General features: G+C 53.3%; 1 protein-coding gene and 2 long non-coding RNA genes across 4 annotated transcripts; 1 reads left to right on the top strand and 2 right to left on the bottom strand.

Annotated features, from left to right (window-relative positions):
- Positions 1-12,029: 12,029 nt before the first annotated feature.
- On the top strand, positions 12,030-57,239 carry MAPKAPK2 (MAPK activated protein kinase 2). 2 transcript variants are annotated; one of them, XM_077902325.1, is made up of 10 exons: positions 12,030-12,371; positions 51,985-52,124; positions 52,215-52,279; positions 52,453-52,532; positions 53,004-53,130; positions 53,757-53,832; positions 54,236-54,360; positions 54,721-54,806; positions 54,948-55,028; positions 55,588-57,239. In XM_077902325.1, exons 1-10 carry the CDS (start codon positions 12,045-12,047, stop codon positions 55,729-55,731), a joined length of 1,251 nt encoding a protein of 416 aa, XP_077758451.1. In that variant the 5' UTR covers positions 12,030-12,044; the 3' UTR covers positions 55,732-57,239. The 2 variants fall into 2 exon arrangements, with proteins under 2 accessions (XP_077758451.1, XP_077758453.1); XM_077902327.1 differs by lacking the exon at positions 12,030-12,371 and adding an exon at positions 27,387-27,500.
- Positions 15,584-22,100, bottom strand: LOC144316433 (uncharacterized). The gene is made up of 3 exons (XR_013382386.1): positions 20,696-22,100; positions 19,646-19,836; positions 15,584-19,032 (listed from the first exon to the last, which is right to left on the bottom strand). It is a non-coding gene; the product is annotated as an uncharacterized LOC144316433 (long non-coding RNA).
- LOC144316432 (uncharacterized) lies at positions 25,333-27,364 on the bottom strand. The gene is made up of 2 exons (XR_013382385.1): positions 26,824-27,364; positions 25,333-26,585 (listed from the first exon to the last, which is right to left on the bottom strand). It is a non-coding gene; the product is annotated as an uncharacterized LOC144316432 (long non-coding RNA).
- Positions 57,240-69,599: the final 12,360 nt, after the last annotated feature.

Genomic DNA, 69,599 nt, shown 5'->3' with positions numbered 1-69,599 from the left:
TCTGTCAACCTCCAGCATGTATGTGTGTGTGTGTGTGTGTGTGTGTGTGTGTGTGTGTGTGTGTGTCTTACAAGGATCGTCTCTAAATAACTAGTTTCCAGGACTTGTGATCTTTCAACCTTATTCTGATGCCCAAGCTTCCTCCTTCTTGTAGATGTCCTCAGGGGCCTTTCTTACTACCTCCTTCCTCATTTCCTAGAGAGAGCTTCCCATGGCTGTCAGAAGATGTTAAAGAACAAGTCCTGTGATTAATGGGTGCCTCTGTACACACCTTGCCAGCTGAGGCCAGGTCGGAGCCCGACACCTTTCTCTGCAGCCTGTTTTGTCCCCATGGCAGAGACGCTCCCGGGGCCAGAGGCCCTTCTTCCCTCACCCTTTAGGGGAGCCCTGTTTTCTCTCCTGGCCTGGCCATCTGACACTCCATCTGCTTGGCCGATTATTCACATCCTTTGTCTTTTTCGGTAATCGATTGTGAATAAATGGTAGTCAGGAAACACGGCGTCAGGGCCAATGTCATTATCCCACGATGACATTTCCATTTGCAGCACTGTGGTCTCTGGAAATTCTGAAAAAGAGTGAAAATGACCCGATTTTCATACTACCTTGTTAGCTCAACTTCCCAGGGAGAAAAGAGCAGACGGCGACGTGGGGAGGAGACGAACCAAGCTGGTGTTTCAGAAATACCTTCTCATTTGGACAACGTTCTGGAGATGGCCAGAGGGAACAGATGAGGAAAATGCATCAGGGAGAGGGAGCAAAAACAGAAACAGAGCGAGCCGGATGCTGGGCTCTTGTGCTAGCGCTGGGCCCATGTCCTTTTACGGCTTTTGTACCAAGATCTTGAGCCAAATTAGTAGCGTATTGGTTTGGGAAAACCACACCATCTAAGTCTCGTTAATATTTAATAAGGGCCCAGTGGAGCCCAGCCAGGGGTTGCCAATGAGGTCACAGCCGGGTAACTGATAGTAGAAGAAAACTCTAGGATAGAGCCCTGTACCCCAAGCTCTATCTCTGGGGTGGTCACTTCCCAGCTGGCCCTGCTCCCTGTTCAGGAGACTGTGGTACTTGAGAAGACAGTGTTGGGTCCCAGCTTCCTGTGTTCAAACCCCCATTCCAGACCATTCTTCAGGTCACTAAAATTCACTGGGCCCCAGTTTCCTCATCTGGGTCCCTGGAAGGATATTAATAGCACCTGATTTATCAGCTTATTGTGGGAGTTGATTGAATCAACACATGGAGAGCACTTAGAACCCCACCAGGAACATTCTAGGCATTCAGCAAATGGGAGCTATTATCATGATGGGTCTCTGTGCGCCATCTGCCATCCTCCATTCCACCCACCCAGCAAAAATATAAACGTCATATTCTGTGACATGCATGAGGCAAGTCACTAGGGATGGAAAGTTTGCAGAACATAAGTCTCCTCCATGGCTTTACTGTCTCCCCAGGATTCTGTTATTTCTTAACACAGTGAAGAGCACGCAATAGGTGGTATCATATTGGCTCCCATTCTTCCTGGTTCCTTGACCTTGACCCTGTTCCTTGCCTGTTTGCCTTCGTTTACTTCTTCTGCTCCCCTGATCTTTCTCTTCCCAACTTCGTAGGATAGGTCCCAGGTATCTCAGCCAAGGAAGGCCCCCGGAGTCCTGCCAGGCTCTCTCTGACTTGTCCTGGTGAGGGAGGCCTGGGAGGGGCAGGGCACAGGAAGCTTGCTGCTCTTTCTACTCAGCAGTTCTCTCTTCCCAGGCCTGGGCTCCTCCACACACTCTCTGGGGAAGCTGGAGGAGGGCTACTAGGCTCTGTAATAACCACACGTCTTCATGGTAAACAAGAACCAGATTCCTGGGGAGTGACGCGGGCGGGAGCCCTGTGGCCAAGCAAGGGAGCTGTGTGCAAGGGAGCAAGGGACTTGAAGAAACACCTCTACTTGGCCCTGACCTGTCTGTGGAAGGCCCAGGGAAAGGCTGCACACCCCCGCACTTAGCAGGCATACCCTGAGTTACAGGGGCCTTCACACTGAATGGCTCTGCAGACTCAGGTTCTGGCATCCTGGCTCACACTCACATCCAGGGAGCATCTGGCCCTGTCTCCCCTTTGTCAGGATTTGTCCCATCCTCTTTCCCTACTCCTGACCCATGAACTCCTGCCCTTGGTAGTCATCCCCCACCCCCTGACCCTTGTATGAGGGATTGTACTCTTCCTCCCTGATGCCAGGAGAAGCCTCACACTCCAAGGAGGACGGCTTGATCCCAGGAACCCAAGAAAGAAGGTTGCCATGAGGTGAGCTGGCCCACGAGCTGCCCGGGCCTTCTGACTTCAGGCGGCATGGCTGATCCAGGGCTTTCCTTTGAACAGTGTTGACTTTGGAATTTAGGATCTGCTGGGCCAGGATTGAGGCCAAACGCCATCCCTGCTAGTTCCTAGGTAGAAGGCTGGACTGGCTTCAATACCATGAGAAGGCTACCCTAGAGCTGAGACAGCTTAGGAGGGCTGAGGATGGGAGGGAGCATTTGACTGTAAGTCTTTCTGAGCTTTTGCATTTCATTCCATGTGAATGTATTAAAGATTCCAACACTTAAAAAAGAATTCTGTAAGTTTGTTAACTTCCTGTATGTTAGGTATTAGAGGAGTCCCTTGGTCCTCTCCTCATGGCAGAAGGGATGGTGAGACACACAACTGCATCAGGGACACTTGGTTTGGATCCGACTTCAGGCTTAGAAGGGGCTGTCACAGGCAGGTGGCTACTCAGGTTTGAGATTTTGAGTGTCTGAATGACTTGGAATGTTACGGTGAAGGAGAGGCATTGTTGAGTGTGCTGGTCCAGGAGCAAGGACGTACCTGTCGCCCCCCTTTGATCCCTCCAGGCCTGGAAGGCCATGACTCTCCCATCTGGTGGACAGCAGGAGGCCTCCTCCACCCAGGGAAGTCAATGGGGCAGGCTATTTGTCCTGCTCTGTTACCTTGGTACCTGGGAGCTCACGGGGAGGGGATGGGCCAGTGCCAGCACCCTGAGGACCAGTGTCTTCTCTGGCAGATGCCAGAAGCCACTTCCATTTTCCAGGTATTGTGTATTTGTGTATTTGTCTTAGTACATTGTTTCTTTAAAAACGTTTCTCTCCTTTTTGTTCCTCATCCTTACATTCATATAATATTTGAAATGTGCATAGCACTTTCACAAACATTACCAATGGCTCCCTAGTGCCCCTAGTTCAAAGCCTTAGTGGAATTTCTAGCCTTTGTTTCTGCCTCCCACCTCACAGAATCCTATATTCTGGCCCATACTTAATTCTTTCTTTCTTCCTTTCTTTCTTCTTTCTTCTTTTTCTTCTTGTAGTAAGAAATGCCCAGTGTGAACTCAAGACCCTGAGATCAAGACCTGAGCTGAGATCAAGAGACAGACACTTAACCAACTAAGCGACCCAGGCACCCCAACTACCTGTTGCTTCTAAATGGGCCATGCGATTTCTTGTTTCTTTCCATTCTGTCCTTCAGTGGCACCTCTTTCTCCAGTGTGGCTTTCTTCCTCTGCCTAGAGATTTCTTGCCCATCTTTAGATGCCTGAGTCAAATGTCACATCTCCAGTGAGGACTTTTGGGTGAATCTGTCCTGTTCATGAGCTCAGGAGCACCATGCTTAAACCATCTCAAGGGTACACCTGTTAGGATGGCTATCACCAACACCCAAACCAAACCAAAAAACCCTGGAAAGTAACGAGCAGTTAGTTACATGGAGAGAAATAAGAACCCTTGGCATCTGCTGGTGTGGATGTGGAAGGACACAGCTGCTATGGAAACAGCACAGAAGGCAGGTCTCAAAAAGAATTAAACGGAATCATTATATGATTCAGCAATTTCACTTCTGGGCATAGACCCCGGAGAATGGAAAGCAGAGGCTCCAGCAGATATTAGCACACGCATGTTCACAGCAGCATTATTCACAACGGCCCAAGTGTGGAAGCAAACAAGTGTCTACTGAGGGAGGAATGGAGAAACAGAAGGTGGTGAGTACACACGATGGTGCATGCATACACAAGAGCCTTAAACAAAGAAGGAAATCCTCCCACAGGCTATCACGTGGATGACCCTCGAAGATGTCGTGCTCAGGGAAATAAGCCAGTCACAAAAGAACAAATACTGTATTATTCCACTTGTATGAGTTTCCTAGAGTAGTCAAGTTTACAAAGATAGAAAGTAGGATGGTGGGTGCTAGAGGCTGAGAGGAGGGTGGGAGTTGGGAATCAATGTTTGATGGGTATAGAGTATCAGTTCGGGAAGATGAAAAGTTCTGGAAATGCATGGTGGTGATGGTTGCACAATGTGAATGTACTTAACGCCACTGAACTGTCCACTGAAGAATGGTTAAAGTTATAAATTTTATGTTATGGGCATAAATAACCATCACCATATTTGTATAGACATATAAAACTCCTCAAGGCACTCAATGTCGGGCAGGGGCCTCTAGGCATTCCCATGCCCAGCACAGTCCTTGGCACTAATTTGTGCCCAGTCCATGTTTACTGATATGAGAGGGGCACAAGGTTGATGGTGGGGGAGCATCTGCAGGCAGCTCTCAGGCTGGCCCACATGCCAACTCATCTCTTCCAGCATATCCAGGTTTCCCTTGCACCTGCTGCTCTAGCTCTCTACCCAGCGCCCTTGGGGAGATCCCTTGCCAGCATCAGTGAGTGAGCCGAATGACAGGGACTTGCCTGTAACATGTGCTATATAGGTCACACAAAAGGAAAAACTTACTTTCAGTGTTATAATGAGGCACCGGAAGTTCTGAGAGTATAAAGTTTTTAGGGTCACACACCTACCTATCTCTATGATGCTATGAGTTGTGGTTGTTGGAGGAAGGAGACAGATTAGGTGATTGCCTTAGGTCCTTTTCATCTCTACAATACTACAGCCTTCATAACCTAACAAGATATGTGGGAAAAAAGAAATTAGCTCTGACCTCTGTCATGAAGTGAGCAAAAACCAAACAAAATATAGTATAAATGCCACATGTGCCTCCTATATTTAGGTTCTTCCCCAACAGCTTATACATGCTAGGATCCCAAACTCATGAGTGTCTCACTGACTTTATTCATTGCCTTTACCTCGCTTAGAGGGAGAGTCTTTGGGAATAAGAGTAAATTGCAGGTTGCAGAGCGTGTTTGCTTCTCCTGAGCCATGCGCACAGGCTGGGATGGCTTCCCCAGAGTGGTCTGGCAGGTGTCAGGTAGCTGGACCACGTACAAGAGCATTTAGGAACACAGACTCTGACATATGTGGGAACAGCATGAGTCTGAGGTCTGGTTCTTTCCACTCTAGTGTGGTGACTCCGGCCGGTAACTTAACCTTCTGAGCGTCATGTTTCTAATGATCAAAATAGCAGAAATAATGCTACTTGCAGCCTTGCTGAGAAGATTGAAGGAGATCCTTGGCATTAGGATCTCTATTGCAGCATCACAGCTCACATTTATAGAGGCCAATTCCTACGTGCCAGTAACAGTTTAAAATACTGCATAGTATTTAGGGAATACTTAAGGAATTATCTATCACCCCCTTTCATTATAGAAATGAGTGCTGAGGTTTAGTTAATGTGGTAAATGGGAAGTGGTAGAGGTGGGATTTGGGCTCAGAATTTGATTCCATGATGCTCTGCTGCCTAAGAATTATGTTCTCATTATACCCATTATACCCTCATATCACTAACCATTCCACACGTGCACACACACGCTCATGTACTTCTTCTTCACCTCTCTTATCCTCCCATTTCCATTTACTTAAGTGAGGGAGGGAGGAAAAAAAATCCAGGGGACACAAGATCACCAGGCAAAGATGAAATGACCTTTTGAGTTGACACACTCTGGTTGTGTTCCTGGATGACAAGTCCCCTTTTCTTTTCTCTCTTCCTCAATTCATTCTCCAGGCCAAATGAGCATCTGAGTTGCAATGGATGTGCCCAATATAGGTTAGACTGGAGGGACAAAGCTTTTTTTTAAAAAAAAAAATTATTTGTTTATTCACAAGAGACACACACAGAGAGAGGCAGAGACACAAGCAGGCTCCATGCAGGGAGCCCGACGTGAGACTCGATCCTGGGTCTCCAGGATCACACCCTGGGCTGAAGCCAGCGCTAAACCACTGAGCCACCTGGGCTGCCCAAGGGACAAAGCTTTTAATACAGAGACAACAGCTTGAGGCTGCCTTGAATGTGGTAGATTATGTACTTCTTTCCCCTCCACTTCCCATAGTAAGCTGCAGAATTATAATTAGGCATCTTCTAGTCCTAATTGGCCCCATTTGTAGTCCCTTTGGACGATGTTATATCTGTTGATGTGCAGAGGCTAAGTTTCCATTCCCCTTTGGGTACTTCCTTCTTTCTCTTTCCATTCCCATTCTTCCCCTCCATTGTAGCTGCTCCCTACTGTAGCACTTAACTGTCAAAGGTTGGGGTACAGACAGGGTATGGGGGGATGGGGGAGCAGATAATTTCTTCCCCTCTGGGAAACCCTCAATAGGGCATTCTTTTTAAATTTTTTAAGATTTTATTTATTTATTCATGAGAGACAGAGAGAGAGAGAGGCAGAGACATAGGCAGAGGGAGGAGCAGGCTCCATGCAGGGAACCTGACGTTGGACTCGATCAGAGGTCTCCAGGATCACACCCTGGGCTGAAGGCAGCGCTAAACCACTGAGCCACCGGGACTGCCCTCAATAGGGCATTCTTGGAGGCACTTGCTTTGGGTAGAATTTTTTTTTCCGTGGATTAGCTCTTAGCACTTTTAAAGATTTCAGAAATTTTTGTGACGAATGATTCTTATATGTCATCCTCACATTGAAGACTCTTTCATTTTATCAAAGAATTCTCACCCTATGATAATTATTATCAGCCTACTATCTCTGTAGGCCCCAAATAATTTTTCTTCCAAAGGGTGAATTTTCAGTGGACAGATCTTTTCCTGTGAATCCTTTTTGCAATATTCTGCTTTTTGCCATACTAGCATTAGATACCAAATCTAGTTTATCTGTGTGCATATGCATATCTAGCAGCCTATGGATGATCCTATCTCATCAAGAGCATGCTATCTGAAAAGTTCCAAGAAATCCACCTCTATAGAGTCCTACCCACCTTCATCCATTTGTAATATCACATCATAGTAAAATAGGAGATCTTTACTCCCTGATGATGTGAAGGCAGGGAAGGGGAAGCTCGGAGAAGAGAGATTGCCATGGAGCCATGATTTATCCCATAATATAACCCAGCTATGCAAGTTAACATAGACCTAAACTAGAAGATTGAAGGAAACTGAGATGTGGGAGACTTAAAGTTTATCAAAAATGGAAAGTATAGCTCATAACTCTTTGGGCCATTCCTGTCCAGAAATGGCGGACACTGTATTTCTGAAAACAAGAAGGATGTGTGGGTATACATTTGCTCAGGGTTTAGACTGGGAGATATGACCGTGGACTTCAGGTCAGAAAAACCTGGGTTCTGTTCTTTGCAAACTCTGTGACCCTAGGAAAGCTATTTAATTTCTCTAGGATTCAGTTTCCTCCCTTAAAAAAACAAATAAATGAGAATAACAGTCCACACCCCATAGGGCTGTATAATAGTTGGGATAACTAATAGTTAAGGTTAGTTGTGAATGATAGAAAACCTGGTATATCAGTTACTATAATAAGAAGGACATTTACTACTCTTCTATAGAAAAGTCTGGATAAGTGGTCTAGGGCTGATATGACAGATGTATGCTCACCAGGACATAGGCTGCTCTTATCACTTTGTTCTATCATCCTCAACCCATGGCCTATACTTCATGATCCAAGATGGCTCTTCAGGCTCCAGCCATTAAATTTTCATTCCAGCCATCATGGAAGAGAAAAGAGGAGGAGAAGGAAGAGGACCTACCACTTCCCCTCAACCCCTTCTATTTATAAGTCATTGGCTAGAACTAAATCTCATGAATACAACCAGCTTTAATGGAGGCTGGGAAATCCAATTTTTACCCTGAGAAGTCATGTGCTTAGCTAAATATTGGAAGTTCTTTACTATCAAAGACGGGGAAATGGGTATTGGCCCAAAAAAACTAGCAATCTGCCACAGATCTTTATGAGACTTAAATGAGATGATGCAGATGGAGGGCTGAGCACAACGTAAGCACCCAATCATCGTCATCATCATCCTCACGAGAAAGTGGGGAATACTTTGAAACTATCCCCAGCTGTTTCTTTATTTTAACCTCATCTTATTAATAATGTCACTCTTACCGACCTCCCTTCTCAGACACTATCAGCTTTATCTTTTTTGAAGGTCAGACACCTATACCTTATGAAATAAAACGATGTAAAAGGAAAGCAAGGGAACAGCGAACACAGGATTCAAGATAATGGTTGTCTTTGGCTGGGGAAACAGAGGTGGTTGGGGTGGGGATGGAGGAACCACCTAGTCATTTCATTGTCAAAGCCCTAGTCTTTATTTTATTTTGGGTAGGGGATTCACGGGTGCCTCTTGCATTATTAAAAATAACTGATAACCAACTAAAAGTGGAGGTACCTGGAGCCACGATGAGGCTGTATCATGATCAAGGATTCTAATCAATCTGACTCTACGCATATAAGGTCTTTAAATTGTCTTTGCGGGCACGGCATTGTGTGGCTTATGTCCCTGCAGGTCAATGATAGGCAAAAATAGTACTTTCTATCTGCATAGACTTTTCACTTTCAAAGTGCTTCTACACATCAATAAAAACTGCTTAAGAAGTTTATTACACATCATTGAGAACGTGGCATTGTACAAATAGGACTATGGACTTCTGTGTCCTAAGGGAAAATAGTTTCTTTTTTTCTTACGGTAGCTCTATGAGGTCAGCAAGACAAATGTGTTATCACTTGTCATAGATGAGAAAGAAGGAACTGAGAGGGCAAGAGACTTCAGTGAGGTTATGACTAGTTGGTCTGCAAAGGAACTTAAGACTGGATCTCTTGCCCAGTGCTTCTCCCTTTATCCCAGCTCACTCCCAGTTATAATGCCTCCATTAGGCATTTATTCCGTGCCATATGCCAGGCACATTGTGCTGATGTGTTTGTGTTCACGTAGGTGTGTGTTTTCTGGAGGCTGTGTGGTTTATGTAGTCTCTGTGCACACGCACACGGCCATGCCCTAGGAGTCCTTGTGTGCCCCAAGCCTAAGTGGTCCATGTAACTCCGAGAGGAATCCCCAGCTGGGGTTTCAGTTGTCTTATTATTCCTAGCTCACTGGGCTTCAGCATCTCTCCAGAGCCCCAGCTAGTTAGGAAGGTAGTTTTGATATCAGGGACAGATCCCCAGGCAGGGGGGCACGGGGCAGAGGAACCAGCCAGCCATGCTTCAAAAATAATAATAATATTTCCTGATAATTTATAATTTATGAAGAGTTCTCATAAATACGACTTCATTAAATTCTCACTCTGCCCTGAAAGTAAATGTCATTATTTTTGTCATTTACTCAGATACAAAGAGAGGATAGATGGCTTGCTGAGGGTACCTCCACTAGAGGATGGACTTGAGCTCAGGTCATTTGTCTCTAAACTCTGTGCTTTCCTATCTCTGAAAAGGCAGAGAGCTAATCTTCTTTCCAGCCATGTGGAGAGAAGCCAGGTGAAAGCTCAATGCCAAGCAGTAGGAAGCCCCCAGTGACACTCTCTGTGGGCAGAAAAAGACCAACTCAGAGCGTGGAGCAGCCCCAGACCAGACAGGGACCTTCAGTCAGCAGAGAGAGAGACTGAGCAGTTGGAGCTTTCCACCTCCCCATCCCTGCCTCCTTCCTTCTCCGTCCCTGGGCATCTCCCCTGTGTGCCTTGGGGGAGGTGAGAGCCCCACTGCAGCACTGGAGAGGGGAAGGTGGTTTCCAATCTCTGTGGCCTTAGGCAGTCTCAGTGTCTTTGAAGAGTGAGGGGTGGCAGGGCGGGGAACTCTAACCACATCCAGGCTCAACTACTGCAGCTGGAGGTGAATCCCTCCCCCTCCAGCTCCCAGACCTGGGTCTGCACCACTTTGGCCACGCCATTCCCTTGCACCCTTCTGTTTTCTTCCCCACACATTAACACTACCTGCCACTGAGAGGCTGAGCATGGAACCTTGTACACAGTCAAGTTGTACACTGAATAAGCCCTGCTTTGGGGCACCTGGGTGGCTCCAAAGGTTAAGCATCTGCCCTTGGCTCGGGTCATGATCCCAGGGTCCTGGGATCGAGTCCCTTATTGAGCTCCCTGCTCAGCGGGCAGTCTGCTTCCCCTCTGCCTCTCCCCCTGCCCCCTGCCCCGTGTGCTGTCTCTCTCTCTCTTAAATAAGTAAATAAATAAAAATCTTAAAAAAAATTAACGCTGCTTCGAAAGAGCTAATATTTATGTTAGGGGAACTGTTTTCTTCCCAGCCCCACGCGGTGGACTCTGCGGTCCACTCCGGGAGGCCCTCCCAGAAGGCTAGCCTTCTGCTCCACCTCTTGCTCCGTCCCAGCCTGGGCTCAGTCCTCAGGGGGCCCCTACCCTCAGGCTATTCCCTTCTTTTCTCCCTGAGCTGGATCTCCCTGGAAGAGGGAGCTCTGGAGTGTTGAGGGAGGACACATTAGGGGCCACGTGTGGCCACAGCCCAAGCCCTATTTTTAATTTTGCCTTATCAGTAATCAAGCTGAGGCTTTGTCTTCACCTGTCCGGTTCCTTTGTTGTATTTCTCAACTGTCCCACTAGTCAGAGCGGGAGCGGGTCGGCAGGGGGTGTATTTGGTATCATCCCCCACACCCTCAGCACGTGCAGAGGCCCTGGGGCGGCGTATGCTTAGGGCCTCCCCAGCCACCTGCCCTGACCCGGGCTACTGCAGGCCCAGCTAGGTCCTCGGGATCTTTCCCAGAGATCCGGCGCCAATCTGGATTCCAACCCGACTTCTGAAAAATACCCGCTTCTCCTAATGGTGTAGGTTCAGCGACTAACTCTTCCCTGCCGGGGATCAGAACCTAGTCCCCAGACCTCCCTTTGGGCCACAGAGTCCTCTCTGAGTCTCCCCCGCCCCCCCCAAAGGTGCTGCTATCCTTTCCGCTGGGTTAGAGGAGCAGGTGGCTTGCTCGGGCCCTCCGGGAAGGCTGAAGGTCAGTCTCTCCTGTTCCCATTCAGTCCCCCCCCCCCTTTTTTTTTTTTTTTTGTAGCTCATTTACATAAAAGAAGTTCAAAGTTACCATTGCTACATTGTTGGTGGTTACCCCACGATCCACCTTTTAAGGGCAGAGCGATACACTGATGGGAAGAGAAATGCAAGACTCAGAGGCCAATGAACGTCGCGAAGCGATTGCCCGCGCGCTCACCCGGTCCCCGGGACCCCGGGCTTGTCCGCCGCCGCCCCGCCCGCGCCCGGGTCTCCCGCGGCTGCTGCCCGCCGGCCGCCCGCCCGTCCTCCCCCGTGGCTGCTGCTTCCCAGAGAGACGGACGGACGGGGCAGAGCAGAGGGGATCTCGGGGCTCCGGGGCGCCGCTCCTCGCACACGCCTGCCCGCCTTCCGCGCGGCCCCGGCGGGCGGCCAACCGCGGTCTCGGGCCCCGCGCCCCCGCGCCCCGCGGCGCCTCGCGTCCTCCCCTTTAAGGCCGGCCCCGCCCCCGCCCCGCCCCCGGCCCCGCCCCGCCCGCCCCGCCCCCCGGCCCGGCCCCTCCGACCCTCCCCTTTAAGGCCGGCCCCGGACGCAGACGAGGCTGTGACGCGGCCGCCGGCCCCCGGGCTGGGAGCATCGTCGCGCGGCCGCTTCCCCCCGGCCGGGCCCCGCCGTCCCGCGGCCGCCGAGCGCCAGGCCCCCGGGGGGAGGCTGCGAGGGAGGCAGCAGGCCCGGCGGGCGCCAGCGGCGCGCGGCGGGACCCACGGAGCCCCGCGGCCCGCCGAGCCTGGAGCCGGGCCGGGCCGGGGCAGCCGCCTCCAGCCCCGAGCAAACTTGGCCGCCGGGCGGGGGGCGGCGGGGACCCGGTCCCGAGCCCGAGGGGGGGGCGGCCGCCGGGCCCCGCGCCCCCGCGCCCGCGCCCGCGCCCCCGCCCCCGGGCACCATGCTGTCCGGCTCGCAGGGCCACAGCCCGCCCGCGCCGCTCCCCGGCCCGCCGCCCGCCCCGCCGCAGCCCCCCGCGCCCGGCCCGCCCGCCGCGCCGCAGCCCCCCGCGCCCGCCCCGGCGCCCGCCCCCGCCCCCGCCCCGGCCCCCGCCCCGGCCCCGGCCCCGCCGCAGTTCCCGCAGTTCCACGTCAAGTCGAGCCTGCAGATCAAGAAGAACGCCATCATCGACGACTACAAGGTCACCACCCAGGTCCTGGGGCTGGGCATCAACGGCAAAGTTCTGCAGATCTTCAACAAGAGGACCCAGGAGAAATTCGCCCTCAAGGTGGGTCCGCGGGCCGCGGCGGGGCGGGGCGGGGCGGGGCGGGGCGGGCTCCGAGGGGCTCCCGGGGACCCCCGGCTCCCGAGCGGCCGGAGCGCACCGAGCCCCGCGGGACACGGCGTCGGCCGGCCGGTCGGGGGGGGCGGGGGGTCGGGGCGCTCGCGGGGGGCGGGGGCGTCGGGGCGATCGCGGGGGGCGGGGGGGTCGGGGCGCCCGCGGGGGGCGGGGGGAGTCGGGGCGCCCGCGGGGGGCGGGGGGGTCAGGGCGCCCGCGGGGGGCGGGGAGTCGGGGCGATCGTGGGGGGCGGGGCGGGTCGGGGCGCCCGCGGGGTCGGGGGCGCGGGGGGCGGGGAAGGTCAGGTCCGCGCCCGCCACGCCGCCGACCGGGCTTCCGGTCACCTCCGGGTGTGGGTGGCGGGACCGGGAGGGACCCGGGAGGTCCCTGCCGTGGTGGGGTTGCAGCGGGCCCCAGCCGGGGCGCAGGCCGGTTGGCTCGGGGACCCCACTTCTGCCAGCTTCACCCCGGCCCGAGGAAGTGACTTTCGGGGGCTGTGGTTCCCCATCCTCTCCTGCCTCCTTTCTTTCCCTCCGCGGGCACAAAAGGCCCCATTACTCATTGAGCCGGTTGGTCGCGGAGTTTGGAGAAGTCGGATCAGGGGTTGCTTTAGCCTCGCTCCTTATTTGGGAGCCGGAATGTGTGATTTCACTTCCCTGGGCCTCCGGAGCGCGGCCGAGCCGCCGCGGGGCGCGCGGGCGGGGGGGGTGCGGGCCGGGGATTCCGCGGGGCCGCGGGGGGGGCCGACCCCGGGCAGCCGCTCCGACCTGCGCCCGCCGCTCCCGGGGCTGCACCGCGCCTGGGCCGTGCTGATTCCGCAAATCGGAGAGGGCGCCGGAGCCCCGGACACGGGATTGGTGGACGTTATCCTCGAGCTGGGGAAACCCAACCTCTTTTTTTTTTTTTTTTTCTAAGGGGGTGTGGTGGTTGGGGTGGGGATAAGGATTTAAGTGAGAATACCCGCTTCAGGAGTTAAACAGAATGGACTTCGAGGTCTTGATGCCACGGGTGGGTCCCCCGTGCAGTGTGAGCCGGGGTTCGGGGTCACTAAGAAGGTTTTCCCCTCCGACAGGTTTCAGATCAAACCACATCTCTAAAGGTGACACATCAGGCCTGTTTCCCCTGGGGCGTCTTAAATGATTGGAGGAGTAGAAAAATACTTCCTGTGTTATATTTTTCTCTTCCACCTACCCCCCCCCCCCCCAGCTAGCTGTGTTTAAGTTCTTAATACAAAGCTCAGATAGGTGTGATGGGTGGAACTGTTGGAATATATAATTAGATGTAATAAAACTCTGGCACTTTGCAGTTGCAGAGGGCAAGCACATCCAGTGTCCAGATTTTAAGGCCTCTACGGTGATTTTCTTGCTGCTCGCATCCTCCTTTTCTGGGGGAGGGCTTTCAGCTAGCCTCAGCGTTGTCAGAATTTAGGTTTCGACTCCAAGCTCTTGCCGTGGGCTTTCGGTTGTTGTGCCTTAGACCACTCTTTTCCATACTCACAAGTGGGGACAGGTGGGAAGAGTGGTGGTTTACCTGTGGCTCTGACCTTGAGGAGCGGAGGTGAGTGGATGCTGTTTGACCACAGTTAACCTGTACCGGTGAGGAAGTGACAGACGTTGTTTCCGGGAGAGTTTTCTATTCCCTCTGAGAGGCCATCTGCCCTCACCCGTTGGCAGTTTGGGGACGATGGCTGTTCATCCCCTTGGATAGTTGGAATATTGCATAAAGACTTCAGAACAGAAACTCACAACTTCTTCCTTTATTCTATTTCATGACACGTAAAACCATAGGCTAAAATGTTTTAGGTTGGCGACTCAGATCTCTATCGTAATTCAGGTTTCTATTATTGTAATTAATAGAGAGATTTGGACGTTTCCCTCCTATAAATCGTTCTGAAAGGAAAAATCCAGCAGCAGTCTAAGTAACACTCATAATTCATCCTGCTCAGGTTAGAAGTCAGTCTGTTTTGACAGGCAGTCTGCTCCCAGATATTATAAGTTGACTCAACTGTTAAATTGTAGATTCCCACACATCTTTGTGTAAAAACTTAATAATAGAGGAAGAAAGAAGGTATGAGGCATTCAGAGAGTGACAGCAGTGTCAACAGTACTTCCATATCCAAATATTGGCTAAGACATAATTACAGCTTGTGGGGGGAATCTGGGCCAAAGAACCCTATTTGAGACATACACCAAAGAGATTTCTAGATCTTGAATCTTGATGAACTTAACCTCATATGCTGAGTAGTGAAACGATTTTCAGAACCAGGAGTGCTTTGATTATAAAACGAGGGAGGCGGATGTTGCAGGCGAGGACAGATTACCCCACCTGGAAGGTGCCTGAGGAAAAAGGGACCAGACCTCTACTCTACATCCAGTGTCAGGCCGTTCCTGAGGATTTAGGGCAGGAGCTATAGGGCTGGAGCTGGGCCTCGGATGGGGCTTCTGATCTCTGCTGTCTCACAGCTCTGAGAGTGGATGGGAGGTGATGGCTGCCCCGGATGCCCTGCTCCTTCTGTGGTCTGATGACCTCTTAGTCCTCTTAAGTGAAATCAGTGCTTTTAAAAAAAAAAAAGTCCCCACTTAACCCTGCTGCTTCTCTACCTCCACCTCGGAGAGCTAGCATTTCAGGGCTTTTAGTGGGTGCTGTGACCTCACCTCACCATCTCTCCTGGCTGCTCTTGCTAAGTTCTGAGTCATACTCATACTTTGTCAGAGTCGAAAGGGACTTCAGAGGTCATCTCCTCTAAACCCCCTCTTCTTGCAGAGGAGAAAACCAAGGCCCAGAGCAAAAACTTGCTTGAGGTCATAGAGCCATGCACTTGGCAGAGGCAGGATTAGAACCTGGGGTGCCTGACTCCCCATCTCAGACCTCTTCCCACTTCATAACTGCAGTGACGTCCGCAGGCTCGGACCTGGGGTTGGCTGCTGCTCCAGAGCTCCCTAAGCCCGAGGAGCTGCCCTCTTACCCTCGTGGCTCTTGGCGAGGGGATGCCCGGTGGGTATTTATTGCCTCTCCAGCAATAACTCCAGAGTTGGGGTGGCGGGGGGGGGGGGGTGGCAGCTTATATACCAACTCAGCAGGTTCACGAATTTTATTTTATTTTATTTATTTTTTAAAAAATTTTTATTTATTTATGATAGTCACACACACACAGAGAGAGAGAGAGGCAGAGACACAGGCAGAGGGAGAAGCAGGCTCCATGCACCGGGAGCCCAACGTGGGATTCGATCCTGGGTCTCCAGGATCACGCCCTGGGCCAAAGGCAGGCGCCAAACCGCTGCGCCACCCAGGGATCCCGGTTCATGAATTTTAAATTGGGTAATGAACTTTAAAAAAAAAATTTTTTTTTACACCACCTCCACCCCTTGGAGGGAGCGTTTGATAGAAATCGTACTTATTATTTTTTTGTATAAGAATGTGGGGATTCTCCTAACTCTTTCTTTGGTAAGGACACCTAGTCTCAATCCACTTGTGTAATAATTGGTTGTACTCCCCGGGGGGTTCCTCAGCTGCTTCCTGCTGCTCTGTGTCATGGTGACTCTTGGGTATTAGCTGAACAAATTTAATTAAAGCTGGCACCGTTGTCCCTCTCTGCTGTGTGACTCTGATTAGTTGAAGCATATTATTGCCGTACAAAATATAGACTGTTATCATACCTTATCTCTGTTTATCTTTCCATTGCGTGGATTAGAGAAAACAAGGTCCTGTGATGTCGTCTCCTTTCCTTTCTCCTATGGTTCTCCCTCCCTAGGTCACTTTGTGTCACTGTGGTGTGGCTTCCTATGGTGTTCTGAAGGGGAGATAATCGGAACCTCCCGTGGTTGTTCTGGATGCAGAGGGGAACACAGGCGCTCCCACGGCCCCGAAGTACAGGCTGCATCCTGCTCAGCACACCTCATGCTGAGCACCTCCTGGGGAGCAGGATGGGTAGCCTGGCTGTGTGAGGGGCAGTGTCCCCAAATTGTCTTTGCTGGTTGGAATTACATGGGGGGACAGTTTCATTGACTAAATTGGCCTCTTTTCTTTTAAAGAAAGAGAGGTGGGGGAGAGAGAGCCTCAAACAGGCTCCAGGCCCAGTGTGGATCCCAAGGAGGGGATCGATCTCGTGACCCTGAGATCATGACCTGAGCTGAAATCAAGTCAGACACTTAACTGACCGACACCCAAATCAGTCTCTTTTAAATCCACTGTGGTTATAGGTTGTTGACATTTCGCTGAGCATCCTACCATATGCTTGGTGGTGTAGAGGATACAGAGATACAGACGTAAAAAATGCCTTAAAATTTAGGGGGTCAAGAAACCGATTTGGAGAAGGCAGGATTAACAGATGGATTCTGCATTGTCCAGTATGGTTGCCAATACCCACACACAGGTATTTAAGCTAAAATTAATTAATATAAATTAAATAAAAAATCAGCCAGCCAGCTTTCAAGTGTTGAGAAGCTACGCACGGCTGCTGGCTACTGAACGGGATAGCTTGGAAGAATAGATTCATCCTCGTAGAAAGTTCTACTGGACTGTGCTGATCTAGAGGTGAAACTGTGTGGTTGGGGATAGAAGAGTTTTGGAAGGGAAATCTGTGAGGAGCCTAGGAGCCACGGAGGGCTCATTGCTGGGCCTCTGAAGTTTAAGCAGATTTGTAGGAGGGGCTGGTGACCCTGGCCCTGAGGGGAGAACAGGAGACCAGGTGGGCAGGGAGCGTGTAGGGCTGCTGGCCCAGAAATGAGGCGAACCTAGCTTTGTATTAAAAGCAGGCTTTACAGTATTTGTGGGGCATGAAGTAAACTAACAGGCTGTTGTAAAGAAGGGTGACAGATCACAGAGGTTCAGACCAGGGAGGTCTAGTTTCTGGTTTCAGAGACCCCCTCCCTCTCGTGGGGCCTTGGCGCCCGCTGAGGCAGGATCAAAGGTGGATCAACGTAGGGTCCTTTTTCACTTGTGAATTCTGGGCTTTGATGGAGCTTGAAAATAGTTTCCAGCTAAGATCTGGGATCAGTGGCTGATGGAAAGGGGGAGAAAAGCAGCCCCAGGCCTCGGGACCAGATGTTGGTGGGTGCCTGGGAAATGAAGAGGCTCCTTTTCAGGGGGGCATGACGGTATCGGGGCCCACGATTAACATGTTTTGACTGCTTGGGACCAGAGGAGTCGACTCATCATCAGTTGACGATTCTCCCTAAGAAGCAGGTGCAGGGATTCAGGGAGAGGTCTGGAGGGGCCAAGCTTTTGGGACTGCAGATTTAATCCCTGGCCAGCTCCTGGGTTGGAGGAGAGGCCAAAGCTCCTGTCACCTGCAAATCCCAGGAGGAATGTCAGCCACAGTGGGGAAGGACAGGGCACTGGTGTCTGCATTGGAGTCCTTCCCAGGAGGCCCTCAGGGCTCTGATTCAGAACTCTCCCTGGTGGTTGGAGGTCTTGCTTCCTCTCTTCCACTTTGGGCCCTTCCAAGGGCCACATAGGGTCTCTTTTTCCCTGTCTTTCCCGGACTACATCCTTGCAGATGCTTCAGTGTTCCAGGAGGGAGGGGCGGGCAGGGCAGAGTTGTTCTTTGTGTTCCAAGGGGCCGCAGCTGCTCTTGGTAATGATTTAAGGCCCGTGCGGAAGAGTCCCATACCTCATTGCACCTTAGAGCTGATGACACTCCCTGGGCATCTTTCTTGACTCCTTCCATCTCACCAGAGTGGGAGGTGAGGCCAGGCAGGAAGGGTTCCCAGGTCTTACCCTTGGTCTTCATCAGGGATGCAGTTCCCTGGGATCTTCCCTCAGTCTCGGTTCCCGTGATGTTTTGGTTGCTACAGGTAGTAGTATTGGGACTGTGGCCCTTGCAGGGCAAAACTGAGCTGAACTAACTGCTCCCTGGGCTTTTTCTACATAGGTCACCTTAATGATGGGGACATTGGTGGAGAGAAGGGGCCATGCCCCTGGGCAGCTTACCGTACACCAGGGGTAAAACCTAAATCAGATTTGGTACCTTTTCTCATCATTAGCTGGATACTGATATTTTGCATTTTAGGATATATATGGGTACAGATTTATGAAGATGAGTCTGTTATTACTGGTCATGTACTAGCTAAGAAAGGAAAAGATGATGTCCAGTGTATGTGCCCTGCTAACTGGTCATGTGACCTTGAACAGGTCAGTTAAATTTCCCAGGCTTTGGTGCCTGTGTCTGAGGTCAGGCTCCCAGTTGCTCCTGAGCACTGGCATGGGTGGGGTGGGGGGGGGGTACGGGGTGGAAGGCTGTGCCCAACCTGCTCCCTGTCGGACCATCAGCAGTGCCGGGGCCAGCGGGGATGCCCCTATGATAGGCTTGATGCTGGGCTCCACGGTAGCTGCGTCCAGTTAATTAATACTCATCGCCGACCAGCTGCTCCTTCTCTCGTGGGAAGACTTGGCAAGCGTTGGCAAGCGTTCCAGCGGGCGCCTCGGCGGAGAGCATGGGCTGTGTAACTCGGGGCAGGGCGGGGGTCTCCTCTTACCTTGAGGGCAGAAGAATCCTAGTGTCGTGGGGTCTCAGGGTGGAGAGCAAGAACTCTTCGTGTTCTGGAACTTTGTTCCCATTTGAGGTGTGGGTCCAAACAAGGCTGCGGGGATTGGCTGTGCAGGCTGCGCCCTGCAAGGGGGCGGGGGTGAGGGCTGTAGTCTGACCTGCTGTCCACTAGTCTGGCTTCGTGTTGCCTTGGGGTGGGGCTCGTCCCAGTGGGTGCCTCCTTCTAAGTCACCCAGAGATATGGTGGGGGCTGGGGGCTGTTCCCAAAGCCCATGAGGAAATCGGGATGTACATCCAGATAGCACTCCCCCCCTCCCCAAGGTTATGTAAGACTAGAGACCAGAAGTCCGGAGAAGCAAGAGGAAAGACAGATGCCTGGGGATGCCTCTTTCCTTCTCTTCCGGCTCACTTGGTGCCAAAGCCGTGGTTTCAGCCCAGAAGCTTTGGCTGTGGGGTCCCGTGGGCCAGGCCACCCTGCGTGGTTGGAGGAATGAGACACCCAGGGCAGAAGGGGATGAGGTTGTGCTCAGCCCCTGGGAGTGCAGCCTTGGGCTCCTGGTTCTCCGACCTAGTAAACATCTCTGGGTGCAAGCTGGTGGGTGGGAGAGGCTGGGACGAGGCCCCAAGGTCAAACCCTATCTGTTAGTCGTGTTCCCCTCCAGCACCGGCCAGGCTCTGTGTTTATTCTGCTAGGAACCTGAGCTGCCCAGAAGGGTCATGTGAAAGGGCATCTTACTCTGAAGGGACGGATGTTCCAGGCATCTCTGTGGCCAGCGGCCATCTAGCGCTCATCTGGAAGGTGAGGGGTGGTGGACCAAGGCAGACGCTGGGTGGCCACCATTCCAAGGCTTTCCTGTCTCCTAGCAGATGAGGGGAACAAAGGGGGCCTTCTCTCTGCGTGACTCGGCCCCACTGATTCTTTTGAACCTAGAGCAAAGGTGAGGGGGACCTACTGATGAGCCCCTGCTGGGGACCTACTGACAAACCTCTGCCTTCCACCCCTCCGTGGCAGGTGATGGCGTCAATCACCTCCCTGCCATTGTGATGATCCATATTGTCACTAGGCTCCCAGCCTACACACGGGACATTTGCAACCTGGCCTCCCGCCCAGGGCCTAGAATTGTTACTCAGCCCCTCTGTCCCAACAGCTAAAAATAGACCTGCCACTGGTGCAGTCTCCCCTCGCAGCCGGGCCCTGCTGTCCGCCCCAGCCTTCCTGTCCCTGCCACACTGCAGAAGACGGAGTCTCTCTTCTAGCTCGATATCTCCCCCTGCGGCCCCTTCTCTTGCAGCCTGAGCTTGGTGGGTGGTTGGGGCCAACTGCCTTTCCCGAGCCCTGGGAGGGAGGCATGGCTGGGGCTGCTCCAGGTGGCGGATCTCACTCCTGGCACTCGGAAGAGCGATAAAAGTGATTGCCCCCAACCACCTGCCAAGCTCAGGCTGCAAGGGCAGGGGGCCGCCGCTGTACAAGGGGTACAAGGGCCCGGGGAGCTGCCCTGCTTCTCCATCGGGGGGAGGGCTAGGGGGAGGGTGTGGAAGCTCATCAGAGTCCATGAGACTTTCCCCGTGCTTGCCTCCTGCCCTGGCTGCCTGCAAGGTACACTGGCAAGCAGGCCTCCCTGCCGCAAGGTGTATGGCTGAGTTAGGAGGCCCTGCCCCTACGTGGGGCTGTCCCGGGCCCTCCCCCGACTGCCCCGTGACCGCCTGCTACCTGCCCTAGGACTCCTGTCCCTGTCCCGTTGCTCAGCTATAATCTTCCCCCCTGCTGTGTGGGGCTTCGGGTTACCACGCTCAGAGATGTGACCTCATACTGTCGGCCTCCAAGCGTAACTGGGCCCTGGTTACTGGGCCCTGGCTCTTGGGCCCTCCTTCCCGAGTCAGGCATGGCTCCTCCAGCCTTTTCAGCTTTGCCACCTGCAGGATATCACAGAGAACACCGGTCTCTTCTGTCTCCTGACTGTGGGGGCAGGGTTGTTGCTGATCCATGTTCATCGAAGCCCAGTGGGGTGGCCTCTTCCCTTCCTGCCTGGGGATCCTGGGCAGGCGAGGAAGCAGAACAGAGATGCTAGGTGACAGCATGATAGATACTGGGTGGACCATTTCTTTTACCTTGACTTTGACATTCTTTCTGATTTTCCTAATCCTTGGACAGGTGTTGGTACTAACCATGCAAACAAGGGTTCTGCATCTTTTTTTCTGAGACTGAGGTTTGTTTGGGAGAAGAGGTGTGTGAGGGAGGGTAATAGGAGCTGAGGTAGGTCTTGGGGGGCCCTCTGGCTTCAGCTCGAGTTACATACTGGACTGTGTCTCTGTGGACTGCTTTCTCCTGTCTGTCCCCCTGGGGCCTCATTTTCTCTGCGGGGAGAGATTTATCTGCCAAGGCCCATTGGCTTCTGAAGGGAGGAGTTGGGTGTAAATTGCTAAGAGTTTATTTTTAACTCTGACAGAAGGAGCCCCTGTCCTTGGAGTAACCATACCCTCCCTCTTCTCTGTCCCGGGCCTCCTCCTCTGGCTTCTGAAATTCTTAGAGGAAAGCTTGCAGATTCTAAAGGCCAGGCTTCAGGGGAGCTGGGGCAGTGAAGCCTCTCCAAGTGGAGGATCTGCCAGTTGCTGGACAGGCCAGACTTCTGTAGAGCTCAGAGGACCCTGGGGGGAGGGGCAGGGAGGTGGAGGGGGAGCCCTGGGCATTGGAGGCCACAAGTGTGGAACTTAGAGCATCCTAGGAATGCAGGTGGACTGGTGTAGAGGCCATAGGGGCCTTGGACCGACTCGCCAGCAAATGCCAGCAAAGGCGAAGGTAGCAGGGGTCATCTTGCGCCCTTCAGGTGCCTCTGTCCTCATAGGCACCCGGAGCTCTGAAGGGGAGAAGGAATCGGGGACAGAGCCAGTGCATATAGTAGCCTGCTTTGGAAATGCCTGTGTTTACAGAAACACTGAAGTTTAATTATTCCCTCCAACCGCCGGGCTCCTGAGTGTCACATCCTTTCCACTGGAGCTGGTGTGGGATCCTCAGGGACTTCATACAGTCATGTGACCCCCAATGTCCCCCCTCGCCTGGCAGGGTGCTGGTCACCTGGGCTCCCTGCGGGGAGGAGGAGGGGTACCAGTGACCCTCGGCCCGCATCTGGACCCTTCTGATTTCATGGACTTGTTTTGGTTACCTTGCCTTAGATTTTTAAAAGGAACAGAGACTGGGGTTTGAGGTGTAATGAGAGCAAGAAGGAAGGGAGAGCCGGAGGTGGGTGGGGTGGGTGGGGTGGGGTAGGGCCAGGCCAGAGAAACGCGTGGCTGCCTCTGAGAACCTCAGCTGGGGAAGGGAGGTCTTGCCCTCTCTGTTCCTTGGGGGATTACTCTGCCTAAAGCCAGCTCTGATCATGCAGCTTCCCCGCTTAAACCCTTCAGTGAGTTCACTCTGCCTGTAAAATACAGGACATTTCCGGATCCTTCCCTGATGTGACCCAATCTGTTTTTTTGTGGGTTTTTGTTGTTGTTGTTGTTGTTGTTGCTGTTTATTTTCTGAATACCTGCTGTGTTTCAGCTGAAGTGCCTTACCTTTGCTGTTTCCTTAGTAGGGCCCTGCCTCCCTCTCATTCCCCACCCCCGTCACCTTTGCTCACGGGATGTATGCCATCTGTCCACCTGTATCATCTTTGCCTCCCTGCCCCACCCCTCTCTGTATCTAGCTACTCCACCCTGTACAAATGCTGCCACTTTCACGAAAGCCTTCACGCTAGAAGTGGCTCTCCCCCACCTTCCCTGTCAAGCTTGCCAAGACACTCTTCCCCTGTTTCAGTCTGTCTCCACGTTCAAGGGGGCTCTTCTAGATACGGATTGTAAGTCCCCGAAGATTCACATCTTCGATATTTATATATCCTCTTATTTCCATGTGACTGTATACCCTCTTTAAAAAAAAGATCATGGAGTATTTTGGCATCGTGCATCATACCTAGCTGCCTAATAAAGGTGTGATCGCTGAGTAATAGTGGGCGCTACCTGCATGAACGTAAGGTCCTGATAGTGATCCTCAGGTGGAGGGGGGACAAGAGGAGCCGATCAGGGCGTGGAGCAATATTGGGCTAGGCTCTCTGAGATTGAGCCAGGGGCCTAGTAAAGCCCCCCGCCCCCCACCCCCCGACCGTGTCCGAACCTGTTCTTCCTCTTATCTGCTAAGAAACCATTCATAGCAGAACAGTCTTCTGGGCATTTCTTCCCTCCACACATTCGGATCTGCTGACTCAAGCTGGCACCTTCTGTTTCTACTAACGGATTTCTCGTTCTTGTAAGGGCCCTGACCACAGTTTCCCATTGATGCCTCTTCTCTTTCTCCTCCCTGCTCCAGAGCCCCTCCTTTTCCTGTTCCACTACGGAGATGATCCTTCTGTCTCTCAGAGAATTTTAACTGAGAGCGGGACGGATGTAGAACTAGCCAGCTCTCCTCCAGCTCTTGGCATCTTCTAGTTAGCTCCAGACAAAGCAGAGACACACAGATGCGGTCCAGGGTGATGTGACGGCTGGCCTCGCTCCTGCGTGTCACAAGGAGACACGTATTGAGCCCCAAGTTGCCAGGTCTGAGGTCAGAGGTTTGAATTTCCATGGGGCCACTTAATTCCATGCCACAGATTTGTAGGAGAAACAGATTGGGACTGGTATCCGAGCGCCCTGGCTTGTGTGGTCCTCAGCAGGTCCGAGAACCTGTCTGGGCCTCACTCAGTTTCCTCATTTGTGAATCACAGGGCTCGGGCTTGATCTCAGACTTGATTGTAGAGGACTCCTGCCTTGAATGAAGGGTTTTCTGTATTACTGTTCCCGCACTGCTGGGAAAACAACCCTATGCTGGGAAGAAGGTGGGCAGCCCAGGTTCCGGGCAGCAGGGACCGTTCCTCTCTACCCTCACCTTCTGCAGGCCAGTGTTCCGTCACCTTTCCCAGGGCTGTAGTATTTTTATTCATTCAGCCGTTCAGCCAGTGTTTATAAACATTTATTCTCCTCCATGCTTGCCTCCTGCCTTCCCTGCTGCCTGGCCATCAGGACGCCCAGATGGCAGGATTAGCCTCGAATGGGAGACAGTCAGGGTCATCCCCTTGGGTTTAGACCCCTTTAATACCTCTGCTATATGAGATGAGAGGAATTTGGAACAATGAGGGCTGATTCTTTCTAGCAGCTTAGACTAGACTCCTGCCTTTCTAAGCAGGATTTGCCTTAGGGTGCCTTCTATCCCTCTGTGATCCGAAGCAACTTACTACTCGAGAAAATTAATTAGCAGCGCTGAGGATGACTTCTGCAGCCTCCCTGAGGATAGATCAGAGCGGCACAGGGACCCTGATGCATATAACAGTCCTCCGTCTCCTGCCTCATTCAGATCACTGTTAACCGTTTAGCAATACTGTGAAGGTTTCCCAGATTAATAACAAGTCTTTATTGAGCAGATACTTTGTGTCAGGCATTGTGTGAGGTGTTTTACTTACATTCTTGGTAATCCCTTAAATAATACTGCAAGGTCGAAGTCTTTACAGAACACTTAGACTTTACAGAAGGGGAAAGTGGTCAGACACGTTCAGAACAGTGCATTTGCTAGCAACGATTTACTGAGCACCTGCTAAGCGCCGTCAATTATTTTCGGCCCTGGGGGGATCTGTTAAGTGCACAAACCAGACCAAAAAAAAAAAAATCTTGTCTGCATGGAGCTTGCATTCTAGCAATGGGAGACTGACAAAACATAATCAATTAAATGATACAGCTTGTCAGATGGTGGCAAAAAGGGACGCCTGGGTGGCTCCGTGGTTGAGTGCCCAAGGCGTGATCCTAGAGCCCCGGGATGGAGTCCCGCATCGGGCTACCCGCAAGGAGCCTGCTCCTCCGTCTACCTGTGTCTCTGCCTCTCTCTCTGTGTCTCTCTCACAAATAAATAAATAAATAAAATATTTAAAAAAAAAACAAAACAAAAAACATGGTGGCAAAAAGAAAGGTGGCCCTGGACTGCTGGGCGTGTGTGTGGCTCAGGGAAGGTGCACTGGGATTGCACTTGGGAGTCCTGGGAGGGGAGCCATCAGGTACAGAGCCATGAGGCTGCCGGTGCTGGGAGGGTCGGACTCAGCCTGCGCTCCCTCTGGCTTGCCATACTGCCTCTCTATATAGTTCCTCTACGAATCCGTTGTAACTTAGTACTTAGTTGCCCTAGCAGTTTAGGTTGTATCATCAAATATTTATGGAATGCTTATTTTGTGCACATCGCTACACTGATAGGGTATGGGCCCTGCCTTTGGGAACTGATGGTCCAGACGGGGAGTGAACACCTGTGTGAGTATAAAAGGAGTGAAAAAGATGAAAAAGACCCCCCTCCCCCCCCATGAGCCCTGCGATCCGGATTGTGCCCTCTCACACATACTCTCATTTGACGGTCTCTGACACAGGCAGGCCAGGACGTCTGATGTCTGGGTTTAATACAAAGAAAGAGGCTCGGGGAGGCGGCGGTGGGTAAGTGGTGGAGTCGGGGCTGTGTGGCCAGGGACACCTGGGAGGGGGTCAGCTCTGCCCGGAGTGGGCAGAGGACACATCATGGAATCACACCTGTGACACACAAGGTGGGGGGCAGATAAAAGTGTGGCCGGTGGGAGGGATCTTGAGGAATAACGTGAAGAATGACGCTGGGTACTCCCACCTTCCGTTCGGCCCAGGGGGGCAAGGCTGACCTCCTCCCAGGGATCTCCGTGGTAATAGGAAATGCTTGGGGTGGGGTGTTGGCGGCCGGCCGTCCAGTAGAGCCGGGGAGGAAAGGAGTCATGAGGAGTTGGCCGGGCTGACCCCGTGGCAGAGCTGACTTTTATGGGCCGCTGGGCCCTCCCGGGACTCCTGTCCGGCTCCGAGGGGCCACGCCGAGCTGCGCGCCTGAGGTGGGGGGGTGGGGGGCAGGCGGCGTGCAGGGTGCCGGGGCGGCTCTCGGGCCCGGGCTCCGGCCACCTTAGGCTCCTGCCTCTCGGGGCCTCCGGAGTCCGGGCTCAGGTCGGAGCCAACCGTTAGCGCAGCTGGGAAAGTGAAGCAAGGCCTGGGTTTTTTCCTGAGCGAGTGTTGTGGTGAAGGAAGTTGCAACACGATCTTTTCTTTTCCTTTCTTTTCTTTTTTTTTTTTTTTTCTCTTTTTATAGAAGGGGAAAACCATCTTCCAGTAAACTTCAAACTTCAGTCACAGCCTCTAGTCTTTGATGGAGGGCACTGGCCGCCCCCCTGCCCCCCGCGCTCTTGGTAGAGATCTTTCTTTCCTCCCCCGTCCCTCTCCTCCAGGGCCGTGGCCCTGCAGCAGGCCGGCTGCCTGGAGGGCTGCCCAGCGGCCTCTCCTTGACAGTGGGAGCTGGTGAGGGAGGACAGGTGGTTCCCGACACCCACCTGGCCTCTCCTGCTCCCGCATCCGGCTGTGTTCATTGGGTATTCTAGAAGGCCGAGGCAATACTTCTCGGCTCAGGTAATCACACTCGGTGGTAGATTCAGAGCATGTGCCTAGGCAGGTGCTGGGCAGAGGGGCTTGACATGTGGGAGGCGGGAATCAAGGCTGGAAGACCACACACGTTAATCTGGAGTTCTTGGTCAGGTTTGAATTTGGCCTTTGTACTGTACCTGGGCAGGAATCCAGTTATGTTTGAAAGCATGCAGATGATTTATTTTCCTGATGGGAAATTTTGAGGTCTGGAAAAGTAGTGGGTTTGGGGTTGTGTTTCTTCCTCTCCTCTCCTCTCCTCTCCTCTCCTCTCCTCTCCTCTCCTCTCCTCTCCTCTCCCCTCCTCTCCTCTCCTCTCCCCTCCCCTCCCCTCCCCTCCCCTCCCCTCCCCTCCCCTCCCCTCCCCTCCCCTCCCCTCCCCTCCCCTCTCCTCTCTTGGATTTCTGTGCCCCCCAAATTTCCGTGGCCAAAACGTTCTCTACAAACCTTTGCGACCCTGGCTTTAGTCAACCAAGGGGTGTTTTAGGTCATCCCTGAGAGTGAGGCCTGCTTGCTCTGAGGAAGCTGGGAAATGCCCCACTGCCTGGGGTGCGTGGTGGCTGCTGGCACTTCTAGTGCTGCTGGCGTTAATTGCTTTCTCCAGCAGAGGAGGGCAAAGTCCGTAGGGGTGAGAGTTTTAGTTTGGGCTGTTTTCTGTACCTGTTGTCTTTGGTACAGCTGACATAGAGCTCCTCTTTTCCTGCGGTTTTCTTTGAATTTAATCTCCCTGTCTAGTGCCCTTCAGGCTGGACATGAGCTCTGAGAGGTGGTGGTGGATGGAGTTTGCTTGTTTACCTGGATCCCACAGTGAACACATCAGCCCTCTTTCACAGGATGCTGCGCTGGTCAGTAGCGTAGCCCTAGCCACATGTGGCTATTTAAATTAAATAAATAAAACGAAACATTAGTTCCTCTGTAGCAGTAGCCACGTTGCAAGTGCTCAGTGGTCTCATGTAGCTAGTGGCCACTGTACTGGGCAGCACAGCTAGAGAACATTCTATCATCTCAGAACATTCTCTTAGACAATGCTGGACTCTGAGGTCATCATTCTGCACCCTGGTAGAGAATTATCCGAGGTGGAAGGGGATTTGTGGAAGAGCACACGGAGAGGTTTTAAGGCCCAGGTAAGGGGTAAAGAGGTGGTAATCATTTAAAAATGGACCTCAGATAGTATTTAGTTTGTCTTGTTTAGGACTACATCCCAGTAGATGGTCAGGTAGCCCCATGGCTCCCGCACTAAGTCAGTTGTCACCTGTGGGTAACATTTGAAAATACAGATGCCTGGGCCTCACTCTCCATATCTTTTTGAGTCTGAGACCACAGAGGTGGCATTCAGGTATGTGTGTTCTCATCTGATCATTATCTGGGTTTGGCTACCACTGATCTATTGATCCTGAGCTTAAATTCCTCCAGTGATGGGGGGAGCTTACCCCTTTTCAAGAAAACCTTACCATTAAAAAAACAAAAAAAATCAAACAAACAAAAAGCTGCTGTTGTTAAAGTTCTCTGTTTACTGAGTTCAAAATTTGTTCCCTGAACTTGTAATATTCCTTAGTGCTAGTTGCGTTTTCTGGAGCCTCACAGAGTGCTTCAGTTCCGTCTCCTGTACTCCGTCTTCTGCAGATATTTGAACACAGCCTGTGACCTGACGTCATGGCTCATTTTCAGAGTACTCAGCCTGCCAAGGGCTCAAGGGAGATGCAGAGATGAGACATCATTGCCCTGATCCTTCCAATTATCGGGCCTTGCTGAGAGATTGAGGAAAGGTCCCTGAGCGGTGGACCCTGTCAGTGGAGGCTCCTAGAGGTTGTGCAGCCGGTGTGGACCATGTGTACCCTCCCCCTCTCTGCACACCGTTCCGTAGGAAAGAGTCCCTGTTTCTCTCTGCATGGTTAACGCTTGCTTTTTGGGGGCACTGATCTGTTTGCCTTCAGAGGCATTGGGAGACTCAGCCATCCTTTGCCCATCAGGTAGGACCATAAACATCACTCTGCTTAGAGACCTTCAGTAGCACCCTCCCCTGGCCTCCAGCGTGATGCATGGAGACTCCTAACATGGCCTTCAGACCAGCTGGCTTTGACCTTCCTTCCACCCCCACCCCTCACACACATACACTCCCCTTTCAGAGACCACTACTCCCCACTCTGAGTACTTGCTTAGGCTCCCAGATCTTCTGCTGGGCCTCCCATTTGTTCATCATCTCATGTCCTGGTAGGGTTCGAGCTCTCCTTCGAAGCTTAGATTTCACCTGCTGCCCACCCCCCACCCCAGGTAGATGAGCTCCTTTCCTTATGCTAGTAGGTAGTTCATACTAGTGGTAAATCTGCTCTGAATTTGAATCACAGTCACTCTTGTGTCCTTCTGCCCTGGACTCTGAGCTCCTTGAGGACAAGGACTGTGTCCATTTGTTCGGAGTCCCCCAGTGCAAAGCGTAGCACCAGGTATTTAGCCGAGGTGTCGCGTGTGCCCCCAGAAGTGGGGTAGTCTTCCTGCCCGTGTGGCCTCGGGATTCCGATGAGCCCGCCTTGGGGAGCAGGAACCCGTCTCCCAGGGCAGCCTTCTCTCCCCAGTGGCCTCGGGCCCCAGCAGCTCCTCAGAGAAAAGTGCTGTTTAGCAGCTGATAATTAGCACGCAGGGCCTGGAGCCTTGGCTGCCTCAGAGGCAAAACTGGTATTTAAACAATAAAGTTTTTGAAATCAAGAATTAAAGTGTCTGCTTCAGAAGCAGCTACATCCAAACAGAAGCTGCCCGGCTCCGATAAATGGAATAATGAGCGGAGCCAGGGGCTCTCTCTGGCCCTGCGGGGGCCCCGGGGCAGGCGGCCTGGCCGGGTGTCCGGAAAGGGTATTTCCTGTCGCTGCTCTGCCGGGACCTGGGGCTGCCTGGGGAGGGCAGGAGGCTTCTTTGGGAACGGCTGCCGGGCTTCCCTTTTACCCCCAGCCTGTATGGATTAGGCTCATTTTGCCCAGTGGACAAGAAGAGAAATTTGGGGAAACATACTAGGAATAAACGGGGGGGCTTTTTCCGAGGTGCTGAAGCACACTTTTGCATCCAGGGCTAAATAGAGACGGTCCCCTCCTTGCTGCCTCTCTGTGTCTCCTCTTGTTTTCTGCCGCTGCCGCCGGCGTGGAGAGGCGTGGAGAGGCGAGAGCTGACGTTCGGCCTCCTCCCTCCCTAGGTCAGAACCGGCGGGAGGAATTCCCCGGCCTCTGGTTGCTGCCCAGATACTAACCGCAATCTCCAGCTCCACTGTTCTAAGAAACTCACGTACCAGGAACAGCCCGTGGCTTCCGAACAGGGGCAACTGCTCGAGAGGCAGAGGCTTCCTGTGTGTGTCGGGGCGGGGGGGGGGGGGGGCATTGAGAGGACCCTGCAGCCTGTCACCAGGACACCTGCCTCTGTGCTCAGCCGCAGAGGTCAGTGGGAGGTGCCTGTCCGGAGCCTGCTTTATCGGGAACGCAGCAGAGAGCCCACCCCGGGAAACCAGAGAGCCTCCCGAAGGAGCATGTGGCCGAAATCAGGGTGTCTGATAAACAATTTTTTTCAGGGAGCAGGTGGGGGAAGACTATTGTCCGCTCCTCTGGAGACAACCCGAGATGTAGATATATAGTTTGAATACAAAAACACTGGACTTTCTGGAAACGTTAACATCATCCGTGTCCCGTCTGAGCGTCTGTCACTCATTGTGACCTCTCCATTGGTATCTGGCCCGTGGCGGGAAGAAGCCCGGGTGACAACCCTTGCCTGCCATCCTCTTCAGTTTCTCTGTGGGGATTAGTGGCATCGGTGGCTGAGCTCACCCAGACCATGTGACACTTGGTGGTGACCCCTCACTGACCGCAGGTGTGTACGCTGCGTGCATGACCCGGTTACCCATATAGGCAAATGCAAAACAGTTGGGGTAGTTAGGAGGAGACTTGATACAGGAAGAAAACCCAGTGGCTGGCCTGGGGTTGAGCCCTTGTCCTTGGTGACATAGGCTTAGGTGATTCACAGCCGACGTTGGCTCGGGTGTGTGCAGAGGCTCAGTCTCTCTGCTGAAGTTGTAACGGTCCTTCGGAAACTTCACTAGTTGAACTGAGGGTGAAGATGCCCCAAGCCTGCGTGCGCTCATTAACCTGTTCACCTGTCTGTTCACTGGCAGGTTATCGAAGGGAAAACATGTTTTTCTTATATACTCCCAATAGTAGGAGAGCTATGGTCAGGGGTCAGGGTGGAGGAGAGAGTTACCCATCTCTCCAGGCACCAGACGGTCTTGGAATGTGTTGGTGGAATGCCGGTCCCAAGATGCTCTGATGAGATAAATCTGGGAAATGCTCTGCATGCACATTAACATTTTATTTTATTTTTTTTTTATTTATTTTTTCACATTAACATTTTAAAGGCTCTGAGAAGTTCTGTAGCAAAAGAATCCATTTGACTTTGTAACCTAGTGCTCCTGACATTTATGGAATCCCTTTTTTTTTTTTTTACCTATTAATTATTAGCATCCTTAGAGTCTACTGTTAGTCTACTGTTAGGGAAATGGCAGTACACCTCCCTGCTCTGGGCGAGCTGCCAGTGATTCGAGAAGAATTCACCTGACTCTAGGTCAGCCCAAGTTGGAGAGATTTTTAAAAGGTGTGTGTGTACATATGTGTGTGTGTGCGTGTGTGCTGGGGGGTGTGGCAGAGAAGGGCCCCTGGCAGGTGGCTTCTATTGAAGTTGGCCCTGTCTGCATCCCTGCTGGCTTTGTGCTTCTGGAGAAGGCTTTTGTCCTGGCTTGAACATGCTGAATAGCAGCTACATCTGTCATGCCTGGGAAGCGGCAGTTTGCAGCGTGGGGGGTGAGCAAGCAGTGAACAGACACCCCTGCTTGAGGCCCCGGCTGCTGAGAGTCTCTCCATATCGAAGGGAGGGGCTGGTGATCCAGAGGCAGCTGCTTGCTAATCCTGGAGTGGAGGGGAGCGAGATTTAGCTCCCTTATCTCTGCATTCTCCTTGTCCGATGGGGGAAGATTGTGTTGAACCCCGAGCTGGTAGCTGGGAAGAAGCAGGTGGGCAGGATATTTTCTCCCCTTCACCAGCCACAAGGCATCTGGAGGGTGGAAGACACTTAGCTCTCCATTACCCAAGGCGGGGAGGGGGGGAGGGAGGGGCAGAGATGAAGCCATTTTGGTTTAAGTTTAAGGAAGAAATCAGAATTGTGAGGTGGGGTTCATCAAGTTTGTGATGTTTTAAAATTCGAGAGTCCTGGCTAGAATTGCTTTCAGACAGTTGGTGACAGGAGACGGGTGTGAGTGGCCGGCTCCTTAAGAAAGGTCTGGGGGGGCCCTTCCTGGGTTCTTCACCGGGAACAGAGCCAGTTCCAGGGAATTCCCGAGGCTTGTGCAGACTCAGTACCCTCCCTGTGCCGCTTTGCTAGAATGCAAAGGATTTCTAAGGAAATTGGCCACTGGGAAAAAAATGGGACCGTGAGTAGGAACCAGTCACTTCGTGGAGGTTGTACATGGCCCGTGTGGGAAGACCTCTGTATAATTAAGGCGGGCTCAGGATTTCCCTGTTTGTATGGATGTATGTGTTAATATATTTTTTTATGCTGCTTTTCCTCTTTTGACCTTCTCCCACAGGGGGAGGGGTTTGTCTGTTCTTAGGAAGTGGGGTGAGGTGTCCCTTACCTCCCAGCTCCTCTGGCCTTCTCTCGCCTTCCCTGGGTCACAGCCCCCGAGGCCCAGAGTCACTGAGCGGGGGGAACACCCCCAGTCCCTCTGATTGTTGCCCTTGTTAGTGGAGAGAGGGCAGATGCTCCCGTCCGTTGCCCCTGCACAGGAAGTCTGGGTGGGCCAGGTTTTGGTTTGGGAAACAGGAGCGTTAGAGGCTGCTGCCAACTGGGGTTGTGTTTGCAGACTCCCAGGCTCCAGTGTCTCCGGAGGGACCAGCAGCTCTGACCCTCGTGGGCTCGCTCCGGTCCCTGGGGAGGGAGCCCTTGCCAGGAACCTCTGAGCTAACTGGAGGTGGGTGTTGTGTAAGGGTGGCCGAGGACTGCCCGGAGGACTGCCCGGCAGGAGAAGAGTAGGGGATGACTCCCTCCTTCCCCCACCGGCTGGGGATGCATCACCACTGCTGGGAATGCATTCAGGCCACTGATAGACCAAGTGGTCATTATGGAAATTCTTTCTTACCCCAGGGTGGGGCTTTACTTTTTCAGAAGAGTCTTTAGATGTCCGGGCCTTAAGGGACCAAGCCATTTACCTGCTGTCCCCTCAAGGCTACAGGGCAGGGCACTGTCTGAGCCCCCATTCCTGCCCTCTGTCCCTGTTCCCCCTTCTTGTGTCATCAGTGGCCGTAGCCTGGTGAGCAGTGGGCATGGACTCGGGGGAGAGGCTGGCACCCCGCATGCCTGGCCTTCCTTTCCCCCACAGGCCCTAGCCTGGCTGGGTCTCCACTCCTGTCACCCCCACCCCCAGCTGTGGCACATCTGGGCCTATGCAGGGTGTCCGGTTGTCCTGCATAATGAGCATCCCAGACTTCCCCTAGGTGATGTGCCACAGTGATTCCAAGGGAGGAGTGGGATTTCCCCCACCCCCAGGCACTCTAGAGACTTCCTCCAGGCTCCTGGCTCCCATTTCCGAGTCCTGATCTCTGCGCAGTGTGCTCTCCCATTCCTCCCCCACCCCCACCCCCTGCCCTAAGGAGAAAGGCGGGAAGGAAGTCCAGCCAGAAGTTGTTTTCTGGTTTGTGAGGTAACGGTCTTTGGATTGAGAAACACACATGTACCCTCCCCTTTAAGATCTGAGGCCAGAAGCACTAGATTCTGGTTTCCATGGAAACCTGGGTGGGCAAGGCAGCGAGATGGGGGCTGGTTATAGGTACAGAAATGGGGGAAGGGGCTCCCAGGGCCCCCTGTGCCTTTCGGGGGGCGGCCGGGGGTGGATCTGCATAGTCCACTCAGGGCCCTGGGTTGTATCCCTCCCCTGCGTCACCAACCGCAGGGGAACCTTGGCAAATATCTCAAACCCTCAGCACCCTAGTTTCCATGTGCCTAAAATGAGGATCACACCGGCTCCACCTGGATTATGGATTTAAAGGTGACGTTATACACAGAAGGGCTTCGGAATATATACAAATTGAACAAATTTTAAGATAGTATTACTTACCTAGGAAGATTGGAGAATCATGTCAAAGAACAGAGAGTTAGAGACCTCAGGTAGGCTTGGTGTAGCTTAGATCTTACAGGAGAGGAGAGAGAGTAAAAGTGACTTGTCTACAGGTAGGTACTCAGCAGTTAATTGTAGAACTGGGACTAGAACCAGGTCAGTCAGCTTTCTGGCAGATGCTTCTATCCCTTGGCAAACTCCGGGCTGTGTGTCCTTGGGGTAGAGAGCCACAGAGTGGAGAAAACATGACACAGAAAACCTGGCAGTTTGTGTGCGATCGGGTATAAATTATCCAGGCCATTGGGAGTTAGGAGGAGGATAGTAGAGTAGATAATCTTAAAATTATTAAAATTGGATTTTGCAAACTATTACTGATTTGTTTTGCCTCTACCAAATGTATCCCCATAATTCTCTGGGGTTTCTATGATGCCCTGTGTCCCAGAAACCTGCTGTGTGTTGGGGGGGCGGCGTGCTCCTGGTCATTGATTCGGTGTTGGCTGTGGCTAACCTACAGACCCTAGACCCTAGACCCTAGAGGGGAGGGTCCACGTGCAGACAGGAGAGAGCTGGTCACGCCCAATCCCATTCTTCGGGGACACATGGGTACGATGGCCAGGGCATGCCGAAGCTACCGGGTCTCTGCGTCCTCCGGCACCTGTCTAGAAACATGGTTTGCGCAGACACAATGAACAGTAGACTGTCAGAGCTGGAAGGCACGCGAGGGATCCTCTAAACTGGTCCCTTGAGTTTCCGGGGGCAGTACTGTGGCCAGCAAGGGGCAAGGACTTGTCTGACGGTCATGGAGCTGGTCTCGTGGGAACAAGGACTTAGGACCGCAGAGGTCTGAGCACCAAGCTCACATGCGTTCCCTCTTGGCCATGATTGCCTGTCCCCAGGTCGGCCTGACCTTTTGCAGTTCTGCCCTTGAGAGGTCCTGATGTTGGCCGAAACCGTTCCTCTTCGTTCCCTTGCCACCTTCTTCCTGTGACCCTCCAGACACCTCTTTTCCCCTTGTGATCCTTACTGGCTGTTACTTCCTTCCGTCTTCCTCTCCTTTTTTGTTATGAAATACTTGAGACATGCAACCACCTTGAAAGAATTCTCTGGGGACTGCCCATCTGCCCAGCCACCTAGGTGGCTCTACCATTGACATTTCACTCTGCCCGCTTTCTCCTATCTTTCTCTATCTTTCCCTCTCTCATCCATTCATCGGCCTTCTTTCGGGAGTGCCTTTTAATTATTTATTTATTCATGAGAGATACAGAGAGAGGCAGAGAAAGAAGCAGCCTTCCCTCCCCGTCCCCCAGGGAGCCCAGTACAAGGACCCAATCCCAGGACCCCAGGATCACGACCTGCACCAAAGGCAGATGCTCAACCACTGAGCCACCCAGGTGACCCTCGAGGGTGCCTTTTATAGTAAGTTGCAGGCATCAGTGTGCTTCCCCTCAACATTTCCACATACGGAAGTATTAATTACAGTTTGGCATTTGTTCGTGCCTTTACTTTTTTGGGTTTTGGTGGTAAAATTTATGTAACTGTGACATGCTCAAAATTTAAATGTATCGCTTGATGAGTTTTGATAAATGTTCCGTCTTTGAATTCCAAACGTCTGTCAAGATACAGAGTCAACATGGGGCTCCTGAGTGGCTCAGTTCGTTAAGTGACCAGTTCTTAATTTCAGCTCAGGGTTTGAGCCCTGCCCAGCCTGGAGCCTGTTTAACATTCTCTCCTCCTCTGTCCCTCCCCGCATCTCTCTAAAAAAAAAAAAAAGAGGGCAGCCAGGGTGGCTCAGTGGTTTAGCGCCGCCTTCAGCCCAGGGCGTGGTCCTAGAGACCTGGGATCGAGTCCCACGTCAGGCTCCCTGCATGGAGCCTGCTCCTCCCTCTGCCTGTGTCTCTGTTTCTCTCTCTCTTTCTCTCTCTCTCTCTCTCTCATTAATAAATAAATAAAATCTTTTTAAAAAATAATAAAATTTTTTTAAAAATTTAAAAAAAAAGAAAAGACCTAGAACAAACATCTAAAAATGTTTAGTTAAGTTCCCTCATGATCCTTTCTAAACGATCACAGTTCTGGTGTTTCTTCACCATAGATAAGTTTTGCCTGTTGTGGAAACACCATAGAAATGAAACCATCGGCATGAACTTATTTATGTAAGGTTCATCCACATGGTTACCTCATTGGGAGTCTGTTCCTTTTTTATACTGAGTAGTATTCCATTGTATGGATATCATGTTTTTGCCTATCCATTCTCCTGTTGATAGACATTTGAAGTGTCTCCAGTTTTGGACTATGATGAATAAAGCTTATGAACATTCTTGCATAATTCTTTTTGTGGACATAATGTTTTTATTTCTCTTGGGTCAATACCTAGGAGTGGGATTGCTGGGTCAAAGGAGGCTGTTGTTACTTGTTCTGGACTCCGCCCTGCCCTCTCATTGTGTTCTGCACTCAAGTTTGGGAGTAGTGGAAAGTGCCTTCTTGCTCACCTAGATTATTCTCTTACTCAGTATAGGAATCCCCCGAGAGCCCACCTGACAGCATCTGCTTGAATGTATCCAAGGATGGGAAGCTTATTACCTGACTGACCTCTTCTCTTATGAGGCAGCTCCTTATTGATTTCTGCCTCTTCCGTGCGAGAGCCCTATAGAATTTCAGGACCTCTGCCCCATCTCGTCCCTCAGCCATTCCTTCATGGATTCTCTTCAAGCTAATTGTCCCTATTGGTCCAAATGTTCCTCAGCTGACATTTTCTCAGACCTTTAATGTCCTGGTCATCACCCTCTGGAAGTTAAATGCTCTTTTTCAAATGTGTTGCTCAGAGGTGAGTGCTGGATTCTGGATGTGGTTGGGCCTGGACTCCTGTCTTGATCTAGGACTAGATCCACCCATGAACTGAAGGTGATATTCACTTCTTAGCAGCCACATCGTGGCATTGGAGGCAGATGAGCTAATGCTTGTGAAAAAAAAAAATTACCACAAATCTCAGGCATTTTGAGGTTGTCCATTTGAAGTCATCTAGAGCCTCTGGTATTAATGGCATTCACTCTGTACTTTCTACTCACCACCACTCTATCCTTTGCTACCACCTTCTGAGAAAGGCACCACTAAAATGAACTTAATAAAAACTTTTTGGTTTAAAACAGAGTTTGTCAACTTTGGCACTGTTGACGTTTTGGACCAGGTATTTCTTTGTGGTGGGGGATTGTCCTGTGCTTCCCAGGAATTAGCAACTCCCCTGGCTTCTACCCACTTGCGATCCTGTCCATGCCCACTCCCTGGCCCCTCAAGCTGCAACAATCAGAAATGTCTCCAGGTATTTTCATGTGTCCCCTGAAGGGGAAAATCATTTCAGGTTGAGACCATTCTTAAGGCATAGAACTTAGTCACTGAAAAAATTTTAAATAGTAAAAATAAAGCTCTTCCTGAAGGGTAACCAGTGTTCTTCTTATATATGTATTATATATATTATATATTATTTTTATATTTATATTTATATATAAATATAAATTATATATTATATATATATATGTATATGTATTTCCATATTATGTCCTTTATGGAGGACCATCCTTGCTTTTCGCAGTTCCCAGTATGCATGGATTTCAGTTAGCACAGCCTAGCTAAGTAACCCCAGGCCCCCAGTACCTCACTTGCTGTGGTGTATTAACTCTGAGTAATTGCACAGTCTAAATTTTGCTGCGCGCTCCGCAATCCACAGATCACTATGTACATAACAGATGTTTTTTATGATCAGCGCCCAATCACATCCCTTCCTTCAGAGTCTGTCAGTGGTGGTCACTTGCTGCCCATCTGTTGTCGGGTTCACACACAGAGGAAAGTGTGCACTTGTGTTACCTCTGTGTCCCCTAGTGATAACCTCCTGTGACCGTTTGCAAACATGGATAATCAAAAGAGGGAGTTGACCAACAAAGATGCATTTTCACAAAGATTCGGAAAGTGGTAATGCTGGAAGTGAAACTGGAGCTGAACGTAAACGGAGCTTACATGGAATTACTAGCTGGCTGTGGGAATGTCGACACTTCCACCGCTCCACATTCCATGACTCTACAGATGAAGCCAGAGGAACTCTGGAAGGCAAACTCATTGACATGAGTGATCGTGATGGAAGCATGAAGAAGTTCCAGAGGAAGTGAAAAACCCCTCACACTCTTGGAGGTGTCTTGCAACGTCAAAAGCACAAAGGATGGAATGTGGGAAAGTGACCCAGACTTGGGACAGAGTATGGCAGGTTGCAGAGGCGGAGATGAGGTGGATTGTGTGTCCAACGACGAGAAGACAAGCACTCTCCCAGCTACTCTGGATAAGTTCTTCACAAAGAAATGACACACTCATTCTCAATGTCTAGTATTTTTTATTACAGTGTACTAAACACAAGTTTTACTATTTTTTCCATTTCTCTATTCATTTATACCCGACAGAGAGTTTTTAATGTTTTGATGAAAATTTCTAAAGGTCATGGAACAATCTTCATTTTTTCCATTGATGATTAAGATTGCTTTGCACGGTCATGTGTGTGGTTCTATATTAGTGTGCAAAGCAAGTCAGTCTATATTTAGAGAAGTGTAGGTAAATGCACATACACAACATTTCTTTTGCTTTTCCTCTTGTTTTTTTTTTCAAAATATTTTACAAAAATAGAATGTATCAATTTGCAGTTTACTTTTTTCACTGCAGGGCATCTTTTTTTGAAGAACTTTGGATCTCAGTATGTCTAGATCCACCTCATTCCTTGTGATAATTGTATCTCATTTTGCCTATCGTTATGGATGTACCGTAATTTATTTGACAACTTTTCTGTTCGTGGACATTTCGTTTCTCTCTAGTTGTCTTTTTTCTCCACGTGAAAGAACCCTGAAGTGGATGTCTCTGGCAGATTCCATCACTAAGCCTCACTGAATGGATGAAGACAGTGGAGATTAGAAAGGAAAGAACCAGAGCACCTGGCTGGCTCAGTCAGAAGAGTGTGTGACTCTTCATCTCGGGGTTATGAGTTCGAGCTGCATGCTGGGGGTAGAGATTTCTTAAAAATATAATCTTGAAAAAAAAAAAAACCAACAGAAAAGAAAGTAAAGTGACTGCCTGAGTTCAGGCAGCTACTAAGCTTAGAGCTGACATTTGAACTTAGGACCATCCAGTTCCAGGTCCTCGCTTTTAACCACAGTGCTTTATAGCTTCTCTTCTCTTTTCTTAGAAGTAGCTTTTACCAACCACAGCAGCAGCAGCAGCAGCAGCACCAACGCATAGAGTTTACTGAGTGGGGCACGATTCTATTTGCAAATGCTTCATTATTCCTGTCACCTAACCAATAACCCTACGAGGTAGATGCTGGTGTCATCTCTGTGTTACACTGAAGGACGCTGATGGGAGTTAGGAGACTCTCAGGGCCACAGCTTGGTCAGTGCAGGAACCGAGACTCCTCCGTCCTCGGGCAGCCTGGCTTCACAGCCTTTGCTCTCCCTCCTCGTGTTACACGGGTCAGATTGGAGAAAGGGCTCTTTTATCATGTGCTATTAGAGGCCTTTTTTTAGATGTGTGGCTTTGTTTTGGCTCGTATTTCCACCTACTGTAATCTTTTAGAGATAGTTACTCAGGACACCTCCAGTTTTTGGTTCCCTGCAGGTTTGATGAGCTTGCTGTCTAGTCTTTGTCTTCAGCCAGTCTGTTGGTAAAATACTAGGCCAAGCCACAGAAGGCATTTCTTGGTTTGTCCCTGGAGCTGTTCCCTGGGTTTAGTGAACAAGCAGGTATTTATTGAGTAGGGCCATACTGCCATGTATCCGGCCTACGGTTTGACATCAAAGGTGAACAAGATCTAAGGGAACATCAAGTGTCAACTATACCTCAAAAAACAAAACAAAACAAAACAAAACAAAACAAAAAAAAACCAATAAGATACAGTTCCAGCCTCTGAGAGGCACAGGGTCTACCCAGCAGGGGCAGAGAAATGGTCTTATAAATAATGCCAATGAGTGTAGAAGTAGGAGTTTAACAAGAGTCTTGGGAGAACAGAGAGGGAAGAGGGGCTTGACTGGTGGTCACCAGCGAGGCTTTGCAGAGGAGGCGACACTGAGTTGGTGCTTAAAGGATGTGGACATAGAGGCATGACTTGTTCGAGAACGGGGAAGTTCAGGGGAGGTCAAGTCGAGAGAATGTGTTGGGAGGGGAGGGCGGAGATCTTGTAGGTAGGAGCCAGGAAAGACCAGGCTGGGGGTTTAGGTTTTGTCCTGTTAGCCAGGGAACAGGTTCAAGGAAGACCACGTCCTGCTCACATTTGCCTTTCAGGGCCTGACACGGGATGTATCGGAACAGGCTAAGGCTACCATCTAGAAACCGATTAGAAGGCACGGAAGACAGGAGGGAACCAAGCAAGTGGGAACAAGACTGGAAGAAGGAAGATGGAATGTTTTGGAGATCTTTCCAAAGACAAAATCAGATTGGTTCTGTGGGTGAGAGGGTGAGAGGGTGAGAGGGTGAGGATGACGACTTCAAGGGCTATCTGGGGGCCTGGCCAGAGGTGACAGCATTGTCACCGAGGCCGAGGAGCAAGGCCGAGGGAGCGTGGAGTTCAGCCCGGCCCCAGATCCGTGGCTAACCCGTTATCATCATCACGTACAACAGCCGCACGTACTGTGGCAGCGCTTCGCCGTGTCGCCCTTTCCTCCTCTGCGAGGTCCGAGGTGCTCAGGTGCGGGGCCGTCCACGGGCTCTGGCCCCTGGCCCCCCGTGGTCTCTAATTCAGTAACCCTGCTGATAAAGGAATCGAGCTTGGGTCTGCTGGGGCTTCTCCGGGAGCCCAGGCCAGGCCAAGATGGTCCAAGTCAGAATCCGTTCGAAGCTTTGCCCGAGACCGACGTGGAGCTAAGCAGCCCTTAGGGACCCCCTGGTGCAGAGCGTTTCTGTTTCCTCCAATCTGTTTCCTTGACGCGTCTGCGAGCTCCTTAAATCCCGTGTTTAGCCTGGTGCCTGGGGCCCGGGGGTGCCGAGGGGTGATGCTGCTGAGAAGCGGGCTCCTGCCGTCATCTCCCCCTCCCCGTGCCCCCCGCGCGATCGCCGCCGCCGGTTCTGGCCTCACCCCTGCAGGCGTCTGCACATCCCGGCACGCGAGTCTGGTGAGGTTGACATCTCGTACCTGCGTCCTCCTCGGTGCTCGTGAGCTGGTTCTTGGTCCGGCGCCCATCGGAGGTGCAGACGGTTCAGTGCAGACGGTTCTCTTGTTCCGTCGGAAGAACGTCCTTCTGGACAGAAAGGATGGGACACATCGGAGACGAGCATTCCCGCGTCGTCCAGCGTTCCTGTAGCCTAGAGCCTCAGCCCCCACGACGGGCCCTCGCGCTCCCTGGTTTTTCTCTGGCTTTGCACGTAGGGTGACGACACCCCGAGTGGTTCTCACGTTGCCACCAGCCCTGCTCACTCTCCACGCCACCCTCCTGGGGTCGGTCCTGTCTTCCGTGGCTCCCTGTGTGGTGGACTTGGTCATCTGTGACTGCTTCTGTCCTCCCGCTTTCCTGTTCTGGGAAAATTGGGGACTCTTGTGATTTACATGCTCAGAGTCTGCTTGGGGGAGACCAGACCTTATATTGCAAAATGCCTCCCCCCACCCCCCTCCGTGGGATCTCTGCTCATACTGTTCCGTTGTCAACATCTAAATACTGGTTTTCTGCGGGTCTAGGCTAAACAATTGTTTTTGTCCCTGGTTTTTTCTTCCCCTCCTTTGAACTCTAAAATGACAAGGTTACTTCCTCCCAGTGTGGTATTCTTGTTGTTATTGTTACTGCTAACTACGGTGTTTTGTTTTCCTACGCAGTTTACTAGACTTTGCTTCCTGGTTAGCATTGAGTCCAAAGAGCATTTCCCTTCCTTGCACCTCCGGCTTTGTGACAGGTAAACCCTTTAGAAAGGCACGGCAAGAATTTATCAAGTGCCCTGCTCTTAGCAGGAAAAAAAAAAAACACAAAAAAACAAAAAAACCACCTTGCCTGTCTCTCTCCATCAGATGTCCTCGTGTCCATGTCAGCTGATGCGAGCTCTGTATTGCATCTGGACCACATCTGCTAACTAGGGAAGAGGGGCTCCTATTTTCTGCCATCTAGTTTCTAGTTTCTCCAAGGTTTCCCCAAGAGCTACTTCTGACTCCTTTACCTTCTCTCTGCACCCTGCTGTCCTCCTGTCTTGGGCATGTGGAATTGTGGAATTGTTGTCAGAGGTGGGGTGTTGCCCTCTTTTATAGGACCCTCTCTTCTTCCACTTTCTCTCGCTCTACTCTCTCTACGTCCCATTAGATCTGTTGATGAAGGTGTACATGCCATGAATCTCATTCCACTGAAGTGGAGTGATGATGATGATGACATGGCATTTATCACTTCTAATTAAGAATTTGAATCTGCTTTGTCACCTGTACAGGGTCAAGTTGCTGGAGGCAGCACTGGCCAGAACCAGTGTTGCTGACCTCCCTCCGTCTTTATTTTCCTTCTTTTTTTTTTTTAAACAAGATTTTATTTATTTATTTGAGAGAGAGAGGGAGGGCTTGGGGGTGGGTGGTGTGGAGGGAGAGGGGCAGAGGGAGAAGGCTGAGCAGGGAGCCCAAAACGGGGCTCAATCCCAGGGCCCCAAGATCATGATCTGAGCTGAAGGCAGATGCTTAACCAACTGAGCCACCCAGGCGCCCCTCTTTTTTTTCTTTTTTAAAGATCTATTTACTAATTTTTATTTCATTTTTAAAAAAGATTTTATTTATTTGACAGCACAAGCAGGGAAAGCAGCAGAGGGAAAGGGAGAAGCAAGCTTTCTGCTGAGTAGGGAGCCCGATGTGGGGCTCCATCTCATGGTCCTAGGATCGTGACCTGAGCTGAAGGCAGATGCTTAACTGACTGAGCCACCCAGGCGCCCCTATTCATTTATTTTAGAGAGAGGGAGAGTTTGCACACGTACGCACGAGAGCCAGCAGAGTGGCAGAGGGAGAGAGTCTCAAGGAGACTCTGCCAAGGGCGGAGCCCACTGGGCCTCTCTCGACCCTGAGATCATGCATGACCCGAGCCGAAGTTGAGTTGGACGCTCAACCAACTGAACCACCCAGGCGCCCTGATCTTAATTTCTCTTGATAATTTGTCCATCTCAGGATTTTTAAAAGCCATACCTAGATATTATGAAGAAAATGGCATGTTTTCATCCTTCCACTCAGATTTTATCTTAAATCCAGCTGGGAGAGTTGAGTGTGTTTCCTTCCTACCACTGTCTACCTTGTGTCCTCGGGGAAGATGCCTTGTATCCTGTTGTACTCCATGGGCAGTGAAGTGGTTCCGATCGTACACATATACATTATATCTCTTCAGCATTGAGTGGATGCGGGGCCAGACAGATGCAGAGATAAATGGGGAAAGGCCTGTGAACGGGGCAGGGAAGGCAGCCAGGGCAACAATCAACTACTATTAGCAGCTCAGGATTTGCTTGTCAAAACCTCATTTGCCGTAAAACAAGAGTCTGGAACGTGGAGCATGAACTGGTGTGCGTCTTGGCCCTGGCAGTGACTCGCCGTGTGTCCTCAGGAAGGGTGCTTCCCTCGGGCCTTGGCTGCCACACCTGTAAATGGGATCAGCAATTGACTCTTCCACAGGGCGGTTAGGAGGCTTATGTATAACGTATGTTCTAAATATAGAGTGCACCTGACACATGGATGGTGTGGTTATACATGAAAATTCCTCTTTCTCTTTCAAAGTCATAGTCACCTGCTAGAAGAAAGAGAAATATCTGTGTCCCTCAGTCGTTCAGTTTCCTCCCTAAGACTCCAGAGGGCTTGCCTCTCCCTGCCGTGTGCAGCATTCATGCCCATAGAAGCCAGAAGTGGTTATCACTGGTGGTTTGGGGCCTCGGCCCGTTCTTTATTAACTTGGTAATATTCTCCAGGAAGACACCAGGCCTTTGCATCAGCTGGGTAGCCCTCATACCTGGAGTTACGCTAGGTCCTCATCCCTCCCCTGGTCCGCGTGGGATCCCCTGTCTCTGTCCACTTCCCTCGCCCGCAGGAGGGCCAGGTTGCTATGGGGCATGTACAGCTGTGCCACTTTCCCAGGCCAGGGGTCAAGTAAGAACGGAGATGTACTGCCTCCTGGAATCGAACCCCCTCGGCTTGATTTTTAAAAAGAAATACATGCAGATGGTAAGATCCAAATATAACAGAAAGATATAAAGCAGAAAGGAGAAGGGGGAAAACAAGAAAAATGCACATTTCTCGCTGGAACCTACTCTTAACTGGTGGTTCAGCTGGTGGCTGACATTTTTGTGGGGGAGGGTAAAGACATCCAGAAAAGTGCAAGCCCATATATGTTCTCCTCTCTGCCTTAAGAAACAAAACCACCCAAATGGTATTCTATGTTTCTGTTCTGTTCAGGACTTAAAAAAATTTTTTTTTTCGGAATTTAAAAAACACACAAAAGAAGAAAACATTACCACCATGTACAGCGAACCATTAATTAACCTTTGATGTGCTTGCTTGCTTGCTTTTATGAATATACCTTAAAAGTTACTTAAGCGATGCCGGTGCAGGTCCACTAAACAAGCTGGGATGGTAACGATAAAGCCAGAGTGTCGTCCTGTCCTTTGCTCGCCCGTGGGTGGGCACTCTCTTCTCACCACCGCGTGGATGTGTGGCCCTGCCTCTCTCCTGCCCGGGCCCGGGCCCTAAATCCTCTGTTGTATGGGCGCCCGGCCACTTCTCTGACTAGCTCCACAGCGGTGGACGTAGGTTGTTACCAGTTTGAGGCCACTAAAATGCTCTAGGAACCTATTTATTAGGATGGTTTCCTAGGTGGGCAGTGACTTCGTGCAAGGTTTGAACATTTACAGTCTTGAGAGATCCGGCCAGACTCCTCAAACAAGATCTATATCCCTACTGAGTGTATGAGAGAGTGCCCTTTCCTCTCAAATGTTGGCATAGACCCAAGAGTTTTATTTTGCTTTGGTTTTGGTCCAACATGAAAACATGTTTGCCATTCGGGTGAAATTGCTGTCGTTGTTTTTATAAGCATTTCTCTCTTAATGAGTTGCATCAAGAATCATTTGGCCGTCTGTGTTCCTTTCTCTTTGAACTGCCTGTTCTTATTCTTTGGCCATTTTTATATTGGGTTGTTAATCTTTTACAATTGATTTCCCAGTTAGCCTTTTATCCATTATGTGTTGCAAATATATATTTTTTTAAATTGTCATTTATGGTGTGACTTTTAAGCTCCTTGCCTTTTTGTTGAACCTTGGTCTTTTATGGCTGCCCCAGGAGGGTCCTGGAGAGAGAGGGTGGGAACCACAAGAAGGTCCAGCTCATCTTCTGGGCAGTGTGGTGTGTTTGTTGCAAAGCTTTTAGTCTTGGATTCCTCATTGTTCAGTGTGGCTTTGTTCTGGGTGGAGATGTTTCCCTATCACAATAACGAAAGCCAGTAGCAAATAGAGAGTACTACTTTTACCTCCCAGCCAAATATCTGGGAATGTATGCACCAGCCAGGGACCCTGATGCAGCACTTCTGTGTATCTTCTACTTCAGTAACCTTCTAAGACTTGCGAACCCTGTTGAGATTTCTGCTTAGATCACTTCTAGGGGAAGACCAACAGTAGCTCCTCGCTGAGCTTTGCAGAAACTCTAGAAGGGGACATACTCCTTACCCCAGCCCCACCCCCCCATAGATGTAGAGGAAAACCACTTCAACCAAGACCCATCTGTCATCTCTTATGTTTCTGAGCTCGGCTAGAGGTAGAGACGTGACCACGTCTCCAGGCTGTAAGCAGCTCTCCCTAATTTGAGGGGGGCTGAGGGAGAGTCTCCCTCACCGCCACTGCTGGTTTCTGGCAGCACCCTGTTTAGTTTCTTTATGCACAAATCACAAGATCGAATTAAAACCGCTTTCTCACCGTGTACCTCCTGCATGCACACGGAAGTCCCATGGGGCACAGGCCTTACTTGCTCAGTTCTCTGTTAGATCCCAGCACTCTCCAGAACAGTGTGTGGCGTGTACTGGGTACTCCGGATGTTTGCTGAGTGATGGCATTTCGGGAGGGTGAGCTCACGTGCTGGACCGTGCGTGCTGTGTGTCTCCAACCTGTTTCCCTCCCTGGCTCCGGACCCAGAGATGGAGGCTTTGAAGGGCCCAGACAGAGATCACATGATGTAAGGACAGCGTGTCCTGGGCCTGTGTCCCCGTGACCTCCTCACACCTCCCTTTCTCGCTAGCACAGGGCTGTGGGGTCCAGTTCCCCAGCCAGGCTGGAAGGAGAGGTGTGACCATGGCTGAGCCGACACAGAGGACGGCTGGCTGGGGAGTGGGAGGGCTGGGTCAGAGTGGAGTGGAGCTGGAGAGGACGCAGGATGATGGAACCCCTTGTGCTGTGGTTCCCAGTGTCTGCTCACCACCGCCCCCCCGCCCCCCTGACTGCAGCCTGCACCTGCTGCGGCGGGCTGCCTTCCTGCTCCAGACTCCAAGGTGGCAGCCCCCTGCTGTGGACCTGGGGAGGCTGAGCTGCCTGAGAGCCTGAGCCTCTCTGCTCCCTGGCCGGCCTGGGGGTGTGGATGACAACCTCCCATTTACATTTGGAGAGCTAAGCTGCTTTCTTGGCCTCTTTAAAAGTACAAATGCTAATTGTAAATCACCTAGAAAATAAAGATCTGAAGAAGAAAAAAATAAGGCCCTGTAATCCTGCTTTTCAGATGGAATTACAATTAGCATTTTACTGAGTATGAATACTCTTCCTCTTACACGCCCCCCCCCCATAAATAAAAATATAGAACTGCACTAGCCATAATAAGCCTTTGAAACTGGGTTTTTTCACCTACTATCATATACTTTCTGATGAGTAAGTGTAGGGAAACTAAGATTGGGATTTGTGCTGCAAAGAAAGAGCCAGGGTGAGTGCCCCCACTCACGGTGATGGAGGACCTAACAGACTCGGGACTCCGTTCTGCATTAAATGTTCACTTCAGACATCACATTCGTGATTATAGATTATATAGCTAAGTGCACTTTTAAAAAAAGCAATCTCAATTGCTGGTTGCTGGGCCGCTGGCTTCTGGTTGGCATAATGGACTCGGGATTGGGATGTACATACATTCAGGTTCCATCCAGGGTAGTAGCTTAGGGTAAAATTTTAAAAGCAGGATTTCGGGATCAAAGCGTTTGTACTTTCAGGCATGTCTATGTTTTCCGCCCCCATTTTTGGCATTGATGTCATGGATGGTTCTGGAGGATTCTGTGCCTTTGCCTTCCCCCATGGGGCGGTGGAAAAGGAGCGTCAGGAGCAGTGGGGCCCCACATCAAATCCCAGCCCTGCCACGGGCCACTGCGGGAAGGCTTGGAGCTAATTGCTTAGTTTCTCTGAGCCCAAGTCTTCTCGTTTATATAAAGTTGGATGAGGGCAGCCCGGGTGGCTCAGTGGTTTAGCGCCACCTTCAGCCCAGGGCCTGATCCTGGAGACCCGGGATGGAGTCCCACATCGGGCTCCCTGCATGGAGCCTGCTTCTCCCTCTGCCTGTGTCTCTGCCTCTCTCTCTCTCTGTGTCTCTCATGAATGAATAAATAAAATCTTAAAAAAAAAAAAGTTAGGTACTTCCTCTGGGGTGGATGAGGGGTCCCCATTCAGAGTAGTTAGCACCCACTTAGCACAGAGCACGCAGGAGGGCAGGGTCCCCCTTCCCCTGCTCCCGGGGGTCCTGCACTGTGTGTGGGGGGGACTCACAGCAGCAGCCCTCCTGCCCACATCCTTCTCTTTAGCCCGCAGAGCACCCAGCACCCAGCACCACCCCATCCTGTAGTGGGGGGTGGGGAGGGGGTGGGTGGCTGGTGCATGACACACGGGGCCTTGGGGCTGACCTGCTATGACCGAGGACGTCTGGTTTAACGACACACCACACACACACCACACACGGGCAGCACAGCCAGTGCCTGACTCAGGTTTTTGCATCACTCTTGGCTCCCTGTCAGGCCTGGGAAGGAAAGGGGTGGCTTCCTTCTCTCCTTACAGTGCACCCCGCCCCCAGCTGTCCGGTTGAGGCAGTGGAGGGAGGCCAGGGGTGCTCAGGATGCCCAGACCGCCTCCCCGCCGGTATTCTGGGGCCCCTCGGGACTACTAATACCCCCTTGACCGAGGGGGGCGTGAGCGGGAGCCCAGCTGCCCACCCCGTGGCACTGCGACAGCGTGGCCGGGAAGTGAGAGCAGAGTGCTAACACACGCGTGTGCTGCTCACAGTAGGTTACAGGGGGAGTCTAGTAGCTCATTTAATATAGCTGAGGACTCTTACTAGTCTGCTTTAACCGATAGGAAACTGAGGCATGGAGGGGTTAAAGACGTCCACAAGTTCACACACCTGGCAGCTGTTAGAGCTTGTGAAGGGCGTGATCCCTTGGGGCCTGGGACTGGCTCCTTCCCGTCAGTCCTCATGTCCCCATTGCTGGCGAGCCGGGCTCCAGGCCCTGGGCTCTGTTTCTTCCCATCTCTCTGGCTCAGCTCAGTTTAGGATGCTGACTGCTCCTGAGTCCTTCCCTGTGGCCTCATGATAGAAGACTTGGTTGGGAGGATGGGAGGTAATGGGGCCACAGGCAACCAGAATTGGGGGCCCCGGTCCTCTTGCCTTCGGGCTCCAGCAAACTGAGACAGGGAACAGCATTTGGGGAGAGCTCCTGCATCTCCCTCATCGCCGCTGTCATCCTAGAGTTTCCCAGGCCCTTGCCACAGTTGGTAGGGTGGCCTGGCCTATTGCATTGCAATCTAGCACATGCAACAATTAACCTTTTCTACAGTGCAAGAGAATTTCAGACGCGAACTATAGGGGGTGGAGACAAGTCACAGTATCTGCTCCGTGCTTTGCGTGGGCTTAAAATATTTCATAAACCCTTCCAGGCTCTTAATGTCTAAGGACCTGTGGCTTCTTAGTGAGAAGACCCTCCCCGTCTCCCTCTCTCCAGTCTGGGTCCCTGAGATCTATAGACCTGGGCCCTTGTCTTTGTCCATGCCAGAGAGGTGAGCCTTTCCTACCTCTCCTAGGTGACTCTATTGGCTTCTGGTTGAACCTGCTGGTGGCTCCTGGCAGGACCCCAGGAATCCTGTTTCATTCCCTCTTTCCTCTGGCTTGGAGCTCAGCCCCCCCCCCCCACCCCTCCCGTTCTTTACTTAGCTCTGTACTCCAGATTAGCACATTCTTGCTGTCCTCCCTCCAGGCTCTCTGCACCCCACAGCTGTCCACAAAGCCTCTTTGGCTCTTTAGGCTCTTCCCCCATGACATCAGCCAGCCTGCCTGCCTGACTCAGTTGAAGGTCTTAACTTTTGTTGCTGGAGTTGGTCTTCATATCCATTCAGAGATTTCTCATAACACGTACCTGGATGCCAGTCTCCAGTCTTCATGGGAAATTCTTATGTTCCTTTTAGAATTAAAAAATACTACCCTTTCCAGTTTACTTATTTCACTAAATTAATTGTTTTGCAAATGAGGAAATCCTTTTGTCAGAGGGTAGGTTGGCTTACCTGACCCAAGCTAGGAAGTGCAGAGCTGGGGTATGAGTTGTACACCGTTCCCAAGGCCAAGTGTATTGTACTGGGTCCATCTGGCTCACCTACCAGGTGAAGAATTGCGTGTAGGCCCGGAGGTGGGATGGGAACCCATGCCTCCTGCCCACAAATTCTCCTTTGCCACACGGTCTAACCTGTCCAAGGCAGAAAGAGCAGCATTTGGAGTGGGAGCTCTGAGTTCAGGAGGGACCAAGGGGCACTTGGGTTTGGGCTTTGACGTGTCATCACTCAGCACAGCTCTGGTAGGGCAGGGCATGGAGCTGGTTCCCAGACTGTGGTCACTGGGCTGCCCGTAAACCCAGCCTGGAGTCTTGCTGGTGACTTGGACCGGCTTCCTCAGTGGGCCCCAGCCTCAACTCGAGGTGATGGAGAGGGTGCCTCTGCTGTGGCAGTTGTGCTGCTGGTTTCCAGTGATAACTGCCCCTCTGAGGACAAAGCCTTTTTAAGGGGTGTTCTTTCATTAGATGCTTAGAATGGCTCTGTAAGGAAGGGGGCCCCCCTCACGGATAGATGCAAAACAGGCTTAGAAAGGTAATGACGCCTTCAAGGTCATTGGAGATACTGACCAATTCGAGACCCCGCCCCTGGACGGATGGTAAATCCCGGACCTCAGGTTGCCTCTGAGTAAATCCGCCAACTGTGCTTCTTCTCTGGCCTCCTAGTGATCAGGGTACCTGCAGGGGGCGAGAGAGATCTTTCTTACTCGGCTGCTCTGAGGACTCTTGCCTCTGAACCCTTTGAACCTGCCAGTTGTATAGCACATTGGCTCACTGGGTTATAAATATTTCCTGTGTCGGCCTCCCGTAGTAAGTACCCTGACCCCCGCCAGCCTGAGTTCTTTCAGACTGGGACTGCTCTGTTCCTCTTGGCGCCCTGCACAACGCGGGACCCAGTAAATGCCCGTGGAGTGGAAGTGCGCTCCACAAATGAAGTTGCAAATGAAGTTGGCCGGTGCCTTCTCCTGCGTTGCTTAGAGCGGGGGAGAGGAAAATAAACTTTTTTTCCTGGGCCATGGTAAGGTGGGTGGCCGAGCTCGAACCTGTGCGGTGTCCCCAGATGGCCACGAGGTGGCAGTGTGACCCCGTGGGCAGCTTCCCCACTTGTTTAGAGATTGTGCTGCGAGGTCAGCCTGCAGGTGTCTGTCCGGAACTGACCCGTCTGGGCCTCCACCCCTCCCGGGGAAGCTTTGTGGTGACATGGAAAAGGCCTGGGCTTTGGGGTCCAACCCTGGCCCTGCCTTTCTCTAGGGACTTAGCCCTGGACACACTGTTTCCCTGAGCTTCGATTTCCTCATCCCGTAACATGGCAGTTGCACAGTCAGAAAAGGCCTAGTATGTCGTGGCCTGCAGCGTGACGAGGTCTGTCCTCAGGGCTGGGAGTTCCCGTATTTGCCTGTCGCTGCCCTCGGTCACCTGGCTCCGTCCTGGCCGTCCCAGCTTTCTGACCAAGCTTCCTGCACTTTCCAGCGGGTCTCTGAGCCTCAGCTGCTGCATCCCCCACCTGCCCCATCCCTGCTCCCCCCTAGCAGGGCCCCATCCCCCTGCCTTCCCTCTGCCTCACCGTGTCCCTCTCGGCCTCGGGCCTCTGATGGGGACTGCGTAGGGCTCATCTTGGTGGCCCACAGAGATGGGAAGTCTGTCAGGGGCGGCGTCTTGGTTATTTTGGCATCAGTGCTGTGCATTTAGCCAACAGTCCGTGACGAAAGTGACAGCTCTGCTTGTTGGGCATCTGCCAGGGGCTCTGCTGGGCGCTTTGCAGAATTGCTTCGTTTAATCCTTGCGACAGATCTACCCCCCATTTTATAGGGGGATAGACCATGATGCCTTTGGCTCTGAGCAATAAAATTCTACTAAAAGCAGTTTGTAAAAAAATAATAATAATAAAAATAAAAATAAAAGCAGTCTGTAGAGCAAGGAAAGATTATTATCGTACCAAGCACAAGTCCTGAGGGCTGCTCAGTGTCAGCCAGGCCCCAGGTGACTGCCACGCCTCCTCCCCGCCTTCCTTGCTGATGCGTCCTCCCGCCAGGTGCTGCGCCAGGTGCCGCGTGCGGGAAAGGTGGTGCTTCCTTTAGGAGGCCGCTAGCAGACTCGTGACCAAGTTCTTCTTGGCCACCATTGGGTCTTAGGCTTGTTCCCAAGCTCGTCACTGGTAAAGAAATTCATGCGACTGGCTGGGATTAGTCAAGATTCAGCCCCTGAGGCTGGCGAGGGATCCAGGTGAGGGATCCAGGTTCCATTAGGGCCCCTGGCCACCTGGCCCGTGGGACAAGGTGCAGGACTGAGGCTCATGAGTCAAGGAACCTGCCGAGGTTGCACACCTGGTGAGAAGCGGCGTCCCGGCCACATCGGCCGACTCCCGAGGCCATGGGGGGTTGAATGAAGTAAAGCGCAAGACTGAGAAAGCGCGTTGCTCTGGATTTGGTGTGCTGGACCTTGAGGGGTCTTGGAAGTTCCTTTTCCTACTGGTTCTGGAGTCTCTCCTTCCTCTCGGCTCCTTTCCGTGATTGTGTGCCTTCTCCTCAGACTGTGCTCCTCAGGCCTCCTTCAGCCCCCGTGCCCCAGGGCCCAGTTCTGCCGCCCTCCAGGGTAGCCTGCAGGCCCGGCTAGACCGAGTGGCCCCGGGGCTGATTTCAGCCTGGGCCGAGGCCCCGTGGGGTCGTGGGGTCGTCTTGAAGGTTCCCTTTAGAGCAGATAAGGGAGCTGCAAAACTCTAAGTCAGGATTTAGGAGGAGAGGCCAGAGAAAATGCCGGGGGGTGGGGTGGGGGGGCTAGTAGGGGACCAGCAGGAGCAGGTCTGCCGGTGGGGAGAGCCCGGGCGCCCCGGAACAGACTCCCACCGGGTCGTGCCGGGTGGCCGCCAGCTGCCCGCCTGCGGGGACGGCGCAGTCACGCAGGAGGCCTCTGGGCTTGCAGATGCTTCAGGACTGCCCCAAGGCCCGCCGGGAGGTGGAGCTGCACTGGCGGGCCTCCCAGTGCCCCCACATCGTGCGCATCGTGGATGTCTACGAGAACCTGTACGCGGGGAGGAAGTGCCTGCTCATTGTCATGGAGTGGTAAGCCAGGCCGGACGGCTCCCGAGGGCCAGGGGGCACGGAGAGGGCTGCTGGGCCGGGCCCGCCCCTCTCACCGTGGCTCTGTTTCAGTCTGGATGGTGGAGAACTCTTCAGCCGGATCCAGGACCGAGGAGACCAAGCGTTCACGGAAAGAGGTAGGAAGGGTCTGCTGGGACAGGCCTGGGCGGGCAGGGCCGTCGGGGGGGGGCGGGGGGGACACCGGGGCCACTCCTCGGGTGGGTGGGGGGTGGGAGGGGGCTAACTGGGTCCTCAACCCTCCTGCCACATCTTGCGACTCTGCTTCCTATCGCCCACCCCCCTGCCACAGAGGCGTCAGAAATCATGAAGAGCATCGGCGAGGCCATCCAGTACCTGCACTCGATCAACATCGCTCACCGGGATGTCAAGGTGCCCGCTGTCCGCTGCCGTGTGGGAGCCACGGCCCGGGGGGCCACGGTGACCCTTGGGAGGTGGCCGGGCTTGCCCTGCGCCCTGCTGCGCCTCCTGCGGCAGAGCAGGGCAGGGGCCGTTCTCTGCCCCCCGGGGCCGCCCTCTCTGGGCCAAGCCCCAGCCCAGTAGCGAAGCCTTCTGTGGCTACGCCCAGCCCTGTGGTCCTCCTTAGTCAGCGCCACACAGTCACACCTTTGGTTTCTGTGTCCCCGTGGTGTTTGTTGGCGGTTCTCTGGGCTCGTCTCTTGTCTCCAAGTACCCTGTAAGCTCCCAAAGGCAGGCACCTGGCCACGTGCAACGGATGCTCCTGATGGCGTGCCGATCGAGGGCGACAGATGGTTGTTGAAAGGGTGAGGGGAGGCAGGAATCGCTACCCTCCTCACAGGCTCAGCAGCGTTGCTGTCTGTCCGTCTGTCTCCCTCTCTGTAGCCTGAGAATCTCCTGTACACCTCCAAAAGGCCCAATGCCATCCTGAAACTCACAGATTTTGGCTTTGCCAAGGAAACCACCAGCCACAACTCTCTGACCACTCCCTGTTACACGCCGTACTATGTAGGTAAGTCCAGAGGGGGCCCGGGGAGCTGGTCTTTCCCCAGAGCTGTTGTCAGGTGCTCTCTATAGCTCTCAGGGGCCACTGGTCCTGGGGGGGTCGTGTCCTTTGAACCTTCCCGGAGCTGGTTCTGCTGTGACCTGCCCAGAAGTAGGGCTTGAGTGAGTTAATCTGGAATTGAGACGTTATGGGAGATGGATCCGTCTGGGAGTATAGGCAGGATTTGGTGCACGCAGGTGCACTTCCCCCAGAAGAGCAGCCATTGCCATCAGATGCCCAGCAGAGCCCGGGACACAGATTGGGTTCCGCATCTCCAGCCAAGTGAACTCACGTTTATCCAGAATAAACTCATGTTTGTCAAATTAAGTGGGCAGCATGGGTCGGGAAGGCTCTTCAGTCCAGGAATCGTCTCATCTTAAGATTCTAGCCCCGGGGTTCCTCTTGGAGGAGGCTCTTCTGCTCTCCCCCACGCAGCCTCAGCATGGGGTTATGACTGTTCCCCCTCCCACCCCCGGCCACAGTATCATCACGATGGGCTGAAGGGTTGGGATAGGGAGCATGATCCGCAGAGAAGCTGGGGTATATCAGTGTTCCAGGGGCCGGATCCACCCACACTGACCTTTGGTTTGCAGCTCCAGAAGTGCTGGGCCCCGAGAAGTATGACAAGTCCTGTGACATGTGGTCCTTGGGTGTCATCATGTACATCCTGTGAGTGTGCCAGGGAGGGTGTGCGGAGGAGGCTGGGCTGGGCTGGGCTGGGAGTAGGAGGCCTGTACCTCTCTGGGACAAGAGGAAGGAGCAGAGGTCCACATCCCCTTCTGGATGGGGGATTCCCTGGGAATCCCCTGCATGTCCCCTTGTCTCCATGCTTATTGGATTCTGATAGCTAAGCGGCAGGTATAAACTAGCTCACAGGCAGGAAAATGTGTGGTTTAGATGCTGGGTGTGTTGGATTTCTGGGGCCTGTTCTTGATTTCGTATATTGTGCCTGAAATCCATGAGTGCATTTCTCTGTGACCTTTCTAAGAAGCCTGTTCCTCACTCTGTTCCTGGTGCAAGTCCCCCGAATAACACCCGCACTGTCCCCCTCTCTTCCTGCTTCTTGATTCAGGCTGTGTGGGTATCCCCCCTTCTACTCCAACCATGGTCTCGCCATCTCTCCGGGCATGAAGACTCGCATCCGAATGGGCCAGTATGAATTTCCCAACCCAGAGTGGTCGGAGGTATCAGAGGAAGGTAAGGACCCCCTCCCCCACCCTGTGCACGTGCACATGCGTGCGCACACGTGGTACCTGCAGGATCCGGCCCCCAGGAGTGGTGTGGCAGTGGGTCCATCCCTGTGCTCACACCTGCTGGGCATGTCCTGTCTGCGTGAGGGACCCACCCTGGGCCACGGTGTGGGGCTGCATGTAACCTATCAAGAGGTGTAACCATAATGCCCCTCGGGACCGGCTCTGTGGGCAGTCTGCCTCCAGGCAACCCCCCACCCCCACCCCCCTGTGCCCCTAAGTCTGGTTTCTCCCTGAAAACTTTGGGAAGAAGCAGAAGAGAGAGGGTGGCCCCTGAGCTGTCTCTGTCCCCTGCCCCACCCCACAGTGAAGATGCTCATCCGGAACCTGCTGAAAACAGAGCCCACTCAGAGGATGACCATCACGGAATTCATGAACCACCCCTGGATCATGGTAAGCCTGGTGGGCCGGAGGGACCCGGGTCAGTGGAAACCGACCCTCAGGGCGAGGGCGAGGGCGAGGGCGAGGGCGAGGGCTCAGCCACCACTCTGCTCCCCGCCAGGCTTTCCCTTGAACTCCTTTTCTCCCCCACAGCAATCAACAAAGGTCCCTCAAACCCCACTGCACACCAGCCGGGTCCTGAAGGAGGACAAGGAGCGGTGGGAGGATGTCAAGGTGAGGGGACCGCTGGCTGCGAGGGGCCCGGGGTGGGGGTGGGTGCCCGGGGGTGAGGGGCGGTGCTGGCCGGTGGGGTGGGGGGGTGTGAGTCTGCATTCGCTCACCCCAGGGATTTCTGTTACAGTGAGAGCAGTGACTCTGAGCCCCTTCCCTGGCCAGGCTGGGCCTGCGGTGGTTCCCTATAAGGAACCCGAAAGGCTATCTGGTACCGTCTCCTCGTTTTGCAGATGAGGAGCCCGAGGTCCAGAGAGGGAGAGTGACCTGCTCAAGGTCACACAGCTAGCGATGGGCTGGGGTGGACCAGAGCCCAGGTCCCCTGACTCCTAGTCCAGTGCTCTTTCTGCTTCCAGTGGGGTCGCTGGGGGCTCTGGGAACACACCCTACGGTTGTGAGCAGGCTCTAGTGACCCCGGCGGGGGTTGAGGCTACTGTCAGCCTCGGACCCACTGACCAGCCTGTCCTTTCTCTGCTCCCACCCCCTGTCGCCCTCACCCTGCCCTTCCCTGTGTCTCTTATCTCCCCTGTCGCCCTGTGGGGTCACCCTGCCCCCTCCCCAGGAGGAGATGACCAGTGCCTTGGCCACAATGCGTGTCGACTACGAGCAGATCAAGATAAAAAAGATCGAAGATGCGTCCAACCCTCTCCTTCTGAAGAGGCGGAAGAAAGCTCGGGCCCTGGAGGCCGCGGCCCTCGCTCACTGAGCTGCTGAGCCCGTCCCGCTCCACTGGCGGACAAGCAATAACTCTCAACCTGAATATATTTTTTAAACGAAGAGACCCAGGACTGCCCGCTTCACCTCCCTCCTCGGCGGCGTGGAGCCCAGAGCCCGTCCGAGGCCGCATCCCGCCTGTGGTTCCCACCACCTCGGAGAGGGAGAGGCTGGGAGGCTGCGGGCGGTGCGGAGAGAAAAGAGCAAGACGCTCTGGAACCTGTGCTCATTTTGCAATTTTATCAGTAATTTGACTTGGAATTTTTATGAAACTTCTTTTATTGTTCTTTCCCCCACTCGGCCTCCTCTTGCCCAGACCCCTTCCTCTCTGGATGTGTAAGGGCTCGGGGTTGGTTCAGGGGTGTTTGTGGCAACTGTCCGAGGGAGCGTCCCTGCGTCCACCTGGCCTCTCCTGCCCCATCCCGGCCGGGGGCCCCTGCGACTGAGGCATTCTGGGAGCTCGGGGCCCGGCGGGGCCGGGGCCAGGATGCCACCCGCCTCTGCGGGAGCCCTCAGACCTCACCGATGTGCCAGACAGACAGAGGCGAGTGTGATTGTGTGTGTGTGTGTGTGCGCACGTGCCCGGATCTGTGTCTGGGACTGTGCATGTTCATGGGGCCAGGGGCAGGCAGGGCTGCAGAGGGAGGGCCCCTGCTGTGGCTCAAGAACCTCACCCCTCCTTGGGCCTGCCGTGCCTGCGTCAGGTCTGCCAAAGTGCCTGAGAAGCCTGCCCCGACTCAGCCCGGCCCCGCAGCCTGCCCGGTGGTTCTGGGAGGCAGAGAGGAGCCACCTGGGCTCCGGCCCAGCAGTCGGGAAGGCTGGACCACCCTCACCCCCACCCGTGGGCGCCCGTGCAGTGCTGGTCCTAGTCTTCTGAGGCGCTTCCCTACCCAGTAGCCTCTCTCCCCCTTCCTGCCATGATTAACCCGTTCTTGATGATTTTTCCTATATTTTGAGCCACTTCTCAATGGGCCTCCTCTCTGCTCCCATGGGGGGAGCCTGGGCTGTTTAGAAGTGACTTGGAGCTTTTGCATTTTGCCGCCTCTCCTGGGCCCCTGGGGGTACCGGCCGGCTCCCCCTCGAGGGCAGAGGCGGCACCCCTTGGGTGGCCCCGTGGGTGGGTGGGGGAGTCTTCACACCAAAGATGTCCCGACTCTGCCCCCGCCTCCGTTAGCCACTTCACCTCGACCCCCAAGCAACTCAGCCTTGTGTGTCCAGGCCAGTGGGGGGGGGGGGGCGGGAAGGGCCCTCCCCCCGGTACTAGTGAGCAGCGTGGGGGGAGGTCTCCGGGCCAGGGGTGGGCACTGATTCTCCAGCTCTCGTCTCCCTCGGGGCCGAGTTGCTGGAGGAGCACCCCAGATCTTCTCCGGATGTGGGCAAGGGCTCTGAGGGCCCCCAGTGCCTCCCGGTCCCTGACGGCGTGGCCAGCACTCAGATTGTTGTAAACTGTTGTTTTGTATGAGCGAAACTGTCTTTACTAAACAGATTTAATAGTTGAAAGGTTTTCTTGCTCTTCCTTCGTGGGACGCAGCCTGTCCACCCCCCACTTCTCCTCTTTGCACCCCCGTGGAGAGTGCTGGTATATGCTGGGAGGGCTCCCTGGGTGTGGGTGCGGGAGCACCTGGCCTGGCCGCAGGCTGGCCGGGCTGTGTCTGCTGTAGGGGCACGAATGCTGCTCTTTCTTCTCTGGAGCAGGGTCGGGGGGCAGCATGGGGTGGAGAGCCCGTGCTCTCTCGTCAAATACCGAATCGGGAGCCCGCTGGCTTCTCAGCACATGATCCTTTGACCTGTTTAGCCACAGCCAGGTGCTGGACGCCTCAGCCCGCGGTGGGGTGTGTTTCTGGGTTCAAATCCTGGGAGAGACCAAGGGAGCAGGGTGGTGTCATTCCCGAAAGTTCCAGGAGGGGGCAATAGGGGTTAAGCTTACACTGAAAGAGTCTACACTGACCCGAAAGAGCCCTGCCATGGTCACCTGACCTGTTCCCCCCACTGCACAGATGGGAAGAGCAAGGCCCAGAGGTGGGACGTTTGGGATCACACAGTGGACCAGTTTGCGGTGGGGTCTAAGGTGGAAATCGGTCTGCTGGCCCCACTGCTCTTCCCTGCAGTCAGATGGAACAGCGATGCACCCTAGTTCACATTTTCTCACGTGGTCCCCGGGGCTGACTGGGGAGAAGGGCAAGGCAGGGTGGTTCCCCCGGCTGCATGAGTCAGGGAGCTGACTGAGGGCACGTGAATGTGCTGCAGGTCACATAGCAGCCTGGTTTGGACTAGAACTCAGGATCCAGAGGCCTGGGGTGTTCTCCATCCTCACACGTGGCCTTCTGCCCACAGGAGAGGCCTGCTCGTGCCCCTCAGTCGTTGGCAGGATCACGGCTCCACGGCTCGGGCTTGTGGGCACAGGCAGGGCGGCCCCTCGTGGCCCCCGACCCCCCTTTATGGCTCCTGGGTGGATTGGCAGGCTCGGGGCCCAGCGTGAGACCACTCACCCGTGTAGAAACCACGGCTCGGATAAGCCCACGGGCGGTTTTGCTCCCCGGGAAGTCCAGTTGTGTTGGCTGCACTGAGACAGGTGTCAGAAGTGCCGAGAACATGGAGGAAGAGGGAACGAGGGCTGGGAGGAGGGGAGCCAGGGTGAGCGTGCCCGGGGGCGGCGCCCGTGCTCTGCCGTCTTTGGAGGCCACATCCATTTTCCATTTCTGGCCTAAAACAGCGCAAATGTAGTGGAGTTCCACAGGTCAGAGGTCTGATGGGGTCTCACTGGGCTAGAACCAAAGTCTCCGCAGAGCTGCGGTCCTTTCTGGAGGCTCTAGAAGATTCCATTGCCTTGCCTTTTCCAGCTTCAAAAGGCCCCTGCATTCCTTAGCTCATGACCTTTTACCTCCCTCCTTTTTTTTTTTTCTTTTTTAAGATTTTATTTACTTACTTGAGAGAGAGAGAGTATAAGTGGGAGGGAGGGGCAGAGGGAGAAGCAGACTCCCTGCTGAGCAGACCCCAGAACCCCGGAATCCTGACCTGAGCTGAAGGCAGATGCTTAACCGACTGGGCCACCCAGGCGCCCCTCTTCGTCCATCCTTGAAGCCAGCAGCGTCACACCCTCTGACGCTTCTGTGGTCCCATCTCTGACCTAGCCGGGAGCGCGGTCTCCACGGTTAAGGACTTGTGGGATTAGACTGAGCCTCCTCAGATGATCCAGGATAATCTCCCCCATCACCAGGCTCTTAACCTTAATCCCCCTGCAGTTCCTTTTGCCGTGTAAGGAACCATGTGCCTAGGTCCGGGGATCAGGACGTGGGCATCTGCGGGGTGCTCGCTCTGCGCAGAGGCCTGGCTCAGCCTTCTCAGCCTCCTGCCCCACATGTTGACCCTTGTGTCTGCTGGGTCAGCTCGGCTCAGCATACTTGTGCCCAGGGACGATCCCGCCTGGATGTGGTGTTCAGGGAGGATGGCTGGGGGGAAGGGCCAGGAGGGGCCCTGCTTGGCCCATGGGATCTTGCCCTCCCTTTGTGCTCCTCCTCGTGCCCCTGACCCACGCACGAGGGGCTCCGTGATTCCCTGTCACTGAACTTCCTCCTGCTAAATTCCCAGACAGGATGAGAAAGAACTTGGACCTAAAGGCAAAGGCTGGGGCAGGAGGCAACGGGGTGTGATTCCGGAACATGCCAAAGTGGTGTAAGGTGTCAAGAGGGCTGGAGGACTAGTCTCCAATTTCCCTAACAGGAAACACAGCCTCACAGAGGTAAAACGACTCTCTCAAGGTCTCACAACTAAGCAGAGGTGAATCTCGCCTGGAGCTCCAGCTTCCAAGTTGATAGAGTTTCTTGAAATAAAAAAAACACAAAAAATCGCTAACGTCTTCTAGATAAGGAAGTGGGCCGAGGGGCACCCAAGGTGAGACAGAATGGATTCCTCTCCACTGAGTGCAGTTGTTTCCTTTTCTCTGAAGTGGGGGTGACATTCCTGCACCCCGTGGCTACTGTGAGGAGCTCTATGAGCTCATGAATGTCCCTGCTCCGGAAGGTGCCAGGTGGCCTTGTGCCGTGGCGAGCCCCACGGCCCAGAGGGCACAGGGAGCCCTAGGATTGGAGTGGGGCAGCGGCCTAGGCGGATCAGTCTCGCCCTCAGTTGGAGGGCCTGTCTGTGCTTTGGGTTGGGGAGGCGTTGGTTAGATAAACAATAACAGTAAATTTGGGGGTTTCCTTGCCTTGGTCGGAGACAGGAAGTGCCTGTGGGGGGCTGTGAGTGACGAGTGGGTACAGTGGGTAGTGCCTGCTGGGGTGTGAAGGAAATTCAGTTATTCAAGGGAGGAGGAAGGCGCTGGTGCGGCCGGGGAAAGTGGGTGTCCTAGCCACCCGGGGATGTAAACAAACCGGTGGGGCCTGAGTGGGGCCCGGAGGGCAGCCTCTGCCCAGCTCTTGGGGGGGGGGGGCAGGTGTGGAGGTAGCTTCTCTTTGAAAGGGACACCAAGCTGCAGCTCCGAGGGTCCTTTTGGCAAGTTCACCCAGTCACCCAGCCGTCCCCTCCCTGTGCTGTGGGACAGGTGTGAGGAGACGCCCTGCATCCTACATCACGGGACACCCGGGCGCTTACTGAGCTGCCTTTGGGGACCAGGGAGCTTAGACGTCGGAGGGATGAGTGGGGTCCAGAGCTGCACAGCCTGGATCCTTCTGGACGAAGCCCTCACATGCTTGCCTTTCTGGGGCTCATACCAGTTCTACGCCCCAGGCGGCCTCGCCAGGACTCTGAGAAGCAGGGGGCACGGTCCGGGGCCTAAGGGGCGCTTCCCCCCCCAAGCTGCAGGCCCCCACCCCGTGAGGGGGTCAGTGCTTCGGCCTCCTTGACTCACCGGCCGAGATGAGCCCGCAGAGGTTGAAGTGGCTCGTTCAGGTTCAGCTCCTCCGCGGCACCCGGTGCTCGGGCCCCAGGGGCAGGCGAGCTGGGACCCCGGGGCGCCCCCTGCGCGGGCAGTCTGGACGGAGACGACGAGGGGAGGGCGCAGGCGAGCTTCCACGCCTGTCCCTGCAGAGCCCTTCCTCCCTTGGGGCACAGGCTCCCCCTTCTGTCTTTCCGTCTGAACTGCTGTCCGTGCCCCCTCCACCCTCCCTTCAGCTTGACCTTTGACCCCCAGCAGGTCCTCCGAGGGAAATCTGATTTACCGCCCTAAGAGGGCGTCCTGGGTGTGTTTCTGCCCACTTTCTTTTTTTCTTACCTTTGTTTTTATTTATTTTATTGTTGTCGATTTGCCAACATGCAGCATAACCCCCAGGGCTCCTCCCATCACATGCCCCCCCATCACCCAGTCCCCCGCCCCCCCGCCTCCTCCCCTTCCAGCACCCCTTGTTCGGTTCCCAGTTAGGAGTTAGGTGTGTCTCCCTCTCTGATTTTCCCCACTCAGCTCCCCTCCTTTCCCTTATCCCCTTCACGGTTTCTTATATTCCCCGTATGCGTGAGACCCTGTGATGATCGTCCCTCTCGGGGGACCAGCTCCGCTCCGCATCAGACCCTCCAGTCCATCCACGTCAGTGTCGGTGGTGGGGATCGTCCTTTCTGATGGCTGGGGAATCTTCCACGTATCTGTAGGCCACGTCCTCTTCATCCATTCAACTGCCGAAGGTCATCGAGGCTCCTTCCACAGTTTGCCTCTCGTGGACATTGCTGCTGTGAACATCAGGGTGCAGGGGTCCCAGGCGTTTCACTACATCTGTCTCTTCGGGGTAAATCCCCAGTAGTGCGATTGCTGGGTCCTAGGGTAGCTCGATTTCTGACTCCTCGAGGACCCTCCACCCTGGTTCCCAGAGCGGCTGGGCCAGTGCAGGCCCCCCTTCTCCACTCTGTCTTTCCAGCCACTCCCACCTGGATTCCTCTCATTCACGAGGCCTGCACCCCCCGCCCCCCATCTATACCGAGATTTGGGAACAGAGCCTGACAGGGATTTCCCCTCTCGACTTCAGTTCATCAATTTTGAAAGACGCCTTCCACTTAGGTCAGTTTTCGTTACACATTTGACAAGTCAGGGCGAGAAAGGATAACGTTACCTGTAGCTGGGGGCTCCTCTGGAGCAGTGGGCCGAACGGCTGTCACAAGGCTGCCCTGCTCCCCTCCGAGGGCCACCCAGAGGCCCGGCCTCTGCAGGAGCCTCGTGGGCCTCACACCGCACGTCGGGCACCGGGACAAGGGCCCCTGACAGCTGCCCCAGAGCAGATACAAATTCTAACATGCTTCACCTTCCACCTGTTTTATTTTTCACAAACCAACCAACATCTCAAACCTAGGGTTACACTGGAATGGACATCCACCCCGGGTGAGGGGTGGTGCATACTTATTGCTCTGGCGGGGAAATTACTACCCAGAGCCTCTGGCCAGGAAGTCTCGTCTGTGGCTTGCAGGCGGCGAGATGTGGGGTGGGGGGGACTTGAGCGGCAGCTGCCGAGAGGCAGAGGCACGAACCTGTGTGTGGTAAAGTCATTTTTAGGGGCCAGGGCTGCCATGCAAATGCATTCGTTTGCATAACTTTCTTGCTCTATGGGACAGCGAAGTTTCCTACTCCATGGGACACTGCCAGCGGGATTTGCAAGTGAAATATCAGGACTGTCCTTCCCCCTTTGCCATTCCCCTCCCCCTGGGTTTTGTTTCTGTCCCTCAGGCCCAGTGTGACCAAGTGCTGGTCCTAACCTTTCTGATCGGTTGCTGGGGCCCTGAGAGGCCAAGGACCTACAAAGGCTATGCAAATGAGTCCCTGGGCCCAGTCCAAACCGGTGGCTCGCGCAGGCCACTGCTGCCTGAGCCCAAGGGAAACGTGACCAAAGTCCCTCTGGCAGTCCAGGCAGCCGTGGCATCTTGTTCCTCAAAAAGCAGAGCCTCCCGGGGCTCAGGGGCCTCGAGTTTCACAATGAGCGGAGTGCTCCCAGGCCTTACCCTCTGATTTGGAGACCTGTGGTTCCAAATTCACCAGTCAGAGGTTTACTTTTCAAAGAAACCACGATCACATCTAAGTCTGAGCCCCAGACCTCGGTTAGCTGTGCCTAGAGCCTGCGGTCCAGGGAGCCCCGGTATTTGCAGGAAGACCTAGAAGGGCCGATGGTTTTCTGGCACTCGGCCGTCTACTTTTCTGGTCAGAAGCCTGTTCTAAGTAACGGTCCTCATAGCGAGACTCTGACCCAACTCACCGCACCCACCCCCACCCCCTGCAGCGGGGAAGAAGGCGGGAGGGAAGGGGACAGGGGCAGGCCGTCCCCTGAGCCAGTCTGCAAGAAAGAGAAAGAGATGAGAAATCCAGGCTGATCAGGCTTATTCCAAGCTCTGAAAAGGGCAGCTGAGCCGGCGTAGCTGCTGGGGACCTGTCGGATGGATGAGCGCAGCGCAAGGATAATTAACACAAGCAATTTTAGTAATTCAAACAGCAAAGAAACGCACACTTGTGTATACACACAGAATGAAATGGGCAAGTTCTTCACAACCTCTTCCTCCTCACCCAACCATGCCAGCCCCCCTCTCCACAAGTAATTTTGCATAACACTCGGGTGTGAATTTGATAGTACTCAGCCCTACAAAAATTTCTATTACTGTATCTACACACATATATGCTTAAAACACAGGTGAGAAATTTCTTTGAGGGTAATAACCGGTACTAATGGGATCACTGGGCATATGGTTCTACAACTTGTTCCTTAAAAGAAATTGTGGCCGAACATCCGTACGTAAAATTTCCCATCCTAACAATTCTGAAGTGCAGAGTTAAATAGTGTGAAGTATCTTCACATAGTCGTACAACCCCTCTCCAGAACTTTTCCATACCCATCAATCAGTGTGCAGCTTGCTCTTTAAACTCACCCTTTTTAAAAAAAAAAACAACCCAGCCTTTTTTTTTTTGTTTAACTCAGCCTATCTTAGTGTGTGTCCATGACTGAACTCAGAATTATCAAATTCCCCCCGCACCGTATTTTAAAGTTGTTTTTGTTTTATTTTTGTTTTTGTTTGTTTGTTTTGTTGTTGTTGTTTTTAGTAATCTCTGCACCCAGCGAGGGGCTCAAACTCACGACTCCGTGATCAAGAGGCATAGGCTCTACTGACTGAGCCTGCCGGGTGCACCAAAACTATGATATTCTTAATAGCTGCCAAGAATTCTGTAACATAGATGAGCCCTAATTTATTTAATTATTTGCTTTTGATGGATGTTTTATTTCCTCCTTTTTTTTAAATATTAGTATTAATGTTGCAATGATGTAAACATCTTGTACAACATCTCTGTGCACATGTGTACGGATTTCTGTAGCCTAGGTTCCTAGAAGTGGAAGTAAGATTAAGGGGCACGTGCATTTCATGTTCTGGGCGGCACTCCCAGGAAGACAGTATCGATTTATGAATGAATGCATTTTGCATATTGCTTTCTGAATGACAGGTCCATGAATGGATTCGCTGTCAGCAGTGGGGCAATCTGGGGATAGACGAAGTCAGCTGAGAATAAAAGGACATTTGAAGCACTTCCCAAAACATAGATGTGTACCCTTGGTTGCCTAGTGGGAGACTGGAAGAATCAGATGTGGAGGGGCAAGGGGGATTCCTTGAGCCTCCCCTCGGAGTCGGTGGCCCTGCTCACTCAATTACAGTTATTTGCATATCTTTGGGGCGTGTATGCAGAAGGGCTCAAAGACTAATCTGAGCTCCAGCCTTGTTCAGCCTCCTGCTGGCATTTGGTCTTGAGCATGTTATTGATCGGCTTCCTGGACTGCAAAGCGCCTCGTGGGAGATGACAGTTGTGCAAAGGACTTTGACATAAGGCAGACTGGCAGGTGCTGGAAGAGAGGCCCAGAGGGCCACGGGAGCTGAGAAAGGGGCTCCCCTCTGGTTAGGACGATCCTGAAAGGAAGGCTCGTGCTGAAGGATTTGACTCTGCCTCGGGGTTCTAGGTGTTACCGGCGACACAGGAGACTTGCAAGCATTTTTTCTCATTGTACAGGAGCTCAGCCACACTAACCCCTACAACCCCGCCCCCCTTTTTTTTTAAGATTTTATTTATTTATCCATGGCAGACACACAGAGAGAGGCAGAGACACAGGCAGGGGGAGAAGCAGGCTCCATGCAGGGAGCCCAATGTGGGACTCAATCCCCAAGCCGAAGGCAAATGCTCACCCACTGAGCCCCCCAGGGGTCCCAACCCCTACCACCTTATGGGACACTGAATGTGTGCCCAGCCCTCTGCTGATTACGGAGTCTGAGGAATCAGGCTTGAGGTGTGGTGGTCGATAGCTCAGATGCACACTGCCCCGGAGAAAGCCTTGGAGTCACATAGTAAACTGGGTTCAAAGTGTGTGCAGGTGACTTCACGGAGCCTCGGTTTATCAGCCAGTTCAGTGAGAATAATTGTGGCACTCCACACACACAAAATGTTTTTAGGATTGATTTATTTCAGAGAGAGAGAAAGAATGTAAGCAGGGAGAGGGGCACATGAAGGGTGACACAAGCAGACTTCAGGGAGCCTGATATGGGGCTCCATCCCCGGACCCAGAGAGCCTGGCCTGAGCCCAAATCAAGATTTGGAGGCTCAACTGACTGAGCCACCCAGGCATCCCCACAACACATGCAAAAATTGCTAATAATATTTAGGATTATAAGTATTAATTATGGAATGTGCTGCAGAGACCTGCAATCACAGCTAGGACCCCAACCGCTGTGCTCTCAAACGTACTGCTGCATCTGCGTCGGGCCCACATTTCCTCCATCTGCCCCCAGCCAGTTCCTGGGGGCCCAGGCCTCTAGTGACGGCTGATTTGGGTTTGAGGATTCCCTGGCCACTGTGCAGAAGCTCCTTTAGACCATACAGTAATGCAGGACACGCTCACGCCCGACCCTCTCGCCTGTGCCCCTCGGTGGGCCCCCACAGTCTGATGGCTCCCCCCGGCTTGACCGGCCTCCTTCCTTCTCTCTGGAAAGACCTTTCCCCTCAATAAGCCCCTTGCCTGTCCACTGCGTTTCGGCATCTGCTTCTCAGAAGGCCCAGCTGCACGATGATGACACGGCTTCCCCTACGGGCTTGCTGGCGAGGCACACGCACAAGGCAAAGCTGGAGCATGAGGCCCGGCACGCAGGCAGCACTCCTCATCGCCACGTATCACAGCAGCCCGACTGCAGCTGTGCGAGCAAACCGATTCCAGGAAAAAGGAGAGGAAAGGGGGTTAACCCTGCATAGCTTTGGGTGAGAGAGGAGGCCGCTGTGCGTCTGCTGCAGGGGTGTCCTGGGCCTGGGCTGGTGGCTCTGTAGCCCAGCAGAGAGGACCCCCACTCACGTGGGGACGGGGCGGGGGCAGCTGGGTGCCTCCTGGGGGCAGGTGGGGCGGGGTGGGGTGGGGTGGGGTGGGTGTCAGTGCCCGGCAGAGTGGGGGCCAGGGGAGAATGATGGGAAGACTGTGTGCCTTCATGTGAAACAGGGGCCATGGGAAGCGAGGGTGAGTCACAGGGTTTCTCTCGAAACCCCCAAGCCCATGGCATCTAGAATGTGCTGAGCGTGGGGCCCGCCTTGGTTCTAAGAATGCGTCTCTTGCCTCCCCTCCCACAGCTGTCAGAATTAATCAGGCCCCTGATTTCAGCAGTATCGCTCTCTTCTCTTAGAAGAATTTGGCAACGAAAACTGGGTTATATCCCCGCACGGGCGGCCGCAGAGATCAGGGCTGATGGGGAGGAAACGTGAGAGCTGCTCTGGTCTCCGGCGTGGGTTCCAGAACCCACCTGCTCGCACCTGCAGAGAAGACGGGCTCCGGCCTGGCCTCCGCAGGTCTATCCCGCCTCTGCCTCTGGCGCGAGCTGCCTGGGGGCCTCGGACTTCTCGAAGCCTCCATCTGTAGACGTATTGTTATCCCCATTTTATAGATCGATAAACTGAGGCTCAGCTTAGGCACCTAGAGAACAGTGTCTCGTGGAACAGGGCCCGGATATAGCCTTTCGGGACACGTCCCCCTGGAGCAAAGGGGGGGGGCAGTGGAAGCCACCCAGGCCAAATTAGAGGCCTCGGCCTTCACGGACCTGAAGGGCTGGAGGGCCCAGCATGGGCTGTCTCCTCTCCCGGCCCAGTGCCCCCCTCCCGGGTGAAACGCTGCTCCTGCAGCTACCAGCTAAGCTCATCTCCCCTTTGTCGGGTGTCGCGCGTCTGCCAAGGCTACGCTTGCGCTTGCTCGCTGCTCCAATTAAAACTGCAGTCTCCCGGCCTCCCACCCCGACTCCTCCCTCTGGGCACTCTCCACTCCCTTCCACGGCTTTATTTTTATTTATTTTTCATTTTATTTATTTATCTATTTATAAAACGATTTTATTTCTTTATTCATGGGAGACGCAGAGAGAGAGGCAGGGACCCAGGCAGAGGGAGAAGCAGGCTCCATGCAGGGAGCCCGACGTGGGACGCGATCCCGGGACCTCGGGGTCACGCCCTGAGCCGAGGGCAGATGCTTGACCGCTGAGCCCCCCACGTGGCCCCCAAGGCTTTATTTCTAAACATCCTTTTTTACTGAAATACAATGTCCCTCCCCAGAGCTACCCGACTTCATGTTTTCCCCCAAGATCTGATCACCTTCTACAGATCTAGATACCGCGCCGATCACCAGTGGGATACAAACTCCTCCAGGGCAGGCATTTGCGGCTGCTCTGTTCATGGCTCCACCCCACCCCCCACCCCGTGCCTGGCACCCAGGGACCCAGCAGCACCCAGGGCCCCCCCCATGCCTGGCACCCAGGGGCCCAGCAGCACCCAGGGCACCCCCCCGTGCCTGGCACCCAGGGACCCAGCAGCACCCAGCCCCCCACCCCCGTGCCTGGCACTCAGGGACCCAGCAGCACCCAGTGCTCCTCCCCTCCCCGTGCCTGGCACCCAGGGACTCAGCAGCACCCAGGGCCCCCCCCCTGCCAGTGCATGACACCCAGGGACCCAGCAGCACCCAGGGACCCAGCAGCACCCAGGGCTCCCCACCGGCGAGGAGGATGTGCAGACCCAGCGGTGCCCTGACGGTGGGGGTGCGGAGCCCCGCGGGTGCCGAGGAGGCAGAGCAGAGGCCGCGGCAGGTGCGGCAGGTGCAGCCGAGCAGCCCCAGGAGCTGAGGCCCAGGAAGGCCTGGTTGGGGGGCAAGGTCTCTGGAGGGGGGGGGACGGCCTCTCCTGCCGCCGACAGCTTCCTTCTGCGCCTGATGCCCCCGATGCCCCCGGGCGCCTCAGCCGTGGCCTCCTGCGCGGCCGCCCGACCCCCGACCCCTCCGACCTCAGGCCCGGGCCCGGGGAGAAAATCAAAGAAAGGAGAAAAGAAAGATGAGAAAGTAGGGAGAGGAGTGGATGCCCCCAGGGCTCCTACCCGGTGGCTCCAAGTGGAGCTGACACCCAGGGCCACAGGCTTCTCACAGGCATGGGGCCTCCAGGGGGAGGGACGGGTCATGATTTGGGGGGGCCTACCTCTTCCCTGGTTTATATCCCGGGCCCTCTCCCAGGCAAACCAGAAAGCAGGCTGTGTGAGGGACGTTTGGGCGGCATCCCTCAGGTGGAATCTCCAGGCTGGAGGCCTGCAAAGGGATACTGCTGTTCCTCAACCCTGCTGAATCAGGGAACACCACATTTTTTTTTTAAAGATTTTATTTATTTATTCATGAGAGACACACACACAGAGAGAGAGAGAGAGACAGAAGCAGAGGGAGAAGCGAACTCCACTCAGGGAGCCTGATGTGGGACTTGATCCCGGGTCTCCAGGATCACGCCCTGGGCCAAAGGCAGGCGCCAAACTGCTGAGCCACCCAGGAATCCCAGGGAACACCAAATTATAGTTTTCCTGTTTCACCTCCATAAATGTTTTGCTTTGAAACTATGCCTGCCCCGGGGGGGCCTGGCCAGCTCAGTCCGTTGCACGGCCGACTCCTGATTTTAGCTCAGGTCAGGTCCCAGGGTCGTGAGATCCAGCCCCACATTGGCTCCGTGCTGGGGGTAGAGCCTGCTTAAGATCCTCTCCCCCTGCTGGTGCTCGCTGTCTCTCAAATAAATAAATAAATAATTTTTAATTTTTTTAAACATTTTTTAAAACATTTTTAAAAAAGTATTCTTGCTCCAAACCGCCTAATAGCTACATATAGAGCAAAACCCAAGGGGATGGAATTTCTTAAGGTATCGCAGTCCCAAAGGGGTAACACTTTACCCATTTTCACTAACTGCAAATTTATAACATTAAGCTCTTCCCTGGTTCTCACAGCACGTGTGCCTTGTTTCCACCCGCTAGGGACTGGAGTTCTATGAACTCTGTGGCTGAAGGCACCAGTCCAGGGAGGTGCTCCCTCCCAGGAAGCAGTTCCATAGCTGTGTGACACTGTGACCACAGCCCCCGTGCACCAGAAACTACACCCCTTCCTTTGGCTTGTCCCAGCTGATCCTGGAGGGCCTCCCTACAACTGCACCAGAATGACTTGCAAGAGAGACCTGTACATAGTGAAGCTAGTGAAGCTTCAGCCTCCGCGTCCTGATTGCATGCACTGCTTTTCTAATTTGGGGTCTGTAAGCTCTAATTTATCTTTTCTGAAAGCCTCTAAGTTATTCAAGCTGTGGGCCCCACACACCTAGATCCATGGCTGCTTGTGTTCCACCGTGGCAGAAAAGGCAAGCTCTATGCTAGAGGTGCTTGCACCTTCCGTAGAGGTTCTTTTTATTTTTTTATATATTTTTTAAAGATTTTATTTTATTTATTCATGAGAGATGAGAGACAGAGACACAGGCAGAGGGAGAAGCAGGCTCCATGCAGGGAACCCGACATGGGACTTGATCCCGGGACTCCAGCATCATGCCCTGGGCTGAAGGCAGGTGCTAAACCGCTGAGCCATCCAGGGATCCCCATTCAGTAGAGTTTCT

Source organism: Canis aureus, chromosome 6 (assembly GCF_053574225.1).
Source record: "Canis aureus isolate CA01 chromosome 6, VMU_Caureus_v.1.0, whole genome shotgun sequence".
NCBI lineage: Eukaryota > Metazoa > Chordata > Mammalia > Carnivora > Canidae > Canis > Canis aureus.
This window is presented reverse-complemented; position numbering and strand designations above follow the sequence as displayed.

Excerpts from the sequence above, each read along its gene's own strand:
- MAPKAPK2 (XM_077902325.1), top strand. The coding sequence starts at position 12,045 with ATGCTGTCCGGCTCGCAGGGCCACAGCCCGCCCGCGCCGCTCCCCGGC. Across the intron at positions 12,372-51,984 it reads AGGAGAAATTCGCCCTCAAG|ATGCTTCAGGACTGCCCCAA; the intron begins GTGGGTCCGCGG and ends CTGGGCTTGCAG. Across the intron at positions 52,533-53,003 it reads TCGCTCACCGGGATGTCAAG|CCTGAGAATCTCCTGTACAC; the intron begins GTGCCCGCTGTC and ends CCCTCTCTGTAG.